This window comes from Ixodes scapularis, unplaced genomic scaffold (genome assembly GCF_016920785.2).
Source record: "Ixodes scapularis isolate PalLabHiFi unplaced genomic scaffold, ASM1692078v2 PGA_scaffold10__122_contigs__length_95168666, whole genome shotgun sequence".
Classification (NCBI taxonomy): Eukaryota; Metazoa; Arthropoda; class Arachnida; order Ixodida; family Ixodidae; genus Ixodes; species Ixodes scapularis.
In genome coordinates, this window is record NW_024609836.1 from 74521633 (window position 1) to 74592663 (window position 71031).

General features: G+C 43.0%; 4 protein-coding genes and 2 pseudogenes across 5 annotated transcripts; 4 read left to right on the forward strand and 2 right to left on the reverse strand.

Moving 5' to 3' along the window:
- The first annotated feature begins 4521 nt into the window (after positions 1-4521).
- On the forward strand, positions 4522-9801 carry LOC8027653 (kunitz-type serine protease inhibitor cvp2-like). Its single transcript, XM_029989373.3, has 4 exons — positions 4522-4641; positions 6043-6201; positions 8525-8589; positions 9707-9801. The coding sequence occupies exons 1-3, from the start codon at positions 4587-4589 to the stop codon at positions 8587-8589; spliced, it is 279 nt and encodes a 92-aa protein (XP_029845233.2). The 5' UTR covers positions 4522-4586; the 3' UTR covers positions 9707-9801.
- Positions 6919-8149, forward strand: LOC121047514 (annotated as a pseudogene).
- Positions 9802-14851: 5050 nt separating the features above from the next.
- Positions 14852-26901, forward strand: LOC115313283. Of its 2 annotated transcripts, XM_040215484.3 has the most exons (15): positions 14852-15233; positions 15895-15963; positions 16066-16149; positions 17180-17276; positions 18533-18638; positions 18705-18932; positions 19532-19895; positions 20107-20280; positions 20675-20861; positions 20997-21140; positions 22916-23017; positions 23133-23304; positions 23406-23554; positions 23700-23891; positions 24235-26901. In XM_040215484.3, exons 1-14 carry the CDS (start codon positions 14928-14930, stop codon positions 23888-23890), a joined length of 2373 nt encoding a protein of 790 aa, XP_040071418.1. In that variant the 5' UTR covers positions 14852-14927; the 3' UTR covers position 23891; positions 24235-26901. The 2 variants fall into 2 exon arrangements, 1 of the variants encoding a protein (XP_040071418.1); XR_006077337.1 differs by lacking the exons at positions 23133-23304; positions 24235-26901 and having other exon boundaries at positions 23700-23826.
- Positions 26902-26932: 31 nt separating this feature from the next.
- LOC120843965 (P2X purinoceptor 7) lies at positions 26933-28764 on the reverse strand. The gene is made up of 4 exons (XM_040215489.3): positions 28551-28764; positions 28278-28484; positions 27670-27848; positions 26933-27127 (listed from the first exon to the last, which is right to left on the reverse strand). The coding sequence occupies exons 1-3, from the start codon at positions 28745-28747 to the stop codon at positions 27671-27673; spliced, it is 582 nt and encodes a 193-aa protein (XP_040071423.1). The 5' UTR covers positions 28748-28764; the 3' UTR covers positions 26933-27127; position 27670.
- Positions 28765-42418: 13654 nt separating this feature from the next.
- Positions 42419-44741, forward strand: LOC121047511 (annotated as a pseudogene).
- A 9076-nt stretch (positions 44742-53817) lies between these two features.
- LOC8027656 lies at positions 53818-56650 on the reverse strand. Its single transcript, XM_029989343.2, has 3 exons — positions 56498-56650; positions 55218-55355; positions 53818-53939 (listed from the first exon to the last, which is right to left on the reverse strand). Exons 1-3 carry the CDS (start codon positions 56550-56552, stop codon positions 53818-53820), a joined length of 315 nt encoding a protein of 104 aa, XP_029845203.2. The 5' UTR covers positions 56553-56650.
- Between the last annotated feature and the right edge of the window lie 14381 nt (positions 56651-71031).

Sequence of the window (71031 nt, forward strand, 5' to 3'; positions counted from 1 at the left end):
GCCAATTGTTTTTACGTTCATAAACACCAATATACCTTGTAATCACGGGATCCAAGCAAATTGTGTTTAAATATAGATTTTTATTGTGCGCACAAGTCCTTCTAGGATAATTTTACAAAAGATAATTAAATAAAATACGTATAAAAGCATCCCCCATGTCTTCACTGCTAATTTTTAGCTCTTCTTTAGTGTTCAAAGCACTTCCTTTGAAAAATAAAATCTAGTTGAGTTGAACCAGATAACACTGGCGCGTCCAAATGATGACAACGAAAAGCTACTAATTATTCTGCTGCCATTTGCTCGCATTTGGAGATTCCTTCGCCAGTTTCTTAAAAAAAAAAAACTATTTTTAGCCGTCTGGCATTTTAGTTTGTTAAGAAATTAAAAAGATAATATGTCACGAGGCTATCTAAAATTACGTCGTACGATTGTTTGTTGGTTAAAAATTAGCACCCTTGATATAGTAGCCTTTAGAACACACTCAATTAAAACATTGTTTTCTTTATGATACCTAATATTTGTTTTCACAAGAGGTACACTAAAAATAAAGACAGCATCATGGTAGCCGGTGATGGCTGCGGCAGTGACGTGTCTGCCGGTGTTCCGCAAAAAGGTGTGAGCGGCTGTTGTGACGCGCGGTTTTACGCGATGCTGCCATTTTCTGTTGTTTTTTTTCGGCTGGTTGTTGCGAGAAATTTTACTGCAAATGCCTGAATATGGGCCTCAAGCAGTACAATGTATATATGGAAACTGAGTCAGGTAGCTTCAAGTGCACAGCCTGCACCCGCCGACGCACTATATCTTTGAAACCTGCTGGCGCGTCAGATTCCCCCATCGATGACAAGGTGAATGCCTTGAACGGCGAGTCATCTGCAGCGGAACAAAGCCTTCTCATTGCCGCAAGCATCGCTTGAGTCCTGGAAAATTTGACTAGCAAGCTGGATATTGTGACAGACGAATTCAAGTGCCTACGAGGTACCCGGGCTGGGGTTGCCATCGAATCCAATAGCTCTAATTAGACCTAGGAAAGCAAAAACAGAGAGTAAACTGCGGGCGAAGCAAGCGACCATCGGGCATCGCATGCATTCACAAGGCGCACTTCTGAGGGATTTCCTCGCTTCACTCATTTCAGCGAGGAAGAAACCGGGACGGTAGGCCTCTCCCAATTCTCCCTTGCCCTCTTTCAATGCAACTGCGTAAATTCAGCCTCGATTCGTTTCGTGAACATGAGCAAGCTAGGCGGTTCTCGGACCTTCTCGAAACTTCCATTTATATAAAGAACGGTAAACGCACACGCGGTGCCGGGAATCGAACCCGAATCACCTGCGTGTAAGTAAGCCCAGAGCGCTGCCGACTTGCCTACATGAACGCGCCGCGCTGGGCTCACATAAAGATTTCAGTGAGTTTTTATAGGACGCCGAATTCCCCGGTATATTATAACGAAGGTTTCGCGCCTATAATGCATACTGATAATATCCGAAAGAGAACCCTTGAGTAGGTTTGGTCAAACTCGGGGGAAGCCGAAGAACCCCGGCTCGAAACTTCTCCCAAACAAGAAAAATCTAAGCTTTGCGGATAGAACCCTTTTATTCTTGATGTTTTGGTTGACGCGAGATAAAGTTTGCATTGTTCTGTCCTCGGGCCGTTTCTTTTGTCCTGAAAGTACGCTCCTTATCTTGCTTCTTTTCTAATTGTTGATTGGACGTTGACCAGCTACTCGAGTCACACGGATGTTTTATGACTGGAAAATCTAATGGCCATGTCATGTTTGCTTCCCCATATGCTCCGATAACCGGAAGTATTTTGTTGAAAACAAAAATAAAAATTGAAATAAAACCTGCAGATTTTTTTTTAATTTATCAAGATCAGTTTGACGAAATACTGTTTTGATGGCGGTATCCTTTGAAATTGAAATACAAGTATCAGCTACTTAGTGGGGCGCCAGCGGGTTAACATGCTCCTTGGCTCAAGGAGTGCTTGCTTAATTTTCGTAATTTTCCTGCAGCCTGTGTTCCATGAGCTCATATGTTTTTCTTAGGCAGTTGTTCTGGCTAATTGAGGACTTAGTTGGGAAGCAAAAGTAAGAACTGCAGCGTGCGTGCTACTTGTAGGTTTTTAGCTATATAAACTTTGATACGTATCCATGTGCGGGAGATCTTTATGCTTTATTAATTAGTTACTGCAATTAAGTGTCCGAGCCAGAGAGTAATTATTTCAAGTGATATTGATAAAAGTTTTAAAATAAATAAATCAGGGAAGATATACTCCACCAAAATATAACATTCATGAGAGCTTTTGGTTGCATCCCTCGACCAATGCGTACATCGCCGGGGTTACCTGTTCGCGAACTGCGTATACTTTGCAATGTGTGGTTATTCAAAGTTTCAAACACTCCTATAAGTCTTATTTTTCTTTTTTATATAAACTTTAATGAGATAGCTTATGGTGTAAGCATTAGTATAGCTAAGCAGCTGTTCTAATGGTTGTTTCGAACCTTCAAATTGTGAGCTCATTTGGTTTCTACTTGCTGCAGTGTCTTCCACGAGAACGGTTTGTTTTTACGCATTAGTAATAGCAACCGGACAGTGCTTAAAGGGTCCCTGAGAAAAAAGAAACATGATTTTTTAAAACAGTTTGGTTAGGACACCCTTGTCGAAAAATAAATTTTACACGAAAAAAAAAATGTTTAGACCAATATCGACGTCGAGAGATTTTTATGAATTTCTGCGCGCAAAGTTCATGACGACACAGGTCATTCCGGAATGACCCTCTCGGTCGTCAAGGCGAAGCCGAGCCACCTCGCCTCCAAGCGTCCGATGTGCCGAGAAGGAAAACAAGTGGAAAAGAGGTGACTGCCAACTGAATCGCGTCTCATGCCATTAATAATGCGATGAAACTTTTTGTTCGCATAAAATTATTTTGTATTTCACACGCGTGTTTTAACAAACTGTTCAAAAAAGCTTTCTGTTTCTTTTCACGGGCCCTTTGAGATTTTATGAAAATAACAGTTTCAATTTAAGGTCATAATGAAACTGTGTAGGTAATAGCCCATGATATTAAAGTTCGTTTGATCTGATCACGGAACGACCTCCGAGGACCTCCACGGTTGCCACATACCTGTACCCCGATCTTTTGCATTGAAAATAATACTTATAAATACTATATTTATCAAAACCTATTTTAGAAATAAAATTTATTTCAGAATTCGAAAAATATTTCGTACGAAGTGAAGCCAAATATTGAGTGCTGCTTAGAGCCAGTACACAGTCGGCGACCGATTTTTCAGGCGCCAATTATTCAGACATGTCCGATTATTGGGTTCGTTTTCGCCGAATCGTCACTCACCCCATAGAGTTAATGTATAACATTGATCCAAATCTCGGACTCCATAAAGCTTATTGCTCGATATTTCGGACATCATTTGCGCGATTTTCTCAGTTTATAGCCACAAAACAGCCGCCGCAATAGCGCCGCGAGCTTAGTGGTCGCCATTTTGGTTTTAATTCTGCCCTGTAGCCTCGATACCACGTCCTGCGTAATAATCAAGCTCCGTTGAGGCTATACTCTGGTTTTCCAGTACAGCTATAGCCAACATGGCCGCCGGCTACTGTTCTTATGGTCTTTGACAGAGGTTTTTGCCGATTGTCTTAGTATTGAAGCGAGCGTGGTGGAATAAACGTTGCTTCATAATAGTGCCATATGGCACCAACACCAACTTAGCATTTTGTGCCAACGAAGGCGCCGAGAATGGGCACCACTATGATCAAATAGATCAACAAACAAGTGAAAAGTGTACAACATAATGCGGAAGTTGCACGAGTACTTTAAATCAGTATGGAGCAATTGGAAAGTGGCCAATACGCAGCGGAATGCGCGCGGAAATTTGATATTTTGACTGAAATCGATTTTTCAGACCACTTAGTTATTCGGAAAATTTTGGAGTCCCCTGCAAGTCCGAAAAATCGGTCTGCGACTGCACATGTTGGTGTGGTTAATTTTACGTTTCTTTTATTTTTGTTCAGGTTTAGCTAGGCGTGCGATTTAAAATCTTACCTGCTCACCTACATTTCTTTTTTAATTCCTAAAATATAATGTCTCTCATGACATGACGTCTTCTGAGACATTTTTCAGCAATTAAAAACCCATCTGCGTATGATTTTATTTTCTGCGCTTCCTTTTTAATGTTTGCAATGTTAAGAACGGCTCTCGCTGAGCGTGGAACAGATCACTGAGGTTATTGCAATTATGGTTTTCCTATACATTTATCTCGACCAACAAAAACGTAGAGCACAAGACTTACGGCGTGTTATTGCCTTATATCTATAATGGGTATTTCCCAGGCGCGTTTGTTATCTGGTCGGCCGCGTATATTGAACTGCAAAGATGATGTATCTCTAGGTTTACACAATTGTCTTTTTATCTCCTTCGAATAGAAATGCACGAGCACTTGACGTCAGCGAATTACTCTGAATCTTGGTATAACCTCTTTCCATCCGTGGCAACACGCTTGAATAAATAGACATCACACGAATCCATCCAGCCATAATTGGAGAAGAGCTCCCAGTGTTCGCTTAACTCGAGCCAAAATGAAGGTTCTCTTATTGACATTTGCCCTAATGATTCTTGTAGCGGCTTCTGAAGGTAAGCTTCTCAATCTAGAAAATATCTCGTGAAGCAATATTTTCGCGTGTTCAAAGTTTCGTAGTGTATTCGTTTGCCATTGTCTTTAGCCAGTGCTGGTATAAACTGTGTGCACGAATCAAAGAATATTATTTGTTGTCCTTCAGAGTGGTAATTATAAGAAATGAAAAAGTTAAGCTAATATCAGAGTATATACGGTTGACGGGCTCAGTAACTTGTAATATTCGCGCTAAGTTTCAAGCATTTTTTAGATGATTGTTCTATGGTGATGTGGATATGGATTTTGTATTGATGAAGAATACTCGGCAGTTCACTACTCCTTAAGTAGGCATTATTCTGATCAGAACTTACACCTGATTGTTAACATTTTGAATAATCTTAAACCCTCAAGGGCTTCTAGAACATGCTCTAAAGACAATAATTTTATTTCCCGAAACGAAAATTAGGCTCTTCAAAACCTTGTTCTGTAACACCGACTGCAGTGTTCCTGGAATGGTGCGGCAAAACTGGAAGCAAAGTCTGTTTCAATAATAACGCGCTTTCATTATTGGTGTAAATTGTGAGTTCTTTTATTTCTATACACTTTTGCGCAATATAGGCATATCAATTTTAGTCATTGGCCCTTCTGTGGAATGTAATTGCGTTTTCATTTCTGCAGGCTACCTCCTCCTCCCATCTTTTGAACGTCCCGCTTTTTTTTTGCGAATCAAATTGATTTCGATGTAGCTTCCTTGGCCTCGCTTTGAGCGTACAATTTATTTCAGAAGAAAGTATTTAATCCTGCTAACATGGTTTTAGTTAAAAACCACCTACTGGTAAAGTAAGAAAAGCTACTGAGCGTAGTGTTCCGTACCTGCTAAGTGAAGCGCAACGCTTTAATTCTTTAGCGTTGAACAAAAGTAGGGTCTCACCGCGACGGAGATAAACTGTGGATCCCTAAGCGCATGAGCAGTACGAACGACGCCGGTTCACAAGAACGGAGAGGTTACAACCAAGAGAGTTAAGTTAAACTTCCCATTGCTTTCCCTGTTGGACCAGTGATAAAAAATAATCACCTGGATTAAACTTAACGTCCAGATTGTGACGTTGGACACGCGACACGATAGCGGAGCCAGGCACTTTGACGTCACATGACGTCATGACATCAGGTCACGTGTCGTCATAATTATTTCGTCGCTAAATTTCTCAGGAAAATTGAAGTCACGCGACCTAATGTCACGTCATGTCAAGTCACGTGACCGGGCCATGCGACCTTAAATTACGGGGCGAATTTGTAACGTTAAGCGGTAAGACCAAGGCGGGTAGGAAAGGTCCATGGAGGGTCCCGGAAGAAATCTGAAGCATTAAAACAGCTCTAATGCAGTCTCCGTAATTTCGTATTTATTACCGGGTGCCTTACAGGGCGTCGTTGGCCAGGAATGCCAGGCCCCGGCCCTTGCAAGGCTTTGTTCCAGCGCTACAAATGCGTGGAGGGTCACTGCCTGCCTTACATTTACGGAGGCTGCGGTCCTGACGGTGGTGGCTATCGTACCATGGACCAGTGTGAACGATTCTGCAACGGTGGGTGCGGCGGCGTCTTGCTGCGATATCAATTTCTGTGTTCTCAAAACAATATATCCAGTCATTTGCTGTCTCGAAGTATAAAAGGTGTTCTTACTGTAGACGCATCAGCTTGCGATCCCATAGAGCGTTCTAAGCAATGAAAACATTTTATACTTTCAGCTTAAGTCTGGGTAGGAGAGAGGGCTGTTACGTTTACCTGTACCTTTGTTCTTTTTGTTTTGTTTTTTGTAGGAGCTTTAGGTAGTATATGCGCGATTATCCACTTCTTTCAACGTCATTTACGCAAGTCACACTATATTATTCTCAAAGCAAACCGACCCACAAAATATTGAGACGTCTAGAGAGTTTTGATACGTTAAGGTGCTGATTTTTTTGTAACCTTATCAAATACTGGATATCCAATTTCACTGCATAAGCACAACCGAGACAATTGTATACAGAGAGGGAAAAATATTACTTTATTTCCATATACAACTTAAACTTGTAAAAAAATGTTCATTATTGTGTGTGTTTTATAAGCGTCGGGTGCAACCGGGCCCAAGAAGTCTTTAGTAATAACATGAAGTGAACAGGAATAACTTTTGTGATGGTGACGTTAGATTTACGACGAAGCTTAATCGAAGCAGCATTTTGCTGGTCACGTTCTTGCGATTACTGAACAATCGTTAAATATTTTTTTTATTATTATTTTTTTTTTGGGGGGGGGGGGGGGTTGACTTTATTGTTTTGTGCATGATCTCTTTGGACCGCTGTTGGATAGTCAGGCAGGACAATTCGAGATTTAAAGAAGCAAGCAACAAGAATAAGCGAGTTTGGTGGAATTGCCTTGGATGCAATTTCTGGGAGAAGATTTAGAAGCAACATTGTATTCTCTTACCGCTTACACAGCTACATAAGGTCTGTTAGAAATGTATCCGACCTTTATTTTTTTTTTTTTTTTTGCGAACACCTGATGTATATGAAAGAAGCGTGCTTGCATCAGCCGACCTCGAGTCTTCGTACCGATGCGTGAATTTTTTTCCCGCCTGCCGATAGCGTCTGTCGCTGAGACGCAGCGTTTGAGTGAGGTATAGTGCGTGGTGCTCTCGTCGGTTTTTTTATTGCAAAAAAAATGGCGCAGTGACTGGAGCAGCGCTACTGCATCAGACTTTGCCAGAAACTGAGCGACAGCTATATGGAAACCATTAGGAGGATTCAGTGACAATGCTATTAGCATCACACAGATTAAGGAGTGGTACAACCGGTTTAAAGACGTCCGCACATCAGTGGAGAGCGAGCCACGCCCCGGTCGGCCATCAACATGCCCAAATGATCAGGTCATTGCCGGAGTGAACGCTCTGGTGATGCGGGACCGTCGTGTGACTATCCGAGAAATTGCGGAAGAGGTGAACATCAGCCCTTTTTTCTGCACATTCCATTATGACCTAAATTTGGCAATAAAGAGAGTTGCCGCAAAATTCGTGCTCAAGCTGCTCGCGGTGGAGTAAAAGCAACTTCGTGTTCAAGTCCCACAGGACATCTTGGATTCCACAAACAGTAAGCCCGACTTTATGAACACCATAATCACTGGTGACGAGTCTTGGTTGGACGGGTACGACCCGGAAACCAAATCCAAGTCGTCACGGCGGAAGCGTTCCACGTCATCAAGACTGAAGAAGGCCCGCCAAGTGCGCAACAACGTCAAAGTGATGCTGACTGATTTCTTTGACTCCCGCGGTGTGGTACACTACCAGTACGCACCACAAGGTCAAACAATCATCAAAGAGTACTACAGGGATGTCCTCCGTCGCCTACGTGATGCTGTGCGGGGCAAAAAACCGGAGTTATGGCGGTCAAGAGGAAATTGACGTATCCACCACGACGATGCTCCTGCACATTCCTCGCACATGATTCAGACTTTCTTGGCGAAAAACCAGGCTCCTGTAGTTCAACAGGCTACTTCCTCTCTTGGTCGCGGGGCTACTCCCCGCGACTTCTGGCTGTTTCCCATAATCAAGAGGCCATTGAAAGGAGAGCGATTTCAGAGAAGAGAGGACATTATGGCTGCAACGACAGCTCAGCTTAACTCCATTCTGAAAGAGGCCTCCTTTGAATGCTTCCAACAATGGCAGCACCGCTGGGAGACCTGTGTGGAGTTCCAAAAAGACTATTTTCAGGGTGATTGGGTTTCCAACGCTCCCGTTATGCCAGTTTGTTTTTCTCGGCCAAAGGTCGGATACTTTTCTAACTGGCCTCGGATATCTCACTACGTGAAACTATTAAAAAAACATTTAAATAGAGGTGTATTTGCACGAACCTCACAACCACATTTATTCTTTAGGTTTCAGACCCTCATTTCCTGGACGACCAAGATACCCAGAGGAGAGGAGACATGTTGCAAATTAGGTAAGATGATTTTCAAAACATAGCGCCGACATCATTCATGTCGTTTATAGCAAGGTCGCCTGCTCAAACCTGATGTACTAAGATTTAAATTTGTTGATAAAAGAAAGAACTTTCACATAAAATATTTGTTTATGAAAGAGTAGCTACTTTTAATAGAACAAATATAATTGCCGAGCTTTTAACATTAGTATTTTGTTTTTATGAATAAAAGGTGAAGCCGTAGTTTGAAATGGACGGTATTATCATATAGTTTCAGGTTTGCGAATTGGATTTAAAATACGATTGGGCATAGCAGATAACGTTTTAACATAAATATGATGCGTGTAGTCAGCGCCGAACAGGGCTTCCTTCCAAATGTCGCTTTAATCCTATTGACTACCGTAAGCGACCATGTTACCTAACCGACTACCAATGACGTTCTCGTAGGAACTCACGGTATCATTCTTGATACTTAGACAAGTCTATTCAATTTTGTGTACGTACAAATGTATTCTGCGTAAGGTAATTTTGTCAGATATGAACCAATTTCTAGCCTATGTTTTACTTTAGTTAATCGGCTAGAAACGCGTTTGAATGCTGTGATGCTAAGGCCTTAAAGAAAACTCAGAAACTTCTAAGGATTTGATCATTCATTTTAATTAACGCCTTTCCCCAGCTTTTAGGGGTGAAGGACTGTACATGCAAATTATGAGCAAAATGCTTTAAGGTAGCAAGATGTATTATTCAGACCACCCAGAATTATCCTCTTTTATATTTCTTTGAGAGAACAAAGAGAGCCGCCACTATCCTTGAACGATTTAAATGCCTTCGTAAACTGATTTAAAGTAACTTCATAAAAAACAAATCAATATCGCGTTGAACGTTAAGTTAACTAAGATCTTGAGCCGCAATACTAAATAAGGTCATCCTTTACAATTCCAAGTTGTAATGAATTCCATTAAAAAATTCCGACGGTCCATTGTTACTTGCGTGCGCAATTGAGAGGCGCCTAATGGTAAACAGGACATGATCAAGTGTAATGGTTTGTAGGGTCTACACAGCTTCATTAAAAAAGCAATAAACAGTTTAACTACTTGCATTCATGGTTTCATTAACTACTCGCATGATTTCTTTCCAGGTACCAGAACGCTGAACAAATATTTCTTCCTTTACTCCGAAAAGAAGACTGCGATTTTTGGTGACGGCAATTATTATATATATGCCAATAAAAAAAATTAACCGTATATTGATTGATTTCTAACAACTCCCCCACCCCCTCCTTTCCTTGCGTACACCGCTTATTTTACGTTCGTCCTAATGCGCGCTTGTTTTGTGGACGAACTAATTAGGTGTGTCTTCATTTTTCCGCAACATTTTGTATAAAGTAACTCCTCATTTGGTTATAAAATGGGTCATGAAGTGTTCTGCTTCCATCTCCACTTCACGAATTTAGTGATCTGATGTTTAGCTGACCTTGCCTAAACAGGATCCAGTCGTATTGAGCAGTTTCGCGTCTTATGATGTACATGAGGGCTAACTATCTAGTTTGTCACTTGATTTGTCAACTATTTTGGGCGTACTTTAGTTGTGCGCCCAAAACTGCGCGACAAAGTTACCGCGAACCGGACACCGGCGCTTTTAGGGTTTTACTAAGCGGGTTATTGACAGACACAAATTTTTACCTTCAACTTCTCTGGCCTAGATAAGCATATTTTATTTTGATTGTAACTTTCATAGTAATGTTTCTATTGTGAGGGAGCATAAACGCCGGCGACAGTTTTTTCCAGCTGACTTTTACTAATCTTAAATAAACACTCCTTTTCGTTAATTACTTTGCTGTGGCGAGGTCGTTCAATAAAAGTAAGCTCAATATTTTTCTGATCACAACAAAACCTTAAGTGCACATCTCTAAAAACGCATAGTGAGCGCGCCTTGTTTCCAAGCCACTTCCCTCGTAACGCCCTCTATTTCCACACACACAAAAAATACACTCTTTAAACGAGCTTGATTGCTGTTTACTAACACGGCGCCTGAGAGCCGGATTGATCTTTACGCCACCTTCCTCGATCGAGCGCAGGACACTGATTAAACACGCGTGTTGCGGGTCTAGACTAGGGCTAGCCTTTAATTCGTGCTTCTCTTATTTAACAGGATCTCCATTCGAACGATGAGATTGGACGCATTTTCGCCTTCAGGTTCAGACCTGAATCTATTAAAATATTATTCAGCCGGATTTGATAGCTTTGACGCATTTCGTGAACTTATGCTGTAGGTGATGTAAGTTGTTGTAGCGCTTTTGCATGTTATGGACTTATTTTAGCTGTTAGATGTATGCACTACATGACACAACGCGAACCAGACATCAACATTTTTTCGGGTTTTGATGAAACAGATGTTTGGTTAACACAAATTTTACGTCATAAACTCGTGTTCCAAATGAAGAAATCCCTCCACATTAGTGCATCTAATTATAAGTATTTAATTGGGAGAGAACCACTCTAAGGTCCTGAGATCGCTTGATGGAGCTAACAATGTTGCGCTATTTACTGGAACTTTCTATCAGTATTTTTGTACGTTGCGTGGTCATTCAATTAAGCTAAAATACGTAATTTTTTTTTTTGTAGCGGCGAGTGCGTACTGGGCGTGCATCCGGCTTTTTTCAAGGAGTACCTTGTTACACTATTTAGGGAGACGCAAGAACAATCCATCCTGTAAATTGGTAAAGGGGGGCATATAGAATAAATATTGTAGGATGTCTAGCTATGGAGTGGCGTTTTTAAATTATTTTAGTTTGAGCAACAACATCAACAAAATGTAGAAGGAGCATAGAAGTCGTTCATACTAAAGCGAAAAATTTGGTGACTATAAACTTTTTTTGTTTATTCTACTGTCCAGTCAGCCGGTAGGCATATCTGGTATGGGCGACGAAAAAAATAAATAAATAAAACATTTCAACCTGCAAATAGCAAAAAAAAAAAATAGAGTTGGGGGGGGGGGCAATACGAGATTGGGTGACCGTTAAGCTTGTATCCTAAATGTACACTACTGGCGTGACGACGGCAAAACAGTGTTTTCACCCATAACTGAAGTGACGATTTGACGGCGCTTTTGTGGTAAAGGTCTATACGTCGTTACTACGTCGTGAAGCACGTTCTTCGTGCACGCACCGACGACACACTACGGATATGTTGACGTCATGGCTCAAACGTCGAGGTCACTCTTCTAAGTGTCATCGTGGGCGGAGCCTCGGGCACTTTTTTTGGGCTCAGTTTTCAAAACGGGTTAGAAATATGCGAAAACTTGTTATAAAGAATATTTACCGTTTACAAATTATTTCAATTGTGCTGGCACGTAATATTTATTGCTGTAACTCAAATCACAATTGAAACGTGACCCATAAATTTCATAGTTAAAAAGGTGATGATCAGATTTCAGTTAATTAGTTTGTAGACCATGACGGTTATCACGCCGTCTAATTTCCGCCGATCCTGATAAATACACGCATGCATTTGGTGGCATTGTTTATCACAGCAACGCTCTGTGGTTGTAACGCGCTGTGGTTGCAAAACACAGGACAAGCATAGTTGCAAACCCGAGACTGGGGATACGGGCATGGGACAAACACAGAACGACACGGGCGAAATCTCAAACGCAGCTACAGACTTTATTTCAATTTACATCAGCTAGCCTGCACCCTCACCACTGCTTCATCACAGGACAACCTCTGAGTTCCAGATATTAAGGTTAGAAAGATAAATATTTCATCAATTTTGTCAAGATAAATGTATGTGTGTACTTCACGTCGGACATACCTACAACCATAAGAACTAGATATGAATACGGCTTCCCATTACACGGTGTCTTTTTATCGAGTTAATTCACGTAGGGAAACCATAACTGATTATTCGTTAACTGCATTAAGCTAGGGGCAAGGTATTCACCTATGGTGTACACAAGCCCTTTGTTACAGGGGCGTTTGATGAGTTTACCACAAAATTTATCTGAATATTGCTCAGACTTTTTTCAGTTACTGCGTTTAACATAAAGTTTAGGTAACCTAGTGCTTTCCTTTTTGTCATTCCGCATTCATTTTAGATTGGCAGACGATCTGCAAAAATGGTTGATAATTCAGTTAAATAATAGCGTTCTATGATGCCCGTCCCCGCCTCAAAACACATCTGTACTGTTTCTTGAAGAGACCGGCGAAATAACCTTACGCGAGCAGGGGCAAGCCTGTTCAAAAATGCTCGTATTGATATGCGCACTTGGTAATTGATTTATAAGCTCCAGTCCCGTTTTCAATGCACTACATCGAAGATATTCTAAGCGAATAGCTATATAAATAAATATAACTCTGGCCTTCTTTTTAATCTCTGGTTTAGACCAAAATTTGGAGGGTGAAGCTTAAACCTTTAACCTTTTTTTTTTTTGCGAAACCTTACAATGCGGATGCATTAAACTTTTATTAATAATAAAAGCAAATAATGGTGCCGGGTGCAGTTTCCTTTTCAGGTGAGCATGTTACTAAACTTTGAATGACATCTTAGAGATTGAATGATGCTTAAATTACAAGACATGGGAAACATTATTTTTATGTGTCTCAATGAGTGTATCTTCACCATTAAAGAACGCGAGGTGAGTTGGAGTTTGTACCTTTCTTTTATTTGGCAGCTTATAATTTAAACCGAGAAAAAGATAAGTGGATAATTGAATTGTGTACTGATAACTTTATGCGAGAGAGTCTTAGTTCCTTATCAATTAGTTCGAAGTTTCGAGATTGATCCAATGTGGTTGAAGAGACATCTTTAAAAGCGTTTAGGATTAATTTCAGTGAGACACAATACACAAGTTCAAGTTCTACCGTTCGCGCCAACAAAAGGGCGACGATAACGTTTTGTGTAGCTGTTACGGAAGTACGATTTTATACTGTCTCTGCATAGATCTCCTGACCATTATACAATACAGCCTTGTATACTTGTTCGCTTGTATATGATATATCTACAAACCAGTCTGTTGAGAAACCACTATCTCATAAGATTGGAGTGAAGCACGATACACACGTGTCTACTTAATACTGATGCCGTTAATAAGGATACCCCGCTATAAAGGCAACAGTTTAGGAAATGATCTGGGTATAAACATGCATTTTTGTCTTGTCATTATGGACGACTCGACTCGCATTCTGGACGCTTTCTTGTGGATACGGAGGTGTTCATATTAGAATACATCACTGTATGTTCATCGGGCGTTCGTGTAATTGAAGAAATTTTGACTTCGAATAATTCATAAGTAGTCGAGAAGATGCGCACATTCGAAGCAAGTGAAGAGTCCCAATCGTGCATTGAAACATGGTGACGCCGCTTTATTTGATATAAAGCTCGGAAGTGCTCTCGTATCTACGCCAGCAGACATCTTTTGAGGTTGTCGACGCTTCCGGTGGGATCTGTCACTGGTTCGTTGGCTCGCGTATTAAAAGGATGCCGAATCGAAACTTGATATACAAAAATCATCAAGAAATAAGCCGAACTGTATCACCTAAACCTGTAATCAATTAATCGCATGCTTGTATTTTAAGCGGATGGATATATTTTCGATCTAAATGCCTGGATTTCGGCGAGCTGTTCAAAATCAGCAATCGAAGAGCGCGAAGCGTCTCGGGAGATCCGGCGGACCCGACGCGGCCTTGACGTCACTATGCCCTGAAGGGCCAAGCGTACCGTAGTTAAAGGGGCCCTCCAACAGTATTTGAGCGTCGACTTTTTTTTGCGGTTTCTACACGTTAGTGGTCCCGGAAACCCAGTGGAAAACGAAAGAGTTCGAAAATATTAGCGCATCATATTTTAATTTGACAACTAGGAAACACCTCCTCCGACGGTGGCGTCGCGAGGTGCCGAATGCGCGCGAATAACGGTGCTCCCTTTCACGATACGTCACATTCACTGGGTTTCGTGATTGGCGAGAGCCGTCCCAGGAAATTTGAAGCGAAATAAAGTATATCACACGTTAACCGTCATTATTTCTCTAACAAGTCGTTTTTATAGAGCTAATAAAGTTGCAAATTAAAGTTCAAAAAGGGCAAAAACAACGCCTCGTCGCTCATGCGCGCCTCCCAGCGGCGTCCGCAACGTACCGCCGCGAGCAGACGACAAGTGATCCGTCCAGTGCAGACACCGCGCATCGTATTTTCGCTTGTGCGCCCGGTCAACTAAAAGCAGTAAGAGGAGCCAGGGGAACCCTTATTTTCTTTTAGTACTGTGAAAGACTCTTCGCTATTCGAGTGAAGTGCGGCGACGGGACGGTGCAGACGATTAACCGTAATGAACCTATGGTGAAACGATCACTTTAGGTTGTCGGCTCCGATGAAGTGTCTCGTGCGCGGTTGCACCCGCACGCACCGGGATGCGGGTGTTTCCTTTCACCGTCTACCTGGCAAGGATCCAGTGCGAAGTCGCTGGCTGGAAGCCCTTCGACTGCGCGCTAACTCGAAGATACTACATCAGCTTGATCGTGTGTGTTCCGAGCACTTCTCCGCGCAGTCCTTCACGTCGTGGAAGGTTTCGAAGAATCTGGGGTTCGAGAGAAAGAAGAAACGCCTCGACGAGGGCTCAGTTCCGACCCTTCAACTGGACCTCACACCAGCACCAGCGTGCAAAAGGCGCAGACTGGTGAGCAATTCTGTGATATATATTTTTTGTTCTTTTTTTTTAGTTATAATTGTGACTCACACGATGGCTCCTATCGCGCCCGTGAACATGCGTAATGCGAAATTGTGGCAGATCTCGTCCGCTGGTTTCCCCAAGCATCAAGTTCACATCTGTCAGAAGCCTTCCCTTACACAGAAATTTCCGAAGCCAAAAGGCAGCCGGGCGCCCGGCAAGGGGACCGATTGCAAAGCCTCTTGATGCGTGTTCAAGTTTCAAACGCTCGAGCGAGTAGGAGGGAAAACAGCCACCGATCGGAAAGAAGAGAGCTCGGATGAGAGGGGGAGGGAGGGGGGGGGGGGGGGGTGTGACGTCCACGATGCAACAATTTCAAATTCCGTATAAAAACTCATTTGCATACATTTTTTTTTTTTGGTTCTCGGTTTTGAGTGGTGCGATAGTAAAAATAGAGAAGTATGCGTTATGTGCCAGCTTGACTGCACGAATCGCTTGACTTCCTCACAAAGTATTGTTCAACTAAATTAATCATAAAACGCGATTAAAAAAAGGCGGCAGTTTTGGCATTGTCTCTTTTTGCTACCTAAATAATTAACTTGTATTAATTCTGCATGCCCACATTACATTTCAACAGTGATTCAAATTGTCAATTTTTTTTTCTTCTCAGGATGATTCAGAGACGCCATCTGAGTGTGGGAAGCACAATGAAGCAGACAACCTCTACGAAGACTCTATTGTAAGTCCGAGCTAGAGCTCCTATTAGTAAATCGAATGTGTGACGAGGTTTAGCGTGCTACCACACCATGCCAGGTACAATATGAAAAATGAAACTTTGCAGGTGGTGTCAAAAGAGGACATGGCAGCCAGTATAATCGAGGTTGTGCCTGCTGAACAGAAAGCACCTGAAACTCAAGACTGTTCTGTGAGTTTCTTGGCAGTGGGTGGGCGGTGTGGAATGAGGATGGGGGGTTAGAATGCGAATGGAGGGGTAAATAATCAAAGGATATGATTGAGAATGGATGTGCAAGCACACAAGGATTGCTTAGAAAGTAACACCCCAACATTTTTGTCAAACAATAGTTATTGAAAATAAATGAAATTTATAGGGTTTACTAGATATTTCTCTACGCATAACATTTATCTAAATAATCTACTCATCCTTTTACTACTTGACATCGGTAAGAAACAAGTGCACCCCAGCCGTATCACTCTATGCAATGTGCATGCGACGGCAATCTGTATGTGCATAGTTCTGGCGTCCTGGAAGTATGTCTTCCTCATAATGCATTTTACATCAAAACATAAGATCCAGTTCACGTAAATAATCTCACAAATGGGCTCAGTATGTCACCATAACTGCGGACACTAAAGCAGAGAATATGATGCCGAATTGCACAGCGTCGGGGTGAGTGTGTGGTTAAAGCGGCGGCCAGAGATGAATGTCTGATCAAAGCAGTCCAAGTTGCGGCCGTATGAACCACAGCTAAAATTAAGAGTATGAGGGTGGTGGCCGAGGAGAATAAGGAAACCGAGCACACCGAGAATACAGCACGGCCGCCACCATGTTTTGTGGGGAATTTATGAGCCATCCACTTCTGTAAACAGCTGTGGTTTGTGAAACGACAGTTCACTATGTGGCTTTAGCTTCCTAATTTCTAAAGAATTCAATGTTTCATGCCACCCTCGGGGAGCGAGAAAGGACTTTTAGTCACTATCTTTATTTTAGGACAAGAAAAAAAAAAGTGTGGGTCATAACTTTCCGAGCAACTTTTGTTTAGAAGTTCCACTGCCATGCACATGCCCTTATTTTGCAACCTGTTTACAAAAACGTCTGGAAATTTATGCAAGTACACAAGGTCTTTGTGAGTCAGGCAGGTGTAAGGCTAAGCACCAACTATGAGCTTGAAAATCAAAGAAACATCACTGTGAACACATTTTCGGCCATTTTGCAGGAACTTCAGCTCGCAACTGAAGATCATGGGTATTCCATCAGAAGTGCCACGTCTGCCGACCACACCTACAGCATTGAAGTTCAGTACGAAAACAAAGGTAAGGACTTGCGAGATTTCATCCTAGTTGAGATGCACTCAAGCTCATTCATGTATTCAGTCCGTCATACAGTCTGTATCTCGTGACATGTACCGTGTGCAGTTTTTAATTTTTGTAGAAAACAAGCTCTAATGAGACATTTTAATATTTTCAGTGTTCCAATTAGCATTTCCATGACACTGTGAGGAAAGGGCTTTATCACACCTTTTTTGCTTCAATAAGCACGGTATATGTCAAGGGTGGCCAGGCTGACCCGGCCTAAGAGCCGCAAACAAAGCCATGAGACTTCCAATAGCCGCGGGGGAGGGGAACTTTTGTTCAGAGCAATAAAACTCGAAGTACTTTGGATCTAGCCTGGTCAAAAGCAGTTCAACTGTACGTAAGGTGGTAGTAACACAAGACTACCAAACCGCCACCTGTCTTTCGATTTAAAACGCGGTTCATTTCTCCTTTTGGGGAAGTCCTCGTGCGACCGGGAGCAAGGCAAGGAAAGGGGAGAGGGTAAGGGAAGGAGCTGCAAGCCGCACTTTAACACGCAAAGAGCCGCATGCGGCTCGCGAGCCGCAGGTTGGCCACCCCTGCTATATGTCATGCTCTTTTTGTGGTTGTGCGGTGGCGATGCTTAATAAATGGTAACAAAAGGAATTAGGGCTATGTTGCACTATGATACGTTAGTCTTAATGAAGGGGCGATCCATTTAATTTTGTCGGGAAGGGAAATGAGAGAGGGACAGGTGAGAAGGAGAGTGTGTTCTAGAGCCGTGATGCTAGACCAGCAAGGGACAGGAAATCAGGAAGTGCTTGTTGTACCTCAGTTCTTGCTAATGACCCCATAGAGAACAGAAATTAGCTGTAGGAAGGTGAAAGGGTGGCTTTGGGAGACCTTTCACAATTCAATCCAAGTTTACTTTATCTGCAAGTCCTGTAAACCGAACAGTGTGGCATAGTAGGACCTGAAAAGCTAATTTCGTTATCAGAGAATGTCGATAAAATATGTTGGGGAATTCTTTTTGATTTGGTTATATACAGTAAATGAAGTAGTAGCAACTGTTAAGAACTCATCTGCAATTATTCTAGATATTTCGACAAAGCAACATATCGTAAAGCACCGAGTAATGTAACGGAAAATCTCCACGGCTACGACAGCCACCGAATGCATCATAGATTCTCATAGGCCAAGGGAAAACCCACCATGTGCCGAAAATTCTGAACAAGCCAGGGGAGCAACCACAGTACAATGTACCGATAACATTCCAGGCACACAGGTGAACTTGTCCGCCAAGCAGTCGAAGGAGACGCAGACAGACCCATGGGAGTTTCCAGCTTTTCTTCCATGTACAAGTGCTGCTCCAGCCATCATGAAGCAAGTGCCTCCATCACCAGCAGTTGAGACACCAGCGTGCCAGCCTACAACTGTTTTTCTGCGCAGGGATCCTGCTCCAGTTGCTATGAAGCAAGTGCCTGTGCCAGCAGCAGTTGAAATGCCAGCATGCGAGGACTTCGCCACAGAGCAGGTTGCCCCATCGTACCAGCCGACAAGCCAGCCATTTCTGGAGGCCGACCTCTCTTTCGAAAGACCAGGCATGTGCTCAAGCCCTATTCCAGAAGAGCCTGCAGACACTACGTACGAGGCTTCTTGGGACGAGAGCTTCTTGAGGTGATACACCACTGACTGCTATTGCCACAGAAGTGTGCCTTCACTTGAACCCATCCATGTGCAGTTGTTCGTTTTTGCGCTTGCTGGCTCACCTCTCCGTAACTGCACTACATCTTATTGATGTAGCCTCACTTTGAAGCTTTATTTCCTTATGTAAACACTCCACTGCCTTTTTCTGGAGAGCATCTAAACCCCCATTTCTTCCACCATAATTACTTGTAGACGCCACTTTTGTAGAAATCGAAGGAAAAACACCAATTACAGATATGATATATTTCTGAACAAACATACATCTGAAGAGCAATAGGCAAAGAAAGCCCTACCGCCGAATTCACGAACCTCACTCCATTTGTGGCACCCCTCCATTTCTACGTTGAAGGTGCTAAGGCCTGCACTGGCCCTCGCGCCTTCCTCGAGGAAGTGGAGGGGCACCCCAATGGGAGCGAGGTTTGTGCATTCGGCTGTTAGAATACTGAGATGCCACTTAGTTGCCTGAATATATGCTGTGCCAAAAGTAGAAGAGGAGTGCATGAAAATCGATAAGGTTGCCCATTTGCCCATCAAGTCTTCGAATAACCCCAAGAATATACTTTTTGCAGCAACTCAACCTCAACGGCCCCCCTGCACGAGGAGCCCAAGTACATTGTGTTTGAGAGCTGTTTATTGCAGTTGCTCCGCGTATGCATAATGTGCCAAGCGCCATGTAAAGTTACTATTGTACCAGACGGCACACTAGTGAGGGCCACGGCTGTGTGCCAAAGCGAGCACAGCAGGACTTGGCTCAGCCAGCCTCTCATCAACAACGTGCCAGCCTGCAACCTGCTCCTCTCCGGTGCCATGCTGTTCACCGGCTCCTGCTCTGCAAAGGTGCTCAGGCTGCTAAGGCTCATCAATATTCAAGCCTTCTCGGAAAGCACGTACTTCAATCACCAGGCAGCATTCCTGCAGCCTGCAATTGAACGAGTGAGTTCCATTGCATAATCGCTATCTTTCTCGTGCCCTTTAACATTTTTTGGGCAGCACATTCTCATTGTCGTCATTACAATCCCCTCAGTAATGGGTACAGCAACTATTGAGAAATTTATTAATAAACAATAGAAAGAGCTCAAGAATGTGGAATGAAACTCATCGGCCTAGCCTAAATTCGAAAAACGTTTTCCGAACCCTTTTTCAGGTGTGGATCCGAGAGCAGCAGAGCCTTCTTCAAGCGAGACAGGGGAAGACGGTGCGTTTGGCTGGGGACGGGAGGTACGACTCTCCAGGGTACTCGGCCAAATTCATGACGTACACCTTCATGGAGATGGAGACAAACAAGATCCTCCACTATGTCCAAGTGCAGCTTGGAGAGGCAAGTTTTGCACGTTTCCTGGAGGGTTAGAATATTGATGTTGCTTGTTACTGCAAGAGTAAGGCTTCACTTTGTGTGTAGCACTGACCAAGTAGATAAAAAGAGTGTCTACTTGCTCCGAGCTATAGGAAATAGTTAAAGGATAGCGATATACCACCAGTTCATCTATGCATTGACGCTGACATCACTCAAGCTGCATGTGCCAATATTCATACAAAGTGCACTACAAAAGCCAGAGCTTCCTTATTATAGTGTTATAGCTTTGCTCATGAATAGTCTGTGTGGAAATTTAGGATGGACTGTTTTATACCTACATACAGGCCATACATTTTGCTTCATTTAGCAGTCGGTGCTCAAGTCCTTAAACACGAGCAACTGCTTTTTTCTCTTACAGTCCCCCGAGGTGAAGTCCAGCAACGCAATGGAGCTGCATGGCTGTGCCAAGGGGCTCACTTTTTTCAAGGAGGAGGATGTCACGGTCGAGGCCCTCGTCACTGACCGTCACCTAGGGATCAAGGGCCACATGAGGAGCAAAGAACCCCAGACACGCCATTACTTCGATGCTTGGCACATTGCAAAAGGTGCCTAACCCTGACTATCATCAGTTTAGTCTGATTTAGTGTCATGTTGCAGTCCTTATGTTAGTCGGTCTACAAGTCTGGAGTAAGGTGCAATTTGTGTACTGATTTTAGTTTTTTTTTTAACTGTTCTTCCAGGCATAAGCAAAAAGATGCTGAAGGCCAGCAAGTACGCCCGGTGTGAAGTGTTGGCATACTGGGCACAGCCTGCCTCCAACCATCTGTACTGGTGTGCTGCCAACTGTGAAGAGGATGGAAAACTCCTCGTCGAGATGTGGAAGAGTGAGTCAATTATTTGTCAATATTTAGTCCTATTATATACAGAAGTGCCCAGGTAGTGAATTTTCACTTCGAAGTGAGCACAAAGGTAATAGTAACCATGTTGAAATAACCTGAGACTGGGGTAGAGAAGAAGCATCAAAGCGTAGAAGGGACAGAAAATAGACAGGACGACGTCATTGAGACGTCGTCCTGTCTATTTTCTGTCCTTTCTACGCTTTGATGCTTCCTCTCTACCCCAGTCTCAGGTTATTTCAACATGGTTAATATTCACCAGCTCGCCTGCACCCTTACGATTTTTTCAAAGGTAATATAATAGTATTTATTTTGCAAGAATAATTTTGAATCAAACCAAATACTTGTACAAGGATGTGGAAGTAAAAAAAAAATCAAATGTAGAACTTTCAGTGAAGAAAGGATTGTCTAGCAGTCTTTTCCAATGTATGTTTCAAAGCTGTCAAGGAAATGTACAGATGAAATGTAGACCTGCTATTCTTTACTTTAGTAACTCTTCAGTACACTATCGTGGCAGTATTACAAGAATCCAACGTCACAAAGCAACTGAGGATATAAGTGATGCCCCAAAGACTCCGTGGGCAGGAACCAGAGATGGTTTGAACCCTCAACTTTGCGCTCTCGAGACGAAAACAAAATCTCAGTGCCACGGAGGGTTATTGCCAAGACGGCAATGGTGTCAACAGCAACAAGCTAAAACGTTGCAGGGAAATATTACACAAAAAGGCAGGATGGCGGCTGCTTAACACCAAGTCAACCTCCTTTGATAACATTGTACATGACTCATCTAAACCAAATGTGCCTACATGTCATAGCCCTTGCGTTAGTACCACGTGCCAAAAGCTTTACCGCTTTAGTCAGAAACATTACAGGAAAGTATCTGAATTTGGTTGTTGCACTTGAAATTTCGCAGATCAAGTCTAGTTACCATTATAGGTTTACCTCTATTTTTATGGAATAATGGCACAAGAAAACACTGGACATACAGTCTAAACTCATTACAACAGACCTGGTTACAACAGACATTTGGATATAACATAGGGATTGTGAAGTTTGGTTCGTTTTCCACTACATACCATTGACTCCGCTTCATATCTGCATACAACAGACTCCTCTTATAACAGACCGAAATCTTGGTCAAAATCAAGGTCTGTTATAACGTAACGAGCTTAGACTGTATACAGGCACATATCCATGTAGTATTTTGTTGAATGTTTTCCTTGCTTTTTAAATTAATAAAAATATATCCTGCAGCATTCTCAAACTTCAAAAATGTTCGAAGTAGCCAAATAACCAGCCCCATTTGTTTTGAATATTTGCACGTCTAGGCGATATCATAACAAAGGGGGTTACAGTTGAAACATGCCTGTATCAGCAAGTCTACCAGTCAAAATAGATAACAGAACACAATTGCAGACATTTGACAGGCTAGCAGGTGCACTACAACACAAATGAGTATCAATTTAGGTATCTATGATCCAGTGCAGAATGACATAGAGCAAATAATTCCTGCATAATTGTTTGGCTCGAATGCGGAACTGTCGAAATATCTTGATCAGGTCGACATGTCTCCGTGATGCTACGATTTTGTTTACGTGGGACATCTCAAGGCCTGAAAGACTGGTCTCTGTCACGTAGACAGCAACGTGTTAGGCATACGGCAAAGGTTACAGGCATGCTGTCACGCCTGAAAGTTGTTTCGTAACTTCTCGTAACTTCACAAACTGTTTGCATTGTTCTAAAAAATGAACCTTGTATTTCAGGCATAAACAACCATGCTCTCGACAAGCACACTGGCCATGGAGGGGTGTACGACCGCTGTGTTCACGACACCCTCGTTGGGGACAGAGAGTGGCTCTCTCTAGGTCAGTAGGCAATCACGCTGAAAACCTAACTCTACTTTTCTCTGAGCAAATTTGGTAAATTTGCACATTTAAGTAAAAAAAATAGAAGCTGCATAGCATGTAATCATGATTCCAGGTACACCAGCTCACAAGCGCTTTGTCAGCATTACCATGCAAAAAGTGCTTCTGAGGGACTTGGAGCACGTGTCACCTGCAGGCCACACGTACAACCTCGAGTCCTACCATAGTATGCTCATCAGGTTTGCACCCAAGTCTGTGGCGTTCACAGGCCCCATCATGCATGCAAGGTTTGTTTTCTGTAAACTAATTAGGCACATATGCAAGTCGATTGTTTTTTCTAGCAGGTCCCCATGAATGCTTTTCACTGCGGACAATATTTCTGCTTCAGAACCAGATTGGCTGCTCTGCACCACAACGAAAACTCCGGAAGGGTCCAAGCGGTGACGCGCAAAGGGCAGCCGAAATTCAAGCGAAGGATGCAGAGAGGGAAGATGGGGACCGATCGTCTCAAGGAAGTGAAAACCCCTCCAACCTACGGTGAGGCTCATATAATTTTGTTGGCACCGTAGATACTACCCGCTGGACAGTCATTCCGAGACAATCTAAGTGCTGCAGAGACGCTTTTAGTTCCTTGACATATGTGATGGGTAACATCCTTTATCTGCGCTTGCCCTAATTACAGCGTACGTGGGCCAGCTGCTGTCTGAGGCTGCTGCCTGCTGCAACGAGTCTTCCCTCAGGGAAGCCTTGGGCAACAGACCCCGGGATCGGGCCCCCCTCCCCATGGCAGCTCACTACCCGAGGCTCCCAAAGGAGCAGCTGGTGGAACAGAGGATGTCACGTTACAGCAGAGGGACAGCAGGGTCTTCATGAGGTGAATGCTCCAAGCAGTTGCTCTACCCCACTGCTTTGTATTCCATACACCTCCTGTTCTTGGTGTTGTGCTGCTGTGTGTTTGAAGAGAGAATGAACGAGTACTGAAGCTTGCAAATGAATCTGGGGTCCGCTAAGCTATCTTGTTTTTAGCAAGATGGGCAGCTTCACGGTTGATCAGCAGGATGGCACAAATGAGAGTGCACGCACTGTCTCGCTGAATGCTGTTGTGGATGCCGGCAACAGTTCAGTACGCTATCAAAAACAGACAGATTTAGGTTTATTGCGCTTGCACTTGTTCATTCGTTTCTTCAATCAGTCTGTCTGCTTATTTGAACGTGCAGGACGCATCCTCAGATGAGCTGAAGGCCGTTAAGAAGGCTGGCAAGGCACAGAAGAATGTGTGCACCACTGACAAGCAGCAGCACAGGAGGAAGTAGTCACGGCATCTACACCATAAAAGGTGCTTGAGCTGTTCCACCCAGACACCGACGCGTCAAGCGGGGCCATGTGGACCATGAAGAGCTTCATGAACGACGCCTTCGAGCATATTGAGGCTGAGGTCTCCTGCCGTGGCCCACTACAAGCGCTCGACCATCGCGAGCCGCGAGAACCAGATGGCTGTGCAGCCGCTGGTGCCGGGTGAGCTGGCTAGGCACACCGTGGCCGAGGGCACCAAGGCCGTCACCAGGTACACCAGATCCAAGAGGTCCATCACCGTCACGCAGAGAAAAAAAACAACGGTCCTTTTCAGGACCACTTCTCACTCGAAAATCGGACGTCTTGCGACGGCTTCAGACGCCCGTGTCTCTTTTTTCAATGCAGTATTTGGAAAGGAACAAAAGTTGTGAGTACAAATTCGATGTTCTACCAGTTTGTAGTTGCAGCATGCATGCAACGATGGCAGCATGCCTGCTTCACAGGCATGCTGCCTATGTGAGAGAATACAGATTAGTGCATTTGCTGCCAATTCCTTGTTTATCTCAGCATTTGCTTCAGCATCCCCCAATTTCCTTGCACATTCCCAAGCTGGCTTATGGGAGCTAGATCATGATCACGTGCAGCCTTTTGGCAGATCCCAGCTGCTAGGGAGCACGTCTCCCATGAAGCGGACACAATGCGGTTATCACAGTGGAGTTTCTGCTTGCCTGTGGATTGTTTATTTAGCATAACACTATAACCTGCAAAATAATTGGACGGTTCAAATTGTGGACTGCACAAAGGTCTTGGGCCACATGTAGGGATTTTCATGCAGTGCTGCAGAATGAGCACCCCCTTTTCATTCCAAATACATTCCACAGAATTGAATTTTTCAATAATTTCATTTCTTTGAACTCCTAAGAAGGGAAACACTGGGTTTTGAAATGTTGTTCACAAGCAATGTTTTGAAAAAAATTACAAAAAGGGTAACTTTTTTCTAAGACAAGATTTCTCTTATTTTGTGTGTTCTAAACTATGTCAGGGTTTCTAGGTCTCCACTATTTCCAGTAATCTTTTGGGTGTCAAAGGGGTTAAGTTGCCGGCAAATAACGTCAGTATAAAGCTGACGTTATAAAAGGCATAGACAACTGCAAAAATATGCAAAAAAAAGTTCCGAAGGCACTATCAGGCGGTAGTCGCACATGACACTGATAGCAATGCGTCGAAAAACTGAGGGGAACAAGAGCACGTCGCAACATGGACCCATCTTTCGAATGATTAGTGGGTAGACCGTTGCCTCCACACTGCAATTAAACACGCTCAAATGCGAGGACCTAACGCCAGATGCCGGCGTTCTAGCGCGTTTGTTCAGTGCAGTGGAGACAAAAGCAGCTAGCTATACACTAACACGCGTCCCTGACGTCATGCTGCTGTAGTGGCGTTGCTACTGGCAGGGCGCATGCACAAATGCTCCACTTCATGCAAATCTAGTTTCTGTGTATTTGCACGCACTTTGTGTGGGCTTGTTTGTAGACAGCGCGCTGGCCTATACGTCTACCCACTAATCATTTGAACCAGAGCTCAGCATTCTGACATCCCCGTGCTCTCGTCTCTTCCTCTCCATTAGTTTCTTGGCGCATTGGTATAATAGTACAGCAAAAAGCCTTAACAGATAGAAAAACTTCAAACCACCCATTTTCTTCAGAAAAGGACCTTATTTATAAAACCACTCCTAGGAGATATGTGGCAAATGAGGAGTCGTGCATCAAAAAAACACGGGAACTGTGGCACTGTTCATACCTGGTGCTCTATTTGCACATGGTCAGAAGTCACATTGCCGAGTCTCATGGCACCACGAATGAGACCTTGTCTGCTTACAACGCTAGCTTTAATTGCTTCATTGGGGTGCTATTTTCAACCTTGAAGGAACATGAGCCGGTCAGATAACCAAGCCGTCAGTTACCTAGAGTGCAATGATGCCGTCTCAAAAGCCCCTTTGACCGCATCGACACAGCTTGCATAAGAACACATTTCATCCCTGCTCAATTCTTGGCAAGATGCAACTAATTCCCTTCTAATTTTTCTCAGTACTGCCGCCAATCCACTCTATTCCGGAGTCGCAGAATGATTGTGGAATCATTCAGACTTCAGAGTGGCAACTCCGCAACACTGTTTTCATGGTATGGGTGTTTGCCACCTATAGGCACAGTGCATTTACCCACTAATTACTAGACATGCAGGTACCACAGCAAGTTTTCTAGCAGCAGAGCAGTCAAGTCTAAAGGTTGCCACGAATGTCTTCATGCCGACAAGATTGGTGGAGAAACCGGAACTGAGAAGTGAATAAATGTATGGATGAACCAAAGAAGTTTCCAATGAGTAGCCTGTATGTCATGTTCCTGGCTATGTTCTTTACAGGGCATAAAAAAAAGAAGCCAAGAGTTACCTGTTGCAACCATTTTGGGTGGCTCGATGCTGGCGCATACACGCAGCTGGGCTATCTGTGTTGAGCTCAGCTGGTCAATTTATAAAGCTTACGAGACACGGGAGGGAGGCTCTGCTTGGTTGCCAGCTCCGATATACTGCAGATGAGTGGCCTTGATAAAGGCCGTAGAAATGGGGTTCTGCCAAACATTTCTCAAGGGTAGTGCCAAGCAGTACAGCTAGAGAAAGCACAAGCTGCAGCAACTCTGTGGCTGTACACTGTACAGCCACAAGGTTGCTGCACCCTGGTCTCTCTCTAGCCGTACCGCATAATGCTCTACACTCGGTGATCCATGTACCAGAGGATCGGGGGTGTACTGGACGGCTTCCTGGCTGGAAAGAGATGAAGTGACTTATTAGGGTGCAGAATGGCAAAGGGCACGACGCCTACAGAAGGATTGATTTCAGGTGCTACTTAAACAATGTTTAATATTGCAACTTCAAATGTGCTCGATGCCCATGTCTGATTGCTAGGAAGAACGCTAGAAATGCATGCTTGGCTTTCTATACGTTGAAACTGTCGCGACTGATATTGAAACAAATAATACAAAACTTGCTCATGTTGAATTAACCTGAGACTGGGGTAGAGAAGAAACGTCAAAACGTAGAAGGGACAGAAAATAGACAGGACAACGCCTAAAACTCAGCTGAGTTTGAGACGTCGTCCTGTCTATTTTCTGTCCCTTCTACGTTTTGATGTTTCTTCTCTACCCCAGTCTCAGGTTAATTCAACTTGGTTAATATTCACCAGCTCGCCTGCACCCTTACGATTTTTTCTACAAAACTTCCGTCTATTTACATAGCTACGATTAACCACAGCTTCCATGTCAGTTCTTGATTTATGGTTCAAAACATGGACCGAGTAGTGGACCAACCTCAGCAATCCACTGGTGCGCAGTCCAGAGGAGGATACTTGAAGCCAGTGTATTGTTGAGAGGGGAAGGTTTTTCTTATTTTCTCCACAACGCACGCAGGCAGCACTCGTCTGTTGCCAGCTCCCAGTCGACCCCACATCCAGCGGGTGAACTGCCGGTATGCCACAAAGCGATACTTCCTGGAGAGGAAGAATAACAATGTTTCTTGTAGAACTGAAGGCAGAACCGCCATGTTCTAAGATGCAGCTGAGAGGCAGAAAGCAGGCCTCATCAGGTCTTTGATTTTCCGACAAGCTTTTGAAAGAACTGCCGCACTCGCTGGTTTAATGAGAACGCGTTTAGATAGTTTATATTTTCATGTGTGATGAGGCTTTTTGTTTCGGGCACGGCGAGCCTTAGGAGCACGTAAGGTGTCAGCAAAGCGAACACTACGAAGGAGGTTGTGCTCTTTTGGGAGCACGTAAAGTGTTAGCAAAGCGAACGCCTGCTACGAAGTCGGTTGTGCTACTATGTATCTACCTGACTGAGTAATCAAGGATATTCGTATGCGCGCGATCACGTTTTGTTGTTTCATTTTGCCGTGTTATGCTAGCACCATTTGCACTCACTCGTGGAGCTCGTGGGAATGTTCGAGACCCTTCTCGCGGACCTCGCAGTACGCCACGGCGAGGACGGCGACGTCAAGGCACAGCTTGAAGAAGTCGGTGTGCACCGTGATGCACTCAGCCGGCTGCTTCCGAACAACTTGTGGCAGCTCACGGCAGCAAAAACACTCCCGAGTTGTAGGCATGGCCGTGCAGCGGCCGCAGTCGCACCTGGATTGCAAGCTTACTTAGGACCCAGCTTATATGTTTTATATCGTGCCCAAGGGGAACGCTCACCAGTTTGTATCTCCTACTCGCCGAGGTGGCTCCGGTGGCGGAGTTGCGGGAGACGAGTCTTCCGCGACTGGCGAAGCGGAGGGAGGCAGAGACGCGTCGCGGCGCTTGCGTGGAGTGTCCTCGTACGGCGCGACGCCCAGATCCGCACTCCTTTTAAGAATTCGGCGCTCAAAATCTGATAAGCCCGGTAAATTCATCGATGATGGCAACCCGATCCCAACCCTGCGATGGTTGCATCCAGGCCTAACGACGACGGGCCGACCGGGCCGACCGGGCTATCAACCAAACTCGCGTCCCATTGGCCAACCGCTTTGCTCCAATCGCTAAACTGTTTCATTTCACGTCATGCAGCGCAATGTTTTGCTCATTTAAAGTTGTTTTCTGCAATATTTATTTTGCCAATAACTCACAAAATATTGCGAATTTTTGTAATATTTTTTTTCCTCGGTGTTCCTGCTTTCATGGAGCTCCGTTTCAGCGCGAACTTCGAACCGGTCAAAAAATTGTTGGTGGGCCCCTTTAAAAGCTTTACCGCTTGGAGGCCCACCCATCAATACGTTCTGGTTGTTCCAAATGAGCAGGCGGTACCCGTAGAGTTATTACAATAAACGCTAGAGGCTCAGCTGGCGCTAGTGTCTATGGGACTTCCGGTTGCAAATTGAAGCAGACAGCATGCAGTCTACTTTTCCAGTCTTCCTGTGTATTCCTATGGGAAAACGCGCGTGAATTTTGCCTCGTCGCCGGAAAATAACATTAATAACTTTTGTTATTTTGGTTGTAGCGGGTAGTATGTACCTTTATTAATATTGTGAAAGTGTAATTGCTTTAGTTACAGCATTTTTCCTTTACCACTGAACGATGTTAAACTTCGCTATATTTCAGGCCCAAACTTCTGTTCCATGGCAGGTATGTAAAAACGAGCGGCGATTCTAAGCAAAATAACGATCGAAAGGAATGTAGAGCGTGTTCAAAGTTCGCCAGCATTCCGTTGGTGCTTATATATTGCTAATATGCCTGTCCTCTCACTATATGAAAATGACCCCGTCGTGCATCTCTACGAGCCGTTAAAAAAAAACGTTCGAAACGTAAAGAATAAAGTACGTGGGCTACGAAAGGTGTGTTTTCTTATTATTTCCTATGTTGGCCAGTTTTTATCGCGCACCTGTTCTCTGGCTTCCCCCTATTTGCAAAGGTTTGGAGCGTGGGGCGATGATTTGAACACAGAACAAGCATCTTCTCACATATTCATGAGCAGAAAGAATAAAGCAGTACTTATTTATTGCAAATCGGACTATATTACGTGACTTTCAACTTATTTTGATCGTCTGCAAGCACAAGGAGTTACTTACCCAGTGTTACTGCGTAGTTCTTGCCGTCTCTCTGGGTTTTCCACATGTCGTTCGTTTGTTTGGCACGTATATCCCCCATGCTGGAAAGCGTCGACGCCGTGTTCACGCTAACAGTGTCCGACAGTGCACATAAATACACGTACGAAGCGGTTTTAACACCGTTTTTAACGCCGCGAATTTCAAATAAAAATGCTGTAACTGACCAATTATTTCGTCTGCCTGATTGAGAAATGTTCCAATGTGTACAAGTTATTCGTGATATTTGCTCTTATAATCGAGCGCAGAGAGAAAATGCACTCGCTTTTTCCCATAGAAATGCATTACCGGAAGTCAATTTCTGACTGGATGCTGTCTGCTTCAATTTGCAACAGCACACTAGCGCCAGCTGAGCCTCTAGCGTTTATTGTAATAACTCAATGGCGGTACCCTAGCGCCGTACCGCCCGCGCATGCGGAAAAGTGGCCATGAGGAAATGCTAGAGCTCTGATTGGCCTGTGTGGCATTTAAATGTTCTGATATTTGGGAAGAAGCAGACGGCATTAGTTTTGGTGCTCGCTTCGAACCTTAGTGCAGCCCGACGTTTCATTCGGTGTGCAGTTTTCCCGTCAAATCACAGCGAGCCACTTTCCTCTCAAGTCAATGTCAGCTGGGACTTCGCGAAATGAAAGCCCTAAAGGCTTCTTTTTTTTCTTTTTTGTTTACCCGAGTTGCATCGAGGCACACAAGAGGAGGCCATTTTAACAATCTTCGCGGTGAAGCACAGGCAGACGACGCCGAGCGCCAAATGCAAAACGGACGGAGGCATTCGAAGCAGACGACGTAGACACAGCAGGTACTTAGAGAAATCGGATTTAAGAGAGAAAGTTGCATTTTCGCGTGGGAAGAAGGAAAGCGACAGGAAAGGCGGAGACCCTTGAAGACGACCAATGATTTCTTCACCTTTTCGCGCCTGGCAGCACATCTGCAAACCCGACTACGTGACCCCAATAGAGGAGTCGGAAACACTCTGAAATTTAAACACACTACGCGTGATGATGATGATAATGTTGTACCTTATTAACCAGGTTAATTATGAACATCATCATCATCATCACTGCTCGTGGCGACCTCATGCGGTCACCACGAGTGGAGGAAAGGACGGCCTCGAGAGTGCCTTTTGTCAGACACTGAGGGTATATTGGAGGCACGGTGAAAGAGGTTTCCCATCACAATAACGCCATTGGACCTGTGCCAACCCACCGAGGCGGTGATAACATAACGTTGCGTCACCACAACAACATATTACTTACCGTTAATGAATCCGCCCTCCCAACAAGTGCCAAGTTGAAGCGAGAATGTAAAGGCTGAAACACATGCACAAAACATCTTCCGAATGGCGCACAAAATTCGGAACACGCGAAAGTCGTTTTATGCTAACTTTAATAAACCGTGTTTTTTCCAGCACTCAAATAAAATATACCGTTTAGTTAAATGCATATCTAAGATTTCTGCGCGTTAAATAATAGTCCAGGGTATGTTTTTCACGACAGTAAGTTAAAACTGTTTCTTTTCTTTTTTTTAAAATTCGTGCGATTTAGGTATGGTTTCTTACTCATGTGGTCCCGCCTTAACGAAGAATTGTCATGTTGCAACTTTACGCAGAGCCTTTGTGAGACCATTTATGGGAATCACTTTTTCTACTACAAGTGAAATATTTATGAAGAGTTCAGTAATATATCACTATTGCCTTAGTCATTTCCATTTTGCAATGCTCACTGTCTGCAAGTATGATGTTCATTATGCCTACAGCCACCCATGAAAAAGTACGTATGTTTAGCTTTTATAAATATAAAAAAACTGTTAAAAAAGAGGCGTATTTCCAAACTCAAACAAAGAAATGATTACGTGGTCAAAATGTTATTCTATCGTACCTCCCTTTGGACCTGCGTTCCCGGTATCGATCCGTACCGTTACGCAAGCTAGGTATTCCTGTTGTCTCGCCACCTCAACGTTCTCATGTTTCCACCGGCGAAATATCTTGGCCAGTTTTGCTTTGGTCGGGTTCGGTGTATCTGTAGCGATACTAGTCACTATACTACTTTTTAAAGCATGAAACACTTTTTAACGCTGCCCCTTTCCTCCATTCCTAAATTTTGTCCGCCCATCCATCCTCGATCTGTCGGTGCATGTTCCGCTAAATTTAGCGGAAAAGTTTGATCAAATGTTGTCACGAGATGTCATGCGATCAAACTTCACTGGCCAAAACATCGATTCAGTTCCCCCGCTAAATTTTTTAAGTTAATTGAAATCACTTGACCTATACACCAATTCAGTTACCCGCTAAATGTGGCGGAAAAATTCGCGTCTTGTGACCCAGGCGCCAACCCAGTTTCTCCGCTAATTATAGCGAGGGAAATCGACGTTAATGACCTGATGTCACTTGATCTCTATAACAAGTCAGTTTCCCCACTAAATTTAGCAGGAAAACACACGTCACGTGACAGAAACGATTGCCTCACCAATTCCTTATAATGCATTTCATGAATTGTAGCACTTCGAAAGTAAAGGCTGCGGCCATTATTTTACGATCATAAACACCATAAATAGTTGTAATCGCATGATCCAAGCAAAGCGCGTTTCAATATATACTTATTGGACTAACAAACCCTTTCACCTACGTTACATTTTCTCAGTTTACAAAATAATACTTAAATGCATTAGAAACGTCTCTCATGTCTTCATTACTGATATAATATTTAGCTCTTCTTGTGTTGAAACCGATTTCCCTGAAAAAATCGAGTTGACTTTTAACTAGATAACACTAGCGAATCCAAGCAATTACAACGGAAAGCTATCAACTATTGTCATGCCATTTGCTCACATTTCAAAACTGCTTTGCTAGTTTTTTTTCTTAAGTTATTTTATTTGACCGTTTCATTTTAAATTTATTAATAAATGAGAAGGATAATATGCCACGAGTCTACCTTAAATTACGTAGTGCACTTGTTTGTGGGCTCAAGACCTGCACACTTCTAATAGCCTTCACAACACAATGAGTAAAAACTCTTTTATATGGGATATTGAATATTTGTTTTGACACGAGTTGCACAAAAAACAAAGACAGCGTCAAGACGCAAACGGCCCCACGCAAATGAAGAGTCATCCACCAGAAAATAGACTGTAAGTAGAAAACAATAAATTTGTTTTTATTCTTTCTTAGTTCACGCTTATGAAATTATAGGACATGCTCATTTCACTCAGCATGATCTTCTTTTTTCTTTGTTGAAGTAGAGGGATATCCGTCGGATCAGGTTGCCCTGCAAAAACGTCACGTGCCAACCTTAATGACACCACCATACCAGCTACTATTTCTAAAATATATTTTATGAAGTAATTAGTTGCTTTATTAGTTCGTTTAACAAACATATATAAAATTTAAATACAACGTACTTTCATACTCTCTCCGAAGGAAAATCATGTAGGTAACTACAAGATATTTCCCAAATATGAAATGTAATTCAAGCTTGAATCGCTAGAACCATGGGCGGCTTGCAGTCATCTTCATTTGTTATAACCAATGTTCGTATTAATGTTTATCTTACAAAAGCGACATATGCGCGATATTTTATTTCTTTAAGCGAATCAGACTACTTGTATTACATGGAAGCATTGTCTAAACAACAAATATGGTCAAGTTTTGAAAAGTTAGGAAGGAGTTGCAGTTACACAATATTTTTGTACAACGTACTTCGGCTTCTGCCGGAAATATACCCCCCGCCCCGCCCCCTCCCCCCCCCCCCCCCGGGTATGAAGATAACTGGAATCGTAATTTTATGTATATATCTATTTATTTACATATTCACAGAAACAGCCGGCAACGTCTGAGCGTTGTAGCAGTAACATCCTAATAATAATCATCCATAATAAGCTTGTTTGTGAAATATGATAAAGGAACATATTACTAAATGTTCTAAATTAACACATGAAAGTCAAGTTCAAAGGAACTTCATTTAAAATCGGTGTGACATTTTTTAAGAAGCGATTCTATGATGTTAATATTCATAACAGTAAACTCAGGCGATGCATTCCATATGGCGGTTATTTAAAAGGTACAATAACTTGAATATTGTATCGCTTGCTCTTCGTTTTTTCTTTGAAGAAACATTGCGTTTGTGTATTGTGGTCTGAAAAGTAATAGATCACCTAGTTTGGTAGATGAATCTTTCCCGGGAATCCGGGACTAGGCCTGTAGTTGTCGTGAATCTTCCCGGGGAATTCTGGCCGCACAGGACTTGGCCTATAGTCGTCGTGAATTTTCTTCGGGAATTCGGGTCGCACAGGACTAGGCCTGAAGTCAGGCAACTTGGGACGACCTTGCAAATAAAAAAACACGGAACATTTAAACGAGAGTCCGTTCTATCGCTTTATGTTAGGCATTTCAGATCTTGTGTGTGTGTCTGTGCGACTATTACACACATACACCAAAAACGACCTTAATGTGGCGAGGCACATATTGATATCAAAGCCTCCGTATTGCTGTACAATAAACATTCTTATCAATATGTAAATATATATATATATATTAGATAAATCTCGTGACTGATAAGTTAAGAAAGACATGGAGTGGAGAGCCCCCAGCACCTATATATAGCTTTGTAGCCAATACGATGCTCGCATCAGGAGATGAGAACGCAAAATACGTAATCACAAAGCAAAAAGCGAGATCATAAGCCAGACCTTCCCTTTTCTAAGCCTATTTGGGCCTATAAAACTTCAGATTTACCTTATAGTGTTAAAAGAAACGAACGGGTTACGTAACCATGTACTTTAAACTTTTAGTCTGTCTACTTTCCCACAGTAATTTCTGAAAGCCAATGGCTGCGATCTATGGAGGGACCTCGGCGAACGATGAAGCTAAGGGAATCTCTAGACCTAAACAAACGCCCTGCACTGTGGAACTGACAGTGACGGTTCAGGTGCCTTCATCGTGTTCGGTGTACTTGTTTGTAAACATATCAAAATAGATAATTAGGCTAGTTGGTACAACGAGGGAAGATTAAGCATCTCAAAGGCAGTAATTGAAAGCGAGACAACACCGAGCTCTACTTAATAAAGTTAAGTGTAGCGCTCGGTGTCGTCTTTCCCTTTGTCGGTGTCTCTGAGGCGTTTTTAGCTTCGTGATTTCTTTCTTTGAGTTTCTTTTGACTAAAGCCGCATCTCACATTGACTTTAAAACCGTTTTAAGATGCCCGGGATTGCCACGCTCTGCGCTTGCTAAGCTGCGAGTGTCTATACAGCTGGGATCACCCCATTTCCTCGTTGTGCACAAGTCAGTCACGAGAAGCAGGTGCGTCTCGTTTGTAGCCAGAATTTTGCATGTGACCTTTGTAGCCACAATTTCGCATGCCGACTTAGATAAACCAGCCCAACTTTATCTATACGACAGCTGACAAAGCCTAGAGTTAAGAAGCATGGGGCGAAGTACTATATAGCTTTGATGCTTTTTGCTTTGTCGTGTGTTCTTCGACGAAAACAATCTAAGTCTCCAAAATAGGGCATACACGACGCGGAAACAAAGAACTACAACAAAAATAAATTTGAGGATCAATGGCAGTAGCACGTCTTCAAACCTACCTAAGCAGCTCACTCGACAGTCGGCCAGTGACCGGAAGAAAGGACCGTTTCGTGGTTCCGCGCCATCCGATTCAAGCGCATGGCACCGACCCTCGATGCATAGGTATCGTGTTGATGACCTCCTTCCGGCCAAGCTCGCTGAAAGGCAAAAAATAGAATTAGGTAGATTAGCTGATTCATATTCAAGTTCAGAAAACGCGCGGAAAAAAATGAAGACAAATATGCCAAAAAAAGAAAAGACAACAGTACGTCTAAGTCTGGACCAGGATGCACTACACAAAGATTGTCACACAAAATTTAAAGGATACACTTTTCGAAGCCCCACCGAACACCATTAATCGTCGTCGTGCTTTTTTTTTTTTTTTGTAGAAAGTAACGTGATATTTATTCCGAGCTCTGGCTGAACGCTGACATATCACTCGTTTACGATGGGAGCCGGGCCCAGATTACACGGAACGCTGGCTCATTCCTCCTGTCCATTACATGTACAGAGTAGGTGATCAAACTATGCTGGGTTCGGATAATTGGTGCTGCAGCCTGGAGACGGCGCGCACTTTCCGAAAAAGGTCTCTTACCCAGACCTTCAAGGAGACTGTGAAAACAACAACTGCGGCAATTTTAACTCAGGAACTTCTTTGGAGAGTTTTCACCGTAGTTATTTGGTGCGGGAAGTTGGCAACGCTCAGAATGAGTAACTCCTTAGCACTGTAATGTTCCGCGCGGGTACCCTATTGAGCGTTTGTTGCGGTCCACCTTAATTTACTGCATTTCTAACCTGAACAAACGCTCCGAGTTCTCTGATACAAATAAAACTGGAGTTTTGAGGTTTCTCCTACTTTGCGGGTTGAATTATTCAAAATGCTCATTGCACGCAGCGTAGTCTCGAACAATATTGAAGACAAATTCGCCTAGGCAGTTTATGAGGCAGTGCTAAGCACACGTTCTCCAGAGGCACTTCATCGTTTAAAAGTAAGAATACTGGAGAAATTAATTTAGTTTCTCGCCCCAACCAGTGTGGGTCTCGTCAAGATAATTGCAGCAAAGCCGGCCTATTGTGCATCGTCAAATGGGGTTTTTATATTGCAAGAGACTGCGCCTAGCACATATGAAATAAACACAAAATATTAACAAGAATGCAGCATGTGATACTATTACATTTGTAAGAGTTGATTATTCCTAGTGAGCAGTCGCACGTTATAAAACTTACGTGCAGATGCCGCAACTCCAAATAGGAGTACCAAAGCAAGAAGCTCGAACTTCATGTTGAATCGATTGTCACCGAAGACGCTTCACCTCTTGACGTTTATGGCTCAAGTGTTCTTCACATGACGCTTTTATGTTCGTCTATGGCAATACATTGTGCAGTTTTATCACGGGCACGTAGATAAAGTAAATCGTGATTTGCCGGCTATACATTCCTAATCGAGGACTAAAGAGAAACAATTGCCGAGCAACTGCATGATTCCCTTCTACCGTTATGGAGCAATAAATGTGCGCATCGAGTAATCAGTCTAGGAATTCCCATGATATCAGAGCTGAATACTGCGCTAAAGCTATCTAGCACGTTTGGAGTTCCCGCCGGGTAAACACATAAGTACGGTAGCTAAAATCTCCAATCGTTTATTGCCCTCAAGCTATGTAGTTACCGACGCGTGACTTCGTGAGATGTGTGGAGATGGCGTGCCTCCACCTTTTTACTGAAAGTTAAAACTGGGTGCAAGTTACTGTAACATTTTTGTTTTTTTTTAAAGATTTAGGACAATGGATCTTTTCCGAGAAACGTTCTGTAGACGTGCAAGCGCCCGATTCCAAGCGGCGGAAGTCGGCACAAAAAATCGAGGAAATTCGGAAGGAGGCTGTGATTCGGGGAGTAGAACACGTAATTGCAGCATATATATAATTGTGTTATACAAAAAAAGAAAGCGGACGAAAAGAAAAACACGACACATGGGTGGATGCCACGGATTCCCCTTTTTAAAGTCAGGTTGGGCACGCGCCGCAGCTCAGAGAGCGAAGAAACTGGTAGTGTAGCTCCCAATATCGATTGGTAGCACAGGTAGGTCACTTCCTTTAATTTTAGTTCTTGCAGCCACCGCCTGGTGCGGTCGGTATGTGGAAAAGGTCCATTCGGTTTGTTGACTTTCATACTCACAGATTTACTCGTAGATTTAAAAAAAAAATAGTACCTAATTTAATTAAACAATTTGAATTGAAATCAGAAATGTTATTTTTTCAACGCTGATTTTTTTTTTCTTAAATCTATTTTGAGCAAACGATCTACAGTAACCGTCAGCTTGCGAAACGCAAGTCGTGATATTCGGTCTTCGAATATTTTAGTGAGTTGTTCTAAAGCAAACGGTTTGTCCCCGAACAATTCGCCGACGCAACTGCGCATGTGCGCGAGAATCGCGCGAGAGCTCGGGAACGGTTCGACTATAATCATTAAACATTTTAACGCGTAAACTGCCGCAAACAAAGAAATGTTTTTTTATTGTGGTGGACAGCCGGGCGTGTTTTAACGAGCGGTGCAACCGACATCTCAAAGCGGTTGAATTAAGAAGCTGGGGTGCCATTTCGAAGCGAAAGGGCAGCCGACGCAATCACGTATGCCGTCCTGGAAAAACAAAATTGAGGCATTTGTCTTCCTCGAACCAGGTGGTGTATTTAAAAAAGGCAAATAACTTGTAATGTATTACGTTAAAGGAAATTGCCTAGCTTGTTGTAGCTGCAGTTGTTTTGCTTTGTTATACTGGAAACCACTGGTGGCAGGCGCCGTAAACTTTAAACTCCTGTTCACATATGCAGCGCAGCGCCGTACCGGTGCTGAAAAGGACGCCGTGCAGAGTTGCTGGTTTAGAAGCGATGCATCGGCGCTGTGTCGCCGCTTACAACTGTCGAACAACACGTGCACTCAGTGCCTCATTTACGGTAAGTCACGCGAAAGTCAAAGCGGCATCAACTCAGTTTTTCAGCGCCAATGCGGCGCTGCTCTCTAAGAAAAAAGGGAGGAGAAAGGTAGCAAAAGCGACTGTTCCTCCTTGTTGCGGACAAGTTGCCCAGAGAAGGGAGGAACGGCAGTTCAGATGAAAGGAGGAGGGCGAGTTCCTCCTTGTTAAGTTGGCGCAGGGGTAGAACATTGCGCTACTGACCAAGTGGTCAACGGTTCGATCCCGAAGGGTGTGGTTTTTTTTTTTTTTTTTTTTTGTAAAGTTTTTTGTTTTTTTTTTTTGTTTACCAAAACACACATAAACAAACCCAGACCGATGAAAGGCAAATCTCCGAGACGTTTTCCTCCTCCAGGCAGACCGGAGAAGGCTTTCGCCCTCCCGACCCATCTTCTTTCGGTTTCGTTTTTCGAGCACATCGCGCACGTTGTTTAATAAATTAATGTTGAGTTGATTGAGCTTCAGCGGCAGCGAAGGCCGCCTGTAATTCCATCTTCTAGTCCAAACGTGCAGAACATTTCGGTTGCATTGACGTTTTTACCACTAATTTTATCAAACGAGCTAACGAAGCCGCTAGAAACAGCGAAGTTCCGGAGCAGTGCCAGCAGCTCTACATACACTGGGTAAGACGGCCGTCAAGGTATATGTACATGGGTAGCGAAGCTTCGGCCAAAAAGCGGTTCAAAACAAATCGCCAGCGACATCGACCTGGAGGGTCACGTGAAGGATGCGATTGAAGCGCGACTAGGAGAGGTGGGGACAAACATTATTAAAATTAATTAGTTTGTGACTAGAAGTATAATCATTGGTATTTTTAAACAAGCTAAATATAATTATTAGATAATATCAATCATATTTAACGCGGTACAAAATTCAAAACTGTCTTTGTTTTTGATAATATTATGCATACTTCTTATTAGCGTCCTCTGTACGCCACTAGCAAAAAGGCCGACTAGCAATAGCGATATTTGCAGTTTTTCGTAGACCTCGTGGCGCGCGGAAAGGCAGTCTGCTGACGTCCGTCTGCTTGCTTGTGTTTGGGCCTCCACGTGCTCTTCGCTTTTAATTGTTTTAGCGGCAACTAACACCGTTTCGGGAGTTTTGTTGTTTGCTCGGGCGTGATTAACCCAGTTACCTGCGCGGGAACTCGGCTGTCGTGCGCCTGGATCTTGGACGCTACTGCGCCCAAGGGGCTCAGCGTCTTTTGCGACGATGAGCACAGCGCGATACGCAAAGAAACGGTGCTCCGTGGAAATCTGGGAAAGCAACACCCGCACGGCTGGCATCTCGCTGCACCGGTTTCCCCTCGACTCTCGAAGGTGAGACTTCGCTACTGTCAGTGACGTGCCTGCTCTGTGATGTATGCCCCTTGTTCGTTCTCCTCTTAACTCATGTTAGTTTTACCTAAAGCTATTAGGGTTGTCTGGATGTGCACAAGAAACTACACCTGAAGGCGTAATATGTTAAATAGGAATGTTTTAAGTTCGAAATCACTCTGACTTCGCAGCGTTGTGTGCCGTCATTATAAAAGTGCCCACGACATTAAAATTTACCTGTACCGGCCTGGCTCTGAGGATCCTAGTGTCGTGATCATCGGCGTGGTTATCAGTGGTACAACACAGATATATAATAGGGCATCTGTGCGTAAGACTCGTGTTTTTACTCTTCATGGTGTACACAGAGCAGTGATGTCATGCATTTGTTAAGGTTCTTGCACTGATTTGCTTTGGTTTGTGGACATTTTGGCTACATTTTCTTTTCGTAGTATTCATGGCACCCTCATAGCACCATGCCTTATCTGCAGGCGCGAAGCCTGGATTCGGTTCTGCAACAACCGAAGTCTACAGGGGAAGACTCCATGGCAGCCACGAGGCAGGGTAGTTTGCTCCTTGCATTTCGAGGAGTCAGCTCTCCTGCGCCCTGGACACCTCCGTCACAATGCGTTGCCAAGTGTGCTTCCCACAAAAAGTAAGCAGACCAATAAACCTTCCGTGCACTTTGTGACTAAGCATGGTTAACCCGCTCTTAGAAAAATGTTTACCACATGGGGTTGAAATATTGCTTTTGTGGGCTCATAACATTTTTATATTATTTGCAGGGACGACACATGGCGACATTTCCAGCAAAAGCTCTCCAGGTTCAGCAGTTTTGCATGGTGAGCTTTTTCACTGAAACTAACATAAAGTGGCAGCAACTGCCAGCACCACTGCATTACCTCATGGTCTTCGTGACTTGAGCATTTTGCAAAAGAACTAGGTGAGATTAGCTTTGAAAAGCTGGTTGAACATGGACAGAGGTACTGCTAGAAGTTCATTTCAGGCCCGTTTATAATGACATGTTTTACTTGAGGTGACATAATCAACGTCACAGAGCATCTTTTGCCTTGCCGACACCCAGTCTTCCATAATAAAGCTGCCCATGAAAGAAAGTGATTTACATTTTGTGTTAAAATAGGCGCATTCACCATAAATTTGCAGAGGTGAGTGTGACACCCTCATTGAGCTACACATGCTTCGGCAGTTCAGACTCGCGGAGCTTCTGTAGTCACCCTGACGACCAGTCTTCCGAAATGAAACTTTCGTGGGAACAAGGTGATTTTTTTGTCGTGTGTTAGAATAGACACATAGGAAGGAATTCAACTACTATTCCATGGCCAACTTCACGCTAAATTTGCAGAGAGGATTTCGCCAGCCTCATCGAGCTGCACATACTCCGGCCACTCAGACTGGTGGAGTTCCTGTTGTCACCCTGACGACCAGTCTTTTGATTTAAACCTGTCATAAAAGAAGGTGAATATACTTTTTATGCATTCAAATATGGGAATAAGGGAGGACTTCCTCTTCTCCTTTGCTAAGTTCACATTCAATTTGCAGAGCGGATTTCTGTGGCTTCATTGGACCACACATACTCGTGCACCTTACTAGAGAACAGTCGACTAGGGGCCAATAATAAGTGGTGGCCGAATATTGCTTCTGCTATCTTTTTTATTCCCTTTTCTTTGTGAGCTTGCTTTCTCAAGTGGTAGAAACAGCGCAACTTGACGTAAAACAGGAAACAAGGAGTATACAGACAGGCGCAGTAAAAGTACACAGAGAGGCACTGTTTCTGCAAGCTTAAATGAACGACCAACTCGTCCAACTTTCCACTCTGTTGAACTTGTTTTCTTACTTGCAGTTCTTACAAAAGCTTTTCTTTCTTTCTTTCTTTTTTTGCGGTTGATCACAGCTACGCTCTACGTCAAGATGCTGCTCCTGCTCAAGAGTCCAGCGCGGACGTGGCTGACATGGAGATTTTGGTTTCTTCACCGTCGCCTAGAGACTCTCTCTCTGGCTGTGCTGCTGGGCCTTCTCACAAATGTGAGTGCTTTCTATAATGCGAACTTTTTTCTTTTGCAGTTTTTTTTTGTGAAGTTACAAAAGATCAGGTTGCAAAAATAAAAAGCCAAGGCTCGAAAAACACCAGGGGATACTAAACTTTATCTTGAGAGCAGATGACGCAAGGGGTCACATAACACCAGACCTACTAGCTGGCAGCTACAAATCGAAGTTTGTTCAAAGTTCACCACATTTTTGTTTCACGGTATTTTCATTGTCAAGCACACAAAAAGACAAAAAAAAATGTTCCACACGCAGGTGTTAACACCGTCAAATCAAAACAGCTGAACCGGTTTCACTGAATCATAAGTCTTCCCGCAAAACCTCACGTAAGACAGTGTTTTTTAATGTTATCAAAAAGCTGCCGTGGTCATATGTGTGTGATGCTGAGCCTGTCATGGTCCCTTGTCCTATCTGCCAAACTTTAGTCGCCTGTTGTGCGAGCGCTTCACTGTTACAATGCCATGGGCATAAGTAAGGTATGGTCAAGCTTTAAGAAAATGCATTTCACCATTTGGATGCCTATTCTGACTTGCAAGTTTCTGTGTGCGCCTTTGTCTTTTTGGACTATCAGGCCTCTGGCCAACATGAAGCACCTAGTCCAACATAAAGATGTACTGTTGCTTTCCTAAACTTGAATTGCATGTGTAGTTTGTCAAACTTGCGGTTCTTGTTTAAAGACACTTCAGATCATTGAGGAATGTTCTTGAGCGTGAATAGATTACACATTTAATAAATTGATGGCGAATGCAAGTTTTTCTTTGAGGCCTAATCTGGGTCATTTGCCAAATTGCAGCACCCTGCAAAAGCCGCAGCATCGGCAACAAGAAGGTGAACGCCTGAGAGCCAAGGTGCGACAGCTTCAAGAGCGTAACAAGAGGCTGCAAAGAAGGCTGCAACGACAACGTCAGATGAGGACTGTTGCCGAGGTCGTTGAGAGTGTCCGCGTTCATGTGTCTCCTCGTGTCGCCGCACTCGTTGAAGCCCAGCTTAGAATGAACAATGTGAGCCGGTTTGGTCAGAGATGGTGCAGCCACAACAAAGCCTTGGCTTCAGGCCTCTACTTTCATAGCCCCAAAGGCTATAAGTATTGCAGGCGACTGCTCAGGCTGCCATCAGTAAGGTCACTGCAGCTATGGCTTCAGCGTGTGCCACTAAAGATTGGATTTTACCCTGGCATTTTTGAGCTGATAAAGAGGCGGGCAGCTTCTTTTCCTCGAGCCGATCGGGCCTGCAGCAAAGTCTTTGATGAAATGCACATCAAGAAAGAGCTTTCATACAACCCCTCGTCTTACAGGTTTGAAAGACTTAAAGAACATAGTGGACAGCAAGGCAAAAAACTTTCAAATAAGGCTCTCATGTTCATGGCGAAAGGAGTCGGAACACCGTGGAAGCAGCCGCTTGGCTATTTTTTGCTCACAAAGGCACACCTTCAGATGTACTAAAAGATCTCTCTTTCCAGTGCTACAGCGCCCTTGTGGACGCTGGCCTGAAGCCGGTAGCTGTTGTATGCGATGAACGGTGCCAGAACGTGTCTCTTTTTCAAGCAACGTAACTGCCGAAAAGCCTTACGTAGAGATCAATGGCAAGCCACTTTTTTTTCCTTTTCGATGCTCCGCACCTTTTGGAGTGACTAAGAAACGTGTTATTTAAATACGGCTAAAAAGTTGGTGATTACATAGTGAAAAGTTCCTACATCAAGGAAGCTTATGAAAAGGACCGTAAACTTGAGATCGGTTCTATGCCAAAGCTGAAGGAGAAGCATTTTAATTTGACCTTCTCGTCAAAGATGTCGGTGAAGCTAGCAGCTCAAGTGTTTAGCAATCACTGCGCAGCTGCAATGTATGCCCTTGTTACTTCTTAGCAATTGCCAGCCACCGCTGTTCACACAGCGAGATTCGCTGAAAGAATCGACAGTCTCTTTGACAGCCTAAATAGCTCGCAGAAATTTGCAAAGACGCCATATGCCTCTGCAACCTGTAACGGCTCTATCCATGAGGAGTTTCTGAAAGAGTGCATTCTGGTTTTTAAGAGCCTGCAAGTACTCGGATGTGGAAGGCAGCCGCACTGCATTCGTGGCTTCTGCTTAACAGTTAGGTCTCTACTACTGCTGAGCAATCACCTCGCGGTTAATTGCGGTTTTTCCCACCTTTTAAACCGCCATCTGAACCAGGACACCTTTGAAAACACTTTTGCTGTTATACGTTCAAAATCAGGTGCAAACACGAACTCCACTTTCCGCAAATTTCAGGCTGCCTTCAGGCACCTCTTGATTAGAAACCTATTCAAGCTGTCAGAAAAATCAAACTGTGCTGATGACATGTCTCTCCTTGCTACGTTCCCAGCAGGCCTTTTGGCACCTTCTCCTCGTCTTGCCTTAGGAAGCACAGTTTTTCTTACCACGGCAGACGATTCGCCTTCAAACTACCATTTGACAATAGAAGAGAGCAACATGGTTTATTTTGCTGGGTGGCTGGCATCGAAATTCCTCAAGGTTCATTCCTGTGTAGGAACATCCCAGAAATATGAGTTGAGGACAGAAAATGCGTGTTTTTCTGAGGAAAATCAAGTGCTCTTGTATTTGAGTGTGAAAGGAACTGCCGACTCCCACTTTGGAATCCTCTCAGTTCCTTCTGCTTCTTTCATATTATTTGTTGAAGCTTGTGAGGAAGTCTTCGAGACATGTATCAACAACCTAATTTCAAAGGAGAACGTAGGGCGGACTCTTTGTGTCCTTTTTAACCAGAAGATTTCAAAGTCTCTGACTGTATGTGACGAAAGTGTTTATGATAATTTGTTTTCTCTGATTGCCAGAGTCATTCTGCACTGGTTCACGAGGAAAAAAAAGGCTGACTATTTGTTACAGTAGCAAAGTGTAAAGCTAGGCAGCAAGAGCGCAGACTACGTATGTGAGACCACCTAGAGTACTTTTTAAAGCAGTGCAGGCATGTTCTATTCGAGCCTTTCATTTTCTTCGGTTTCTTGAGGAGTAATGTAGTCTTCTAACTTATTTACATATATAGAGTTTAAAGCTGTGAAGCAAAACTGGCTTATGAAGTGCAGCATACCACAGGGCTCCAAGAGGGTTTACTCCACTTGGCTTCCTTGACCTGCACCAAACAATCGCTGCGTTGCAGTGTAGCAGCACCAGCAGATGCAAGTTAAGATATTTTTAGCATTATGGTACCTTGCCCAAGGAATGTGTAGAAAAGTGTAGCTTTTCTGTCTATTACAGTTGTGGCCTCAGTTGTCGTCGGAACACTGTGGAACCTCCGAGTTATTAATGGCTGCCTATCAACTGTCAATGTCCTCACAACATCCAGCCGATTGTACAATGTATTATGTTATAACAGTGTGCCTTATGTACAGATCTACTAATTTTCTTTGACCAAGACCTTTTGAAAATAGTTGATACCGATTGTATAATTCTAGTGAGTAATCTAAGTGAATGATTGTAAGTGAATAAAACAAATAAAACGCGACTGTTAAAGCGACGTTGGACTTGCATTAGAGTTACTGTTGTGTATTTCATACGCCCAACACGCTCCAGCGATTTGATTCACTCTTTTTTGTGACATTACATAATTTGCTTTAAGGTTTCTCACATATTTCCCAGGGATCCTGAAGGAACAAAAAGCAAAACACTGCGGCTGGAGTTTGACCACCGTGCAAAGACACGATGGTGTGACGAAATGAAACTATTCTCATAGCAGGTCGGCTAACAAAGTCGGCTGCAGAAAAAAAACATTTCGAACAAAATATAAAAGCAAGGGCAAATAAGGGTGTAAACGATCCAGTATTCCAGTATAGAGTAAACACAATGTGTAAACACCCCAAGAAAAACCCTAGACTACAGGTAAAAAGAACGACATATACACTAAAAAGTATCAAACAAAGCTCAAACATGGAGCTATGTTTGATTCTTTTTAGTGTATATGTCGTTCATTTACCTGAGATCTCTGGAATTAGTTTTGTTTAATTTTCGCGCCAAACCGCACGCACGCATGACGTCACGTTTTTTTCCGGAAGTGTCGTCATTTCCTGTTGATTTTTTGTTCCGCCGGAAGTGTCCCCACGACTCATAGATGGCGCTAAAGCAGCTCCATGGGCCGCCATTTTTTCGACATGTGGACTTCTATGGAAGCTTCGCTACCCATGTACGTATACCTTGCGGCCGTCTCCAATTTGCGGGACACACGCGGAACTACAGCAGCGAAACCACGAAACCACGAGGAACTGTGTCGACGTTTTCGACGTTATGGAAATCGCGGGAACTGCGTCCAAGGAAGGCAGGTTTTCCTGCCGGCTGCCTGGGTGCCTTCCGTGCTGAGTTCGGTTCCGTTGTCCCGTGCCGAGTGCCAACCGGCGTTCAACGTGATTCTTCTGCGTGTCAGCAACATCGTCAACGTGGTTCTGTATTTCTTCGTGTCAGCGACATCGTGATGGCAGTGTTGTGGGTTGTGAACAGAAGGCTGGAATTATCGCCGATGTGACCGTGTGTTCGCGTATCAGTGGTGTAACAACAAGATGAGATGACGTAAACTGTCGGGCATTGATGCCGCTGGTGGGGCCGTTATCGGAGGGGCCGGGGTGTCGAAGGATGACATTCCGCTTTACATTAAAGAGTTTAAAACCACTTGAGGGATTAGGTGCAGTCGATCGACGTGTGGATAGTCATGTTGGAACGCTGGTCTGAACGGTAAGCCGGTAAGCTCCTATCGTACAGTGGCCAATGTGACTGTCGGTCCCCGAGAGCGATTGCGCTCTGGGGAAAAGACAACACTACGAAAGTATGACGGAAAGTACGTATATTTATAATGGAAGTTTAGCATTAAAAAAAAGGCAGGCAAAATCGAAAAAAAAAAAAACGCTATCCTTTATTTTACTGTTTAAATATATTACGGTTCCTGTAGAAACTGCCCTCTAAGTGGCGCGCTGGGATGAGCGCTAGAAGTTTTCGAGCTCGCAACGGCGCAGCTCCGTACACTTAACAGTTGTCGGAAGTCGCGGCTTTGACTGCATTCAAGTTGATCGAAAAGCGATTTCTGTGCCCGTGAAGCATCACTTCCAGCTGAGTGGATATCCGCACTACAGAAATTAATTCAAGACGACAATTGCAGCTTTGCGCGAACAGCACAAATAGAAAAACGAACACTACAATATAAATACTGGCTACGAAGGGCCATGCGGGAAAACAAACTCAGGGCTTGGAACCACATTGGAGCGGCTCGATTTATTGGCTTTCAAATAATTATGGCATGATCGAGCGTCTTCTTTTTAATAAGAGATTCATCCCCTGAGCCATTAAAAATAGCCTCAGATGTATGACATTGCTGGAAAAAAATGAACATGTTCGGAATATTTTTTTTTGCTTAGGGAGTCACCGAAAAATTCTGTACGTTCAAAACGACCACTATAAAAGACGGAAACGCAGGGCTCGGTAGTAGTGATCGGGGTAGTGTGCTGTTGTATTGATGTTTGTATGTGCGATGCCTGTGTATACGTTCCATATATGTTGACTTGATGTTTGTAGTGTGCGCAACGTGTCTCCATGTGTTAGAGATTCCGAAGAAAAGGAAACGCAATTGTGGCGTAAGGAAATAAAAAATTTTTTTGTAAAACATGAATTGGGCGGTACCTAGCGCCACCTAGCCTAGCTACGTGCGATTACCCTGCTTGACCCTGCAATCTGGTGGCAAGCGATTTAACATCCTTTTACGCTACGCGGCTACGCCATAATTTCGTGTTACCGTGCTGAGATAAGTCAAGAGGTTGCTTCGGATTTGCTTTCTTTTGAGAGCGGCTTTTGGTTTTGCGGGCGAATGATTTTCACTCCTCCGTGATGTGCGGTTGACGCAACGGTTGACGAAGGAATTGTGGCTCGAGGAATAGCAAAGGTAGGACATAGAGTGCGCGAACTGAGTGCCGGTTGTCTCCGTTGAACACCGCAGTGCTGACGATGAGAAGACTGAGTGACTGCATGCTTTCGAAACGTAAGTTTCTTTACCTGCAGGGGTAAAGAAACTTCGGAAATAAATACAGTTCGCGGAAAGCTCGTGTTACGTTTTTATTTCCTGCTCCTCTCGCTTCGTGCAATAGACTTAGTGTTTCGTTAAGCCTTACCGAGCTCGATTTGCTCGATTCGTGGCCTCCATAATGAGATGCAGTCGACGGAGGAACTTTTCCTCCCCTGCTTAAGGGACGAAAGTTTTTCCCTTTCTGAAGGAACATATGTGTCAAGAGCGTTCCTCCCTTTAGGGAGGACTATACTGACCCTTTTTTCTAAGAGTGTGCGCAGTGTGTGTGAGCCGGCCTTTAGTGAAACGTTTTCCACGCGCTTTTGTATTGCGGTGCATACGCTGTTAGGTGGTGGTGACCACGCAATAAACCTCACTGTCGATGTAGCGATGCGCTCAGCGCGAAATCGGAGATAAGACACGTGCAAGTCGGAGCTGCATCGGTGGCGTTTTCCAGCACCGATTCAGCTCTGCGCTACACGTGTGGACCGGTCTTTAATATTAAACGAGGTGCTTCCCTTCTGCGCCTCTGAAAACTTACTGGAAATGAACGCCCAACACCAGCATTTATGCATTTCTGGAAGCGCGTGCAAATGCTATAAAGTGAGTATTCTAACATATGGGCTTCCGAGCTTGATGGTGTTCTTTGCGTACGCCGTCGTGTTTTAGGAGGGCGCAATTTTGAAAAAGGTAAGTGCAACAGAACGCGTGACGCTACCGTTCTCGTGACAGCGTCGACATACTGACTGAGTTCCTTCGAAGCTTTGCAAACTAGAGGAGAATTCGGCAAAGTGCCTGTTGACGAACCTCTCACCTTAAAACTAAACCACAGCTGCCTTTTTGGACTGTGTTGAGATGTGGCCTCCAGCGGTCCCCTTAGCTCGTCCTTCTCGTCCAACCTGTTTCAAGAATGGGTGATTGTCGTTCACACTAGTAAGGTGCCGCAAATCTTGATAATTCAGATAAACCCATCCCAATATCCTTCAGACACGAATCGGTCAACTCGAAGCGACTGGCTAAAGCTGTATTTTCTCAAAGTTTCTCATATTTTGCGCGCACTGTGCGCTAGTTTTGGCGAATTGTTTCAGGAACAAACTGTTCACATCAAAAGGATTCGCTAAAAAATCCTAATGACTGTAGTCACTTGTTAAAACACTTTGATCGTATGCATCAATAATAATCTTCTCTATTAGCATACTTGTGTCAGAAATTACAGATGATTTCACGAATCTCGAATGACGTTGCGTACAATTATCGGCTGTATTGTGTATACCGCACAATTTACGGCATTCCTTTACGTTCAAGGTTTTCTAGCATATGTTTGTATGCGAAGGGTGATGAATAAGTTTTAACTGTCAAGCTGGAACTTTTTTTTTTCTAAGGGACGTAATTTAAAGATGTTACATTCGAATTGAAGGTTGGAATCTTTTTTTTTTCTCGGGAGCACATAACTTTTCGATAACGACCCCACGGGCGTTGATGTACTTTCTCTACCGGGTACGACTCTCCGCATATCAGCGTAGATGATTGAGTGCGGTTGTTGATGACACCGACGGCGCACTGCATCGGTAATCTCTGCGTCGGTCGCAAACCGTGTACATTTCAGTTTTTTTTGTTTGTTTCTTTTTTTTATCTTGAAAAATAGCCAAAAGTCTGACAGCGTAAGGTTCGGGCTGTAAGGTGAGTGAGGCAAAACATCTTGAAACTGCAGCTGCTCCAGCGCGGTGTTGGTCTCGTCAACAGCCGCCCTCAATCGTCTACAGAGGCCTAGGCGGATGACAGTTTGATCATCCTCATCTAAACCACATCCGCTAGACTTTGTATCCCTATCCGAACCGCAATCGCAAAATTCGGACCCGCATCCGACCGTCGATCCGCGCATTCATTTTACATCACAAAATCAAGCATTAATACACTTAAAAGAAAAAGAAAACATTTTCATGGTATCCTTGATGGTATAAGCCGTCTGCTTACCTTTGTATAAAAAACTCTTCGTGTCGGAATACGGTGAAGGTCATTTTATCGTACCCTGTTTTATAGTATTCATAATATAAGCGATCGTCCTTTCAGAGGTACTTCGCATCGCTGCAAAGATGATCCCAGTTATGAGATAGTCTTGGGAGTCCGTGACACGGACACTGTCCAGAAGATGCACTCAAAAGGAAGGAATTTTCTTTTTTACATTTTAAGATTCATTTTAAGCACACACCTATATTATAAACACAAAAACAAAAAAGGACAGAGTAATAACATTGTGTCATTTTATTTCGGCAACACAATAACGAAATGGTATAGAACAGGGGCTCACTCACCGCGGCAAGGTGCTCTTGTATATGTGGTAAGGCGCGGGTATACCATTGAGAAAATATTACAATATTCAATTATGGCAACACCTCTTGACGGTTTCAGTTTGAAACACGAGCCCTCAGCTGCATGCTCGGAACCATACACTTAGAAACAACTCAGTACCAGCTGTCGGTGCAAAGTAAACGCAAACCCACACAACGTTTCACTTCTTGAGGTTGCTGTGCAAAAGAAACAGAAAATCGTCAACATGGACGGATTCCGAGTGGTTCGCTACTCTTTAATTAATGCCCCGCTAATGAGAGGTCTCTCTCTGTTGGTGCACTTGATACTGGGGCGGCATGCACGAGCTGTGCTACAATAATGAAGTGCAGAAAATCGTGCTAGCTCAAGTTCAACCCCACCAGCGATTCAAATTCAATCTCCTAGATCTACTTGTAGGCTAAAAAGCCACTTAGCTTCTACTTTCTTGTGGCTTGTATGTTTTGGGTTTTCTTTGCCAATAGAACATTTTCTGCTTTTTTCCCTGCCAAACAAGAACTCGCTCTTCCAAGACGAGCGATGCTCCTGAATTCTTTACCTTTTCTACAGACAGCATGTTTAACGCGAAAGAACGTTCTAAAACGACCTTCACTGAGAATCGAATATTTTTTTAAGGTGAAGAACAATTTTCTCCCCGATTGGCACCCTTTATCTAAGAGAGTGTTTTGCTCCCGCAATACATTCGATGATGCACTTTATAGTATCGCTCACTTATTCACTTGACACTCTGCGGTCGCACGCATTTAGGGACCGCCCCGGCAAAAATGCTTATCCGGACCCGCGGATATCCACATCCGATCCGGAATCCGCGAAATCTGATTCATTTTTATCCGCATCCGCCAATATACTGCGGATATCCGCAGATGATCCGCGGATGACCTGCGGGAAGTCCGCGGATACGCAGGGCTCTAATCATCTACTAGGGCATGCCGAGTGTGGTGCACCGGTGACGGAAGTCCATCGGCGCCGGTGAGAACTACATTGAAAAGTTAGATGGTCCTGAGAAACAGGATATTCCAAACTTGCACTTATATGCCCTGTCCTTCAATTCCTCCCCTGAATGGAAAAACGTTAAAGCCTAGTAGGCAAAACGTAATGATTTTTTGCGTGCATATAACTTTCGAAATATGCCGGGCAAGGTCACGCACGGTGCTTTTGTTGCAGTCCGTGTTTGACATTACGTCGAGTGATCTGACTTGTTTCATAGTTTTTTGCATTACTTCTCAAATCAATGGCAATATCTTAAAAACCTTTTACTGCTCATGACCTGTAGATTGCCAGTTTTTATCAGCTGTATAAAAGATGTTCTGTAGAAGATCGCTCCTTTTCAATTCATCTGATGAGAGCTTAGGAACCGCAGGGTGCCTGGACTATTATGGTCCCGTTTTCTTTGTGATTACTTCTTTGATGTTATTATTAAAGCCGCGCTCTGAATGGCTACAATACCGGATACTCGCCATAGTTTGCGTTTCTAAGCTGCGACTATATTGTCTTGTGCATGATATAACATGGCCGCCCTTTGGAAATAAAAAATAGAAAAAAATTAGACTGGTCAACGTTTTACGGCTTTTTGCTTGTACATGCCATATTAAAGTCTCAATCAGTGTTGGAGGGAGTTTCCGAAATAGAAGTAACGGAGTACGTCACTCGTTATTGGCACATGAAAGGAACAGGTTACCATTACATATAAAAATTAATGCATGTTACTTCTGCCTCACGTTTCGTTTCCAAGTTAAACCGTGTTATTGCTAGGACATAGTAATCTTATGATGACTGCTATGAGGAACATAACATAATTACGTTGTCTTTCTTGTGGCTTTGATTTTAAGGAATATGGGATCAGTACAATGACTGATATGACTTGTCGCTTAGAAACATAAAAAAAAACAAAAAAAAACAAAGTTCTTTATGTTTTGAAAAAAAATATGAATATTAATGTAACTACGTCACTTGTTGCTCGAAATAAGCAACGTGAGTACGTTATTTTGTACTGCTTTGAAAATGTAACGAATGCGTTGCTACTTTACCGAAAAAGTAATGTGTTACCGGCAACGCCGGTATTTATAGCGCGTTACCGCCAATACTGGTCTCAATAAAACGTGAAAGATCCTCCTTTTTCCCATCGATGTACATCTTGGCGGTATTGTTAAAATTGTAGCTCTGCGTAATCACAATTACAAAGAGTAAAACTTGCAGAGCGGTCCTTTTCTTTCACATGGTATGGCATATAAGGCTTTAATGATAGTGGGCTTTCTGCAACCTGAACCTGGCCAACACTTGATCCTTCCGTGATACCTAACTGATGAGTGCGCAGAACGTAATGCATGAGATATCTGAGACACGTTGTGTCCTTTACCCCGTGCGCGAGAAAATCGACACGTGTCGTCAAAGTACGTAACGAGTCCAAAGTTTGTCGCATTGCACATGTCTGCTCTGCGCGGATAAACAATGGGTGCAATGGCATATCTCTATGAGTATTGATTGCGAAATAGTTGCTTTTTCTGCTCCGATCTTTTTATCTCGTGGCATGCGTACGTCGTGCTGAAGTCTGTTCACCCGACAAAAAATAGACTGTAAGCAGAAAACAATAAATTTGTTTATATTGTTTTTTATTTCACTCTTGATTTTATAGAATGTGCTAATTTCACTCAGCATCTTCTTTTTTCTTCGAAATAGAGGCACATCCGTCGGTTGAGGTTGCCCTGAAAAAACGTCACGTGCCAACGTTCATAACACCCATACCGGTAAATATTTCTGAAATATTGTTTTATGCAGTAATTAGCTGTTGGAATAGTTCGTTTAATCGGCATAAATACAAATTAGTGTACACAATGTGCTTTCATATATTTTCGGAGGAAAATTATGTTGGTAACTAGACTATATTTGCCAAATATGCAATATAATGCAAGCTCGAATCGTGAGAACCATGGGCGGCTTTCATGTAATACATTTTTTTCTCCATTTGTAATAATGCTCTGGTGTATTGGTCTTACTAATGCTTATCTTCCCAAAAGCGGTATATCCGTGACATCATTTTTTTTTATATTTAGCGAATCAAACTGGCTTTTACATAACATGGGAGCGTTGTCTAAACAACAAATGTGGTCCAATTTTTAAACGTTAGTGAGTTGCTACATTTATAATATTTTGGGATAATATACTCCGGCTTCTTCCTAAAATGCAATAAATGAAAATAACTAAAACATAATTTCATAAGTTTCATTTGTTATTTATTTATAGAAACAGCCAGCCAAGTCCAAATGTTATAGCAGTAACAGCCTAATAAAAATTTCAGAAAATAAACTCGTTCCTGAAACATGATGATGGAACATATCACTAAAGGATCTAGACACAGCAAAATCAAGTTCAAAGGAACCTAATTTAAATCACTTTTTCACTTTTCACTTTTTTTTCTTACAAGCGATCTTGCTAATATTTATAAAAGTAAACTCGTGCAATGTATTCCCTATTGCGGTTATTTACAACGTATAACAAATTGATTATATCCATTGATTCTTTTTTTTTCTTGCAATGACTCTTAAACTTGTAATAATATTATCTGACAAGTAATATCTCACCTAGTTTGGCCGAAAAATCGTACCTGGAAAGTCGGGACCAGGCCTCTAGTCGTCGTGAATCTCTGGGAGTTTAGGCCGCACTAGGCTAGATATATGGTCGTCATGAATTTCCTTCGGGAAATCGGGTCGCGGAGGACTAGGCCAGAAGCCAGGCAATCCGGGATGACCTTGAAAATAAAAGTACATGAAAGGTTTAAACGAGAGTCCCATCTATCGTCTATAGATATCACACACACATTAGACATTTCAGATATTTTCGGGTGTATGTGCGACTACTGAAAGGAACTGAAACATATACAGCAAACAGGACGTGAATGTGGCAAAGAGCATGTCGACATAAAAGATAGCTGTACCCCCAACATCCTTATGAATATGTAATTATAAACCTATACTTTTTTTAATATAACAATCGTGAATAATAACTTAGGAAAATCATGGCGTAGAAAGCAAATCATCTTCTTATAGCCCCGTAGCCAATAGAATGGGAGCATCATGAGATAAGAACGCAGAAGACGTAATCACCGAGCACGTAACGTAGCCACGCCCTTCATTTCTTTATCTCTCTGTGCCTATCACACAGCCGACTTACTTTATTACCAAACACTTTAAAACTTTAGTCGTTCCAATTTCCCGCACAGCGCATGTGAAAGCCAATTGCTGGGATCCAGGGGGGGGGGGGGGGGGGGGGACACCTTGGCAAACGATGAAGTTCAATGTATATTTAGACCTCAACTAACGCTCTGCTCCGGGAAGTGGCCGTGACGTTTCAGCTAGGTGCTTACATTGTGTGCAGCGTTTTTATATCTTAACCAATCAAAATGAATAATTGGGCTAGTTGGAACATGTAGAAAGAAAATTGAGCGTCTCAAGGACGAGAACAGGAAACGGCGACTACGCTAAGCCGAAGCTTAATAAAGGTAAGAGTAGCGCTCGGTGTCGTTTCGATTTCTGTCCCCGTCTTTGAGGCGCTTCTAGTTTCGTGATTTTCCTCTCCAAGTGACTGTCGGCTCATGGCGTTTATCTCATTGGCTGTGGAACCGTTATAAGATTCTCGGAAGCGCCACGCTCTGCGCCTACAAAGCCGCTGGTGCCTACATCGCCAGCATCACCCCATTTCCCTGTTGTTCACAAATCGTTCACGAGAAGCAGGTGCAAGGAAGGTTCCCGTTGTCACGTGACCAGAGAATGAGAGTAGACAAGTGTGTGTGGCAAGAAAGATTTTTAGCCAGGGTTTCGCACGGCTCTATCTTACTATACAACTGACAGAACCTAGCGTTAAGAAACCACGGAGCGTGGCACATCACGTCGACGCTTTTCTGCTTCATGGTTTGTTTTCCGTGAAAACCGTCGAAACCTTTAAAATAGCGCGTACTCAACGCGGAAACAAAGAAGGACAGCGAGGAACAGTTTAAGGATCAACGGCAGTAGCACGTCTTCAAACCTACCAAAGCAGCTCGCTCGACAGGCGGCCAGTGACTGGAAGAAAGGACTGTTTCGTGGTTGCGCGATACCGGAGACCATCGGATGGCACCGACCTTGAATGCACACGTACATCGTTCGTGGTCTCCAGCCGGGCCATTGTGCTGGTAGGCAAAACAAATGATCAATTATGCCAGCTGATATAACTTCACACACATAAAAACGCGCAAAAAATCAAAAGACAAGTAAGCCAAACAATAAAAGGCAATCCTAGGCCCAAGTCTGGATCAGGATGCATTGCATGAAGATTGTCACACAAAATTTATATCATACTCTTATCGAAACCCTACCAGGCAACATTATCCTTTTTTTTCTTTTCTTTTTTTTTAATAAGTAGCGTAATTTTCATACCCAGTTTTCGCGGAATGCTGAAAAGTCACTCGTTTACGATAAGAGCCGGGCAGGTATCTCGAGGAGCGCTGACACAGCCTTCCGGCCCATTACATGTTCAGAGTAGGCGATCAAACTACACTGGGTTTGGAAAATTGGCGCTGAAGCCACGAGAGGGCGCGCACTTTCCGAAAAGGGTCAATTACCCAGACCTTCAAGGACACTGTCAAAAACCACTGCGGTAATTTTAACTCAGGAACTCGAAAGTTTTAAACGCTGTTATTTGGTGCGGCAGGTTGGCAGCGCTCAGAGTGGATAACCGCTTAGCGCTCTAACGTTCAGCCAGGTAAACTATTGAGGAGTCGTTGCGGTTCGCCTTGATTTGGCTTTGAATGTGAGTTGATTCCTAACCTAAACACGCACTTGGAGTTCTGTGACACAAATAAAACTGGAGTTTCGAGCTTTCTCTTACTTTGTAGATTGAGGTATTCAAAAGGCACAATGTACGCTGTGCAGCCTCAAACAATATTGAAGACACATTCGCCTTGCAGTTTCCGAGGCGGAGCTAACCGCACGTTCTCCAGGGTCACTTTATGGTTTTAAGTATGAATAGAACAAACATTATTTTTATTTCCTCGCACCAAGAAGTGTGGGCCTCGTCAAAACAAAAGCAGCAAAGACGCCTTAATGTGCATCGTCAAATGGGTCTTTTACATTTTTCGAGACTGTAACTTGCACGGAAGTATAACATTCTAATCCTCAACATAAAGCACCAAAAGATAAAAACACATGAAAGATGTGTTGTCCCGTCCCCTGTCTTTACGTATATAACTCTTTCTAAACCTACGCATATGATTCTGTGACATTTTTAAGAGCTAATTATTTCTCATAAATAATTCCATTTGATAAAACTTACGTGCAGATGCGGCAACTCCAAATAGGAGTACCAAAGCGAGCAGCTCGAACTTCATTTTGAATCAATCTTCACCAAAGTGACCTCGGCTCTTGCCGTTTATGCCTCAAGGGTTCTACACGAACGCTTTTATGCTGGCGTATGCTAAAATGCTGACAAATTTTATCTCGGACACGCAGATAAGTACAGCCGCCCTGGTCAGGCGGCTGTACTTTCCCAACCCACGACAAAATAAAAACAATTGCGAACACCCTGCATGGTATCTTCTACCGTTTACATGATATAACAACTGTGCGCACCGAGCAATCATTCTAGAAATACCCATGGTATCAGCACTCAATACTGCGTTGGGGCTATTCTAGCATGTCTGGTGTTCCCGCGGGGTAAACACCTAAGCGAGGTAGCTGAAAACTCTTATCGTTTCCTGCCCTCAAACTATGCATGTAATTACCGGCAAGTGTCTTTGTGGGGTGTGTGGACATGGCGTGCTACCACCGTTTTACTAGAAGTTATAACTGGGCGTAGAATTATCGTCACTTTTCTCATTTTTTTTAGATTTAAGGCGATGCGCGCGGTTTGTTGAATTCGTTCACAGATTTATTCGTCGATACGAAAATAGTACCTAGCTTAATTAAACATCATTTCTTTTATTTGGGTAGTCTGGGTTCTAAGCCCCACTTTATATCGTCGGCGTTGGGACAATTGACGAATGACGCATGCCTGAGCAAATTACGGATTGCAAACACTTTTCACCCATGAAAATGTTTAAAAGCGGGAACGAAACGAAGACACAAAAGAAAATGAAGACAACAGGACAGAAAGCTATCGGGTGTCCTCTCATGAGTTTTATCAAAAAGGCAGATGACAATTGCGTTGACACGCCATGCCATTTACTGAACAAAAAGTGACGTTTCTGGACAACTGTTTGTAGAACTGGTGATTTGTTGTTGATGCAGGTTGGGCAGAGGAGGTTGTGTGTATATGTGTGATGATGAGCTCAAGTAATAATCATGTGAGAGTTAGCGCCTGTCCTGTTGTCTTCGTTTCTTCTGTGTCCTCGTTTTGTTCATGCTTTTTTTAAAACTTTAGTTAGTATGGTGGGCCAACTAGCCCATACCCAAGTTCTTTTAATATTTTTTGCCTTCCCATCTACAATCACCAAACTTATTAAAAAGAATATTCAAGCCAAATGCACGCCAAGTGGTCAGGCGAGGCAAATGTTGATTAACAGTATATATTAAAAGAAGCCTGCTTGTTCGTTTTCCTTCTTATTGTTTCTGCACTTTTAAATTCAAGCAAATGACAAAGGTGTTTTGCTTATATTTTTCCAAGTTTTATTCGTTCATGCTCTTAAAAGCTAGCAGGTTTCTAGGATGCAGGGACCTGTCAAGCTATCTCCGCAGCTTTTTTTTTTTTTTGCCTTACTCCGCCACTATAAATTCAAGAAATGGAATTCAAATTCATTATGTTATTTTCACAATAGCGTTTGTTTTCTTTTTTTAAATATATGTTGAGAGAGCATCCTAGAGTATCAGGCAGCGTCTGAAACGCAAGGCTTAAAATCCACTCTTTGGCACGCATATTGGCTTATTTCGGAATATTATTAGCTCCGGGGCAATTATGAGGAAGTCGCGATTCACCATTCTCTCCCTTTTAAGAAATCAGCTACGACTGGTACGTTGATAAGGAGTTTTAGCGAGTCGTTCTAAGGCAAACGGTTCGCCCCCCGAAAAATTCACCGAGGCAACTGTGCATGTGCGCGCGAATCGTGCTGGAGCTCGGGAACGGTGCAACCTAATCATAACAACTCGGGGCACGTAAACTTCAGTAAGAAAAAATGACAGAAAAAAATGTATTTCAGCGAGGCGGACATCCGAACGGGCTTAAACGAGCGGTGGACATGTACAAAAGGAACGCCTTACTATTGCCGATAAATTTACAAATGAAAACATTTTATGTTATGGCCTTACAGGAATGCCCAAGCGCCCTTATTCGAGACATGTTTTCACCGTCTAGAAACTCAACATAATTATCTTTCTTGTGGTTCTGATATTGAAGGTGTGTGGGATAAGGGCAACAATTCATTTGACTGCCGAGCCACGTTATTCAAGCCTTCAAGGCTTTGACGGGTTCGAATATTTCTGTTGAAGATACAGAAACGAATAAAATCATTATTATTAATTGACTGATTCAGTATGGTCATATTAATCTTACAAAAGAATAGAAACAAATAGCATAGGAGTGTAATTTGTTAACTCCTTAGAGTATCTAACTAGTGGCGTAACTCCGTCAACCGTTACTCGAAATAAGTAACGTAATACGTTATCCGTTACCACTTTGAAAATGTAGCAAGCACGTTACTACTTTACCGAAAAAGTAATTAACGTCGGTATTTACAACGCGTTACGGCGAATACTGGCCTCAATAAAACGTGAAAGATCCGACTTATTCCTATCGATGAATATCTGAGCGGCAGCACGTGAAAAATGCTTCATTAAATGTGGAGCGGCCCTTTTAATTGATAAAGAACGGCGCGTGTAACGCTTTTATGATAAGTTACCTGCCGCCGGGATCTAACCAATAATTGTTCCTTCTGTGCTACCTGATTGATGAGAGCGCAGAACCTAAATAGGTGAGATACCTGAGTCACGTAGTGGCACATACCCCGTGTGCGAGAGCGTCGAGACGTTTCGTCAGAGAATGTAACGAGTGCAAACTTTGTCGCATCGCACATGACTGCTCTACGCAGATAGACAATGGATACAATGCCATATCTCTATGAATGCTGATTGCCAACGAGCGGGTTTTTCTCGCCGGGTTTTCCCATTTTGTGCGGCACCTACGTCGTACCGGGGTCTGTATTTTCTGTTGGAACTGTAAACAATTATTGACGAATTCGTTGCGCGGATTGACTTTGAAAATCGATGGCCTTTTTTAACGTCCCCTATTGCTTCATGATATTAAATATTACTACTAGAATTTGGAGAGCCGGGTAGTTTCAAGAAAAAGCGTTTAAGCCTTAAACCTTTCTTTTTTAAACTACTTGGATCTCCAAATTTTAGTAATAATTTTCATCAACATCCTCAAAGTCTTTTATCGCACTTAAAACTACTATATATATATATATATATATATATATATATATATATATGTGTGTGTGTGTGTGTGTGTGTGTGTGTGTGTGTGTGTAAGTAGGTCTCCCGCGACCAAACAACGAAATTGTTTTTAGAGCGATACTGCAATTGAAATGTTTATCTCTTTGCCATGTGTATAAACGTAATAAGACCGTCGGTGAGGCCGGTACAACTGCGGGGGCGGCATTCTTTGGGCGTTTTGCGCACTTTGCCGTTTTAATATCTATTTCGCACTGCCACCGGTATACCTAAATTTGTCACATGATACCTGTGTTGTATTCGTTACAGAAAGAAAGTAACAAAACACGTTACTCGTTAGTCCAAAAAATAAAGGAGCGCGTTACCGATTTACGTTATCTCGAAAAAACACGTTATTTTTGCGTTTCTTTTCATCCATAAATTGACAATGACAACGTTTTTCTCCTTTTTGTGTGTGCTTGTGTGTTTCGTCAACCGCGTGTTAATGATTGATGATCCCTTTCGGGTGAAGAACTCCTATCAGATAATAAATTTTTTTAAAGACCCTCCAGACCGAAGCTTGTTGGCATGCTCAATTGACATTAAAGATTTGTACTATTCGATTCCCCATAAAGAGCTGCTGGCTTCTGTGGAAGAATGTATTGACAATCATAGTACCGTGGCGTTTCAGAATGAATCTGGACTTAGTGTGAGTCACTTTCTAGAACGTTTATCTTTTTATCTCAAGTCGACGTTCGCGATCTGAGATGACGGTGTTTTTATTCAGAGAAATGGCGTGTGCATAGGGTCATGCATAGCCCCAGTACTTAGCGATATATTTCTTGCGTTCCACGATAAAGTCCTGTCAGACAAGCTGGAAGGAACCAAGGTGGGGAAAATTTTTAGATTCGTAGACGACTATTTGGTGCTCCTAGATTGTGAAAATGAGGAAATAGATTCGGCTGTGTCGTTTGTCCTGTCAACGTTCAAAGAGTGTCTGAAACCGCTGGTGCTGACACATGAAGTACCTGTACATGGGGCCATTAGGTTTCTGGATCTGAGCCTGCAACTTGGTCATGGCCATGTGTGCTGGATATATGAGCCAAAAGCAAAGAAACCCATCTTGCCTTTTTCCTCAGCGCATTCCAAACTTGTGAAAAGAGGAATTGTTAACCTCTGTTTTAGAAATGCCCTGTTCAGGTCCTGCCCCCACAGGGTGAAAGAAAGCTTCGACACACAAGCAGCAAGGCTCAGACATGCGGGATATCCGTCTTACCTATTGACGACAGTTGCTGAGAGCTTACTTACGAAAGGACGTGAGGAAACTACCCAGCAGGCTCGTAGGGTTAACAAAAAAGTAACTGTTTTACCATACCTGCATAAGATATCTCACAACCTTAAGAAAGTTGGCCGTAGGGTTGGTGTTGATGTGGTTTTTTCGGCTCCGGAGAAGCTGTCTGGGCTGTGCAGAAAAGTGAACTCCTGTACTGAAGAAAACCAGGGTTGCACCAAAAAACACCAGGACCGATTCGTAGACTGTGTGGAGGGAGTAGTGTACTCCATTCCCCTCTCGTGTGGCAGGAGATACGTCGGGCAAACGGGGCGATGCCTCAATGATCGGCTGCGGGAGCACGTGGTGAGCACGGGGGCACCGCCAACATGCAAACAACTCATGGAACGCTCTTCTTGTTCGTACAGGTCATGGCAAGCATCTCAGTCTCGGCTTTCGGGCCAATAACAGCCGTGGATGGAGCGGCGCCAACATTTCGTCAAGTACGCGTGGCGAGTTTCTTCAATCACAGTGACGGTGATTCCCTACTTCGTGAAAGTACGTCTATTCTGCTGACAAGTCGCCGTACGAACATTGGCCAATTGTTCGACCTCCCGTCATCGTCAACAGCCGCAACGACATCGCGACCATCATTTAGCGCGGCTATATACGCCTGGCATCACCTCGCTACTCGGAGTGAGCACGGGGGCACCGCCAACATGCAAACAACTCATGGAACGCTCTTCTTGTTCGTACAGGTCATGGCAAGCATCTCAGTCTCGGCTTTCGGGCCGATAACAGCCGTGGATGGAGCGGCGCCAACATTTCGTCAAGTACGCGTGGCGAGTTTCTTCAATCACAGTGACGGTGATTCCCTACTTCGTGAAAGTACGTCTATTCTGCTGACAAGTCGCCGTACGAACATTGGCCAATTGCTCGACCTCCCGTCATCGTCAACAGCCGCAACGACATCGCGACCATCATTTAGCGCGGCTATATACGCCTGGCATCACCTCGCTACTCGGAGTGAGCACGGGGGCACCGCCAACATGCAAACAACTCATGGAACGCTCTTCTTGTTCGTACAGGCCATGGCAAGCATCTCAGTCTCGGCTTTCGGGCCGATAACAGCCGTGGATGGAGCGGCGCCAACATTTCGTCAAGTACGCGTGGCGAGTTTCTTCAATCACAGTGACGGTGATTCCCTACTTCGTGAAAGTACGTCTATTCTGCTGACAAGTCGCCGTACGAACATTGGCCAATTGCTCGACCTCCCGTCATCGTCAACAGCCGCAACGACATCGCGACCATCATTTAGCGCGGCTATATACGCCTGGCATCACCTCGCTACTCGGAGTGAGCACGGGGGCACCGCCAACATGCAAACAACTCATGGAACGCTCTTCTTGTTCGTACAGGTTGGTACAACCCCTTCACTACACGCAAAGCGATCTAGCGTCATTTTTTTGCTGGTGTTCCCGTGCTCAAAAGTGCTGCTTGTTACCTTGTATGAGTGTGTTGACGTCATTAGTTTGCTTCTACTAACTTCCGGGGATGTGGAAACTAACCCAGGCCCAATGAGTGACAGCCAGCTAAAACTGTTTAACGAAATGCATGGAATGCTGGTCGATCTTAATACACGATCGGTACAAATTCAAGAATCCCAATCAGGAATCCTATCATCCATCAACGAAATTAAACAAAACCAGGAATCACTGCGTGCTACTGTAGCTGATATGAACTTGAGACTCGTCACAGTGGAATCCAATGCCTTAAATGTAGAGCAGCTTAAAGCCGCGGTAGTCGAGGTGAGAGGTGTTGCTAATAACGCACAAAAGGAAAACCGCGTCTTGCAGGCACGGCTTCACGAGGCGGAAGACCAATCTCGTCGAGATAACTTAATATTTTTTGGGGTTAGCGACACCGTATCTGAGACGTGGGCGCAGACTGAAGCACGAATTTTGAGTATTTTTCAAACATCACTCAATGTACAAATCACGGGTGACTCGATAGTTCGTGCTCATCGGCTAGGAAACTTTACACAAAACAAATGCCGACCAATCATTGTAAAGTTTGCGTCATTCAAACTAAGAGATCAAATACTACTCGCTAGAACTGGATTAAAAGCACTCCGTATCTCAGTCAGCGAGGATTTCTCGCTCGCCACACGTAATGCCAGAAAGCAGTTAATTGAATTTGGTAAAGCAAACGGAGGTGTATTTAAACTACGCTACAACAAATTGCATATTAATAACAAGTGTTACGCGATCGATCAAACAACTAAAGAAATTTATGAGCTAGGTCCTTCTCGACTGTCTGCAGCCCCCAACGCGCAGCCAACCGCCCCTCAATCACCGTCATCATTTGCTCGGAGTTCTAATCAGGCGCCCTCGCCGATATAGGATCTGTCGAGGGGTAGGGCATGCGTGTCACGGTCTTCGGATATTTCTGTTGTTTTCACCAACATAAGAAGTGTCCTGAAAAAACGCGACGAATTGTGTTCCATTGTAGATACCACCGATGCTGATGTCATTGTACTAACCGAAACGTGGCTTTCCGGGAAAATACAAAACTGTGAACTGTTCGATGGAAACAAAACGTTCAATGTTTACAGACATGATAGACAGGAAAGATGTGGCGGTGGAGTGTTAATTGCAATCGCTGATCATATCAAATCCTTTTCTGTGGACGTTATATGCGAGTTGGAAATAACGTGGGTTGGCCTGCTTGTTAACCATAAGAAGTGGATTATGGGAGTTTGTTATCGGCCACCCTCGTATTCGTTGCCATTTGTCGAAGCGTTACATAATACACTTAACACCATTATGGTGCGTTTTCCGGGTGCTCCAATTTTTCTTCTCGGCGACTTCAATTTCCCATCTATATCATGGTCAAACGACGTTCCTTGTGTAAATGTACATTCTGAGGAATGTATTTCGTTTATTAACCTATGTCTAGATTTTAGCCTTTCACAACTTGTTCTCCATCCCACCAGAGTTACCCAGTCGACAGCCAATGTATTAGACCTCATTTTGACCAATCATCCTGAGTATGCAACTCCCATAACATATCTGCCCGAGATTAGTGATCACAAAGTGCTACATTTTTCTCTAAAAGCGTCGGCAACGAGACCCACTTTTCAGCCAAAACAAATTCGTGATTACGGAAAGGCCAACTTTGAGCAAATTAATAATGACCTTGCCATTTTCTTGAACCAGTATCTAACAACTTCTTCGGGGCGTTCTGTCGAAGATAACTGGAATATCATAAAGTTGAAATTTATCTCTCTTATCAACAAGCATGTCCCACTAAGAAATATATTCGAAAATACCCAGTCACCATGGTTTACGAAAGCCCTAAAACGGTTATCAAATAAAAAAAAACGCTTATATCGTGCTGCGAAGTTTTCAACGTGTGGGCATCGCTGGGCTGCGTATCAGTTGTCTGCAGAAGTATATAAAAAGGCGATTGCAGATGCGAAATCAATTTTTTTTCAAATACTCTCCCAAATATGTTAATAAATGACCCCAAAAGGTTTTGGAACACTGTCAGCAAGAAAGACACTTTTTCAATTTTACTCAAAACGTCAAGTAGTGATAGTGCCTCTAGTGATGACTGCGCTAATATACTAAATAATGTGTTTATTGAATCATTTTCCAATATTAGTAACATAAGCTACCCTTCAATTGTGTGTGCCGGTTATTTACCAATGGATGCTATTCTTGTTGACCCTATTGGTATAGTTAAGATTATAGATGGGCTGAAATTGTCTTCTTCTTCAGGAGTGGACGGCATTAATTCAAAATTTCTTAAAAGCACCAAGTTATATTCTTCAATTATTCTTGCTAAATTATTCGAACAGTCACTCCAAGAGGGTGACCTACCCTCGGACTGGAAGGTGGGGAAGGTGGTCCCTATTCCAAAAGCTGGTGACAAACATTCTCCTCATAACTATCGTCCCATTTCGTTAACCAGCATCCCATGTAAACTTCTCGAGCACATCATATTTTCCCATCTTGTAAACTTCCTAGAAATGAATAATTTTTTCACCACAGCTCAGCACGGATTTCGTAAATCATTGTCATGTGAAACTCAGCTTCTATCTTTCACTCACGACATTCATTCTCTCATTGACCAAGGCTCCCAGGTGGACTGCATCTTCTTGGATTTTGCAAAAGCTTTTGATAAAGTGTGTCATAAACTATTACTATTGAAACTTGCTAAACTTAACATTGACCCTAACGTTCTTGCATGGATTCATTCTTTTCTTACTAATCGTTCGCAATTTGTAACAGTCAATAATGAAAACTCTCCACTTGCGTCAGTAAACTCTGGTGTTCCCCAGGGGTCTGTTCTAGGCCCCTTACTATTCTTAATTTATATTAACGACCTACCAGTTAATATGTCATCATCCGTCTGTCTCTATGCCGATGATTGCGTAATATACCGTGAAATCCGAAGTAACCAAGACACGCTCACACTTCAGTCTGATATTAACTCTGTGTCTCGTTGGTGTGAGTTGTGGCTAATGAAACTAAACACTAGTAAATGTAAACACATGAGAGTAACCCGTCAGTTTAGTGAGAGTCCTTCTTACTACCTTGATGGCAACTCCTTGGAACAAGTGTCGTCATACAAGTATCTTGGTGTTAACTTAACTTCTAACCTTTCATGGAAACCCCATATAGAATATGTCACTAATAGTACTAACTGCATGCTGGGTTATTTAAAACGGAATTTTTCTTTAGCACCTGTTTCACTTAAATTGGTCCTCTATAAAACATTAATAAGACCTAAGCTTGAGTATGCAGCATCCATCTGGGATCCCGATCATATTACCCTCATCACTGCTTTAGAATCCATTCAAAATAGATCAGCTCGTTTCATTCTATCGAACTATCACCGCACCGCCAGTGTCTCGTCAATGAAGAATAATTTATCTTTACCATCTCTTTCACTTCGCCGTAAAATTTCACGCTTATGCCTTTTTCATAAAATTTATTTTCATAATCCCCTATTACGCGACCATTTCATAACTCCCCCCTATTACATCTCGCCTCGTGTAGATCACCAGCACAAAGTTGGAGTCCCAAGCTCATTAACCAACACATTTCATTCATCTTTTCTACCACGCACAGCTCAAGAATGGAACCACCTTCCCGGTTTAATTGCTGCCATAACAGACTCTAATCTTTTTCGAAGTGCCATAAATAACCATTTTTGCGCTGATTTCTGACCTGTTTGTTCACTTTTTATTTGTTTTAGTATTGCTGAATTGTTATATTTTCCCTGCCTACGCTCTCCCCCTCTGTAATGCCTTCGGGCCCTGAGGGTACAATAAATAAATAAATAAATAAATAAATAAATAAGTATAACGTGTTTAGAGTTGTGTCAGGTCACCTTGGCCGGCACTGCCGAGACTGTTGCTGCGCTCCCGTCTTTGACAAGTGTGAAGTGATTAGGAAAAATAAAGACAAACTCACTCGGAAAATCATTGAGACGCTGGAAATTGGAAGATTGGGGCAAAACTGTATCAGCACTCCGTCACTATCTTTATCAGATAAGAAACGTTCCTATTTAGACACACAGTGACAGTGCATAGCGATGGCTAGTGAGCACGTGGCATCCAGGTCACGCTTTTTATTCATGTTTGTTTGTTGTGACAATACAGTATTTATACTCGCTGTTAGAACGAATAAACTTCAGTTGCAAGTCAGCGCCTTGTTTGTCTACCTTCTTGTTCTTGTGCGTGTCCTTGCGCTGTTTTAATCTTCAATCGCTAAATTTAGCGCGAAAATTCACGTCTTGTGACCCAGACACCCGCCGTGCTTCCCCGCTAAATTTACCGGGCAAAATCGGCGTCACGTGTCCTAAAAAACCATTCAATTTCCCCACTAAATTTCGCACGAATATTTACGTCACGCTACACACCAATTTCTTTACCGATTTCCTATAATGCATTTCATGAATTATAAACATAAAAGTCGCTGCCATTTTTTTTTTGTCTTTTTGCTAGTGTGTATTGTACTACTTGAGTCAGCTGGGCTTTTCCACTAGTTTCCGATAAAAGATATGGTCAAAAGAAAATTACAATATTACAATACCGGCCGCCGTGTCCGTGACATGTTATCGGTCGGTAATTGATAAAAAAAGATAAAAACGTTCCAAAACAGGGGGAGATAAACGGACTGACCTTAACTTGGCTAAGCATGCGGCATGCGAGCCTCACAAAAAACGCATTAGCCTGTAGTTCCTCGGTCTAACGAATGTAGGTTAGTATCGCAGGACAGCGTCGATACCCATGCGGATACTTTTAGGTGTTTAGAACCTTCTATGGATTCGCCACATCTGAGACGGTCTCCCCAGGCGTTATACGGGGTTTTGTTTGTCGAATGTGCGATAGAGTTGTCATTGACGAAGTTTCGGAGAAGATATCTTGTGTGGTTCGTGTACGTACGTCGTCTCCCAGATGCTCTCGCGTAAGAAATTGTATGCAATAAATTTAGCCGAAAATATAATCTGCTAATCTGAGCGGGAAATGTTCGGTGTCCAATTTACTAAAATTACATACAAAAAAAAAAGTCACTATGCCTCATGACTTTGCAGTGTTAAACGATGTCATGGCGGAATGTGGCGTGACGGGCCGTAAGTCCGCTGAATTTTAACACAGCAATTCAACTGAGTCCAGCAGGTTGCCGAGCGTCTTGGGCGGTCGCCGCCGTTATTCACGTGACATGACGACGAGCCGGGAATATTTTTAGGAGCGCGGGAAATGATGAAATAATCTAATGGAATATTAACCCCTGTAAGTTAATATTCCATTATGGAATATTAACCCCTGCGGAAGAACGGCAAAAGTTTGACAAATTTTATTAACTAATTAACTAAACTCCGCTTACCCCCTATTGTTCTAAAAGTTTCTCGCAGCCCTCACAAGTCATTCGGAATGCTTCTGTCATCTTCAACAAGGTATGTGGTGACGTTGTTTTTATTAGACAAATATCTAAAAGAATGCAACAAACGGCGATTACAAGCTTCTGACTACACCCCATCCCCTAGTAGAGATTAGCTGTAGAGCGCCTGGATTAAAGAAAAAAGTAGTAAAAAGATCACTTTATAGAATAAATAATTACGTTATTAATTAACAAAATTCATTACACAGTATAGGAACATTGCAGTTTTAGCTCGCCCGAGCGAGTTTGATTCTTTATGTTTATGCTAAACGCATTTCAGTTCAGGCAGCTTTAAATTTGTATGTTGTGTTGGAGCTATTATTCATTGCTAATATCTTTAAAGTTGTGAAATTTTCAATAAATAACTCTAAAATTTTATAGCTTTTTTTTTTTTGTGCACGAAATCTTGTGTGTGTTCTAGATTCGAGTATGGCGGAATATCTATGTTGAGGCCCGGTTGGTATGATCTTTACGTACTTTATGAAAGTGTTCTTTTATTTTTGCAACAAAGAGATTTTAAATCTTTGAGTGATAGAATAAAGGTAAGAATATTGGGTAGACTATTGGGGAGACTGTACATGATACGCAACATTGGCGGTTGACCCTATCGCATGTTTATGGAGGAGACATTCACAAACAGAGGTCTTCTTACCAGATACTGCATACTAAACTGCAGCAAGTTAAGCGGGAATGAACAGGTTTATTATAGAGCTTGCGTTTTCATTAAACTTGAAGGTTAAGTCTCACATTGTTTATTAAACCAATTGACCGGAAAGTTGCGTGCAGATTTTTAATAATAAATTAGATAAATCTAAATTTTCTTGAGACGATACCTCCAAAAACTTGTGCGCTTTTATATAAGCAATGTTCTTGTTTCTAAAACTAGTACTGATTGCTTGATTAGTCTTTCATTATTAGCCCCTTATATAATATATCTTGTTTTTCAGGGACCAATTTTATTTTGTTAGATACCAACCGTGCAGTTAGTTGTTGTATTCACTCGTTCGCCAATACGTAAACTCACCTATATCTGCTCAAAAAAATTAAAAATAAACATGTTTATCATTGCGATAAAGTGGGATTTTGGGTGAATAATATCATTAATAAACGTAGAAAGTAATAGTGGCCCAAGGATTAAAATAATAGTGACCCAAGTCCGTAGATATTCTTTCGGAGCACTTGCCACATGAGCAAGATCAAAGCAAACACACATCGAATTGTTCAAACTTCACGTGTAACCGAATATTTTGGTTTGCAATACTTACATTTTTGGATTCTAGGTTTTTTTTGTGTAGCGTTATTTTACAATTACTATTTAGTATCACTGATCTTAAAGCGAAAAGAAGTCGATTTGGCGCTACGAAACAAGACATTCTTAATGGTGATTTCGCGAACCTGGTTTTGACTGAGTCTGCAAACCTTCAAACTTTCAGCAAATATTCGCCGAAGTTCCATTTATAAACAGTGCTGCCCAAATTCTGATCAATCTCAGAATCTCAGTGAAAAATTCAGTAATGAGGTAGTTTACTCTTTATTTTATAAAACAAATGCAAATATTTGCCTAATATAAAAATCAGACATATCTAGTTTTGATCATATAGTTAGTTTATTAATCAGAAAAAATAAAATAAGAATTCAAAAAGAATGTAGCGCTTTTCTTCTGCCACATATTTTAAGCTTGATATCTATTTTTCTACACGCACACAAAACTCGAACTTCAGTCGAATTTTTTATCGTACCGTTCGATAAATTTACGGAGAAGACAAACCTCTTCGAGGTCGTGCCTCACCAGGTACGCAAATTCCTTCTTATCTCAGCACCACCTGCGGCTAAACGAAAAGCTAGTCATGCATAGTAATTTAACTGTGGTCGGGGGTCACGAAGTTTCTACAACTAGATGAGACAATAATAAAACTTTAGGGTTTTCTTGCACGCGCGAAATATTTCTCGCACTCGAGTTCCAAGCCCACATAATTTTTGAGCATTTGTGGAAACACTCAGCAAGTCGTGTCTTGTAACTGATGTAACATTCCGCGAGCGCCCCCGACAGGCGCCGTATATAACAAAAGATACAAGGTTTCGTGGTGCTTGGGGCCTTAAACCCGAAAAAGGATAAATCCCGTTTCTCCCTGCTATTTTTGTCTTTTCAATTTATCTGCAAATAAACCTAGTGGTTGGACTTGCAAACCAACAACACGCTTCGAGGTATTATGTAGAAGGTTCGTAAGGCTCTATTATGACGGTCGCAATTCTGTTGCTTTCCGTCCTTGTGGTTATCACTGCGAGTAAGTACCCTGAACACTAAGTCAGTCACCTTCAGCATATTCGCCAGTCAGCCGAAGACACTTTTCTACCATCAAAATATTATTCAGAAAATGTGCTGGTGGCTAAAATATAACGTATTTTATCGTACATGTTAACCTTCAGTAGCTTATAAACTCAAATTCACTAGAGAAAATAATGCATACTTACTAGCATCGAAGCGCACAAGAAATATCTTCGTGCTAAGTTGTAAAGAGATAAACTTACACTACAACAAATATTACAAAGACACTTTTTTTGCGTCATTTGAAACATTTCCACGATGGAACCTATACGAATGTTTAAGTAGGCCATGGTAGTAGAATATTAAAATGTATCGTGAAAATATTATTCACTAATTAACCCTAATTTTGCAAGGACTGGTCACTTACTACACCTATTACGCCTATTATAACGTAATGTTTTTTTTTTCACTTCCAAAAGCAGCTTTCGTTTAAAACTTCGAATCATTGGCATCCTTATTAAAAAAATGTAATGAGCCGTAAATGTGTATGTTAGACTACGAGTATCTATAATCGCTAAGAGCTTGAGAAACTCAGGGTTTCGGAGAAGGCTTTTTGCTTCGCGATACTTTCACGGTGTTCGTACCAAGTAAAGCCGCACTATCATTGGCTGAGGATACATAATAAGAATCGCCGAGGTTTATTACTACTTATTATTTATTTATTAACCAGTCAGCGACTATAGCTCCTATTTTGAGAAGTAGCGAACAAAAGGCCTATGATATTCTTTTGTACTACCGTGCTTCACGTTTAATATATTTCAACAATATTCCGGTGCAAGGAAATACCACCTTCATAAACTAGTGTCTTAGACCGTCGAGTCATTTTGGTTTAAGCGGAATCGCAGTAAATAATTTAAAAGAAAAATCAATTTGCCAATTGCTGAGAGTTGAGGTTG

Coding starts and splice junctions, on each gene's coding strand:
- LOC8027653 (XM_029989373.3), top strand. CDS start 4,587: ATGAAGGTTCTCTTATTGACATTTGCCCTAATGATTCTTGTAGCGGCT. Junction 4,642..6,042: donor TCTTGTAGCGGCTTCTGAAG/GTAAGCTTCTCA, acceptor GGTGCCTTACAG/GGCGTCGTTGGCCAGGAATG. Junction 6,202..8,524: donor GTGTGAACGATTCTGCAACG/GTGGGTGCGGCG, acceptor TTTATTCTTTAG/GTTTCAGACCCTCATTTCCT.
- LOC115313283 (XM_040215484.3), top strand. CDS start 14,928: ATGAAGTGTCTCGTGCGCGGTTGCACCCGCACGCACCGGGATGCGGGT. Junction 20,281..20,674: donor TCCAAGTGCAGCTTGGAGAG/GCAAGTTTTGCA, acceptor TTTCTCTTACAG/TCCCCCGAGGTGAAGTCCAG. Junction 21,141..22,915: donor CCTCGTCGAGATGTGGAAGA/GTGAGTCAATTA, acceptor CTTGTATTTCAG/GCATAAACAACCATGCTCTC.
- LOC120843965 (XM_040215489.3), bottom strand. CDS start 28,747: ATGAATTTACCGGGCTTATCAGATTTTGAGCGCCGAATTCTTAAAAGG. Junction 28,485..28,550: donor CGAGTAGGAGATACAAACTG/GTGAGCGTTCCC, acceptor CTTGCAATCCAG/GTGCGACTGCGGCCGCTGCA. Junction 27,849..28,277: donor CATTCCCACGAGCTCCACGA/GTGAGTGCAAAT, acceptor CTTCCTCTCCAG/GAAGTATCGCTTTGTGGCAT.
- LOC8027656 (XM_029989343.2), bottom strand. CDS start 56,552: ATGAAGTTCGAGCTGCTCGCTTTGGTACTCCTATTTGGAGTTGCCGCA. Junction 55,356..56,497: donor TGGAGTTGCCGCATCTGCAC/GTAAGTTTTATC, acceptor TTTGCCTACCAG/CACAATGGCCCGGCTGGAGA. Junction 53,940..55,217: donor CTGTCGAGCGAGCTGCTTTG/GTAGGTTTGAAG, acceptor TTTATTTTCAAG/GTCATCCCGGATTGCCTGGC.